The sequence below is a fragment of the Euphorbia lathyris genome, chromosome 5 (genome assembly GCF_963576675.1).
Source record: "Euphorbia lathyris chromosome 5, ddEupLath1.1, whole genome shotgun sequence".
Lineage (NCBI taxonomy): Eukaryota > Viridiplantae > Streptophyta > Magnoliopsida > Malpighiales > Euphorbiaceae > Euphorbia > Euphorbia lathyris.
Window position 1 is genome coordinate 2,434,488 of NC_088914.1, and position 72,089 is coordinate 2,506,576.

The 72,089-nt window shown below is 40.1% G+C and overlaps 2 protein-coding genes across 2 annotated transcripts; one reads left to right on the top strand and one right to left on the bottom strand.

Moving 5' to 3' along the window:
- Window positions 1-18,720: 18,720 nt before the first annotated feature.
- Window positions 18,721-34,522, bottom strand: LOC136230302 (endoribonuclease Dicer homolog 2-like). The gene is made up of 22 exons (XM_066019336.1): window positions 34,406-34,522; window positions 34,201-34,301; window positions 32,511-32,688; window positions 30,744-30,857; window positions 28,952-29,086; window positions 27,532-27,616; window positions 26,010-26,074; window positions 25,763-25,903; window positions 25,136-25,264; window positions 24,922-25,057; window positions 24,672-24,780; window positions 23,204-23,399; window positions 22,941-23,101; window positions 22,639-22,857; window positions 22,286-22,512; window positions 21,928-22,193; window positions 21,424-21,839; window positions 21,227-21,330; window positions 20,943-21,139; window positions 20,611-20,820; window positions 19,816-20,505; window positions 18,721-19,744 (listed from the first exon to the last, which is right to left on the bottom strand). Exons 2-22 carry the CDS (start codon window positions 34,275-34,277, stop codon window positions 19,352-19,354), a joined length of 4,248 nt encoding a protein of 1,415 aa, XP_065875408.1. The 5' UTR covers window positions 34,278-34,301; window positions 34,406-34,522; the 3' UTR covers window positions 18,721-19,351.
- A 5,137-nt stretch (window positions 34,523-39,659) lies between these two features.
- LOC136229643 (endoribonuclease Dicer homolog 2-like) lies at window positions 39,660-43,193 on the top strand. The gene is made up of 8 exons (XM_066018561.1): window positions 39,660-39,972; window positions 40,178-40,207; window positions 40,511-40,773; window positions 40,848-41,263; window positions 41,349-41,640; window positions 41,761-41,970; window positions 42,078-42,737; window positions 42,801-43,193. The coding sequence occupies exons 1-8, from the start codon at window positions 39,660-39,662 to the stop codon at window positions 43,191-43,193; spliced, it is 2,577 nt and encodes an 858-aa protein (XP_065874633.1).
- Window positions 43,194-72,089: the final 28,896 nt, after the last annotated feature.

The window sequence follows — 72,089 nt, forward strand, 5'->3', positions numbered from 1 at the left end:
TGGAAGCTTGTTTCTTAGCTGTTTCCTTATCTGTAGCTTCGGATATGTGTGTAATTAAACACTCTTCCAAATGCTTCAACCTCCACGGCTACGCTGCTTGTGCCACTATTGTTCCGATAAAACGATATTTTTTTATTAAACTGAACTCAATGCTACTAAACTGAACGCTAAACAGAATACTGAATAAATATAATTATAATAAATAATAAATAATGATGAATTATATATAAATATTACTAACTTATAAATTATATATATTATAATAAATTATGTATAAATAAATTATAATTATAATAAATAATGATAAATTACTGAACTGATACTGAAATTAAGTCACAAAGAATATGGCCTAATTCGGTTAGCTCTTTCGTAGGATGAAGCACAAGTGTTTCTGGAGTAACCAAAGGCTCCAAAAGTCGCCTTATGCTCTTGAACACGTCTTTGTTGTATCCCGAATCAACAAAAATAGCACCCGCGAGTGATTCAATTACATCTCCAAGTACCTGTCCGAACATAAAATTAATGTAGTTTTATCGATTGAATGATCGAACGAACAAAAATTTGTTACAATCGTGACTTACCTTAGGGAACGATATTTTCGAATTGCAACCGATATGTTCCAAATTAGTAGTTGTCAAGGCAATATCCTTCTGAAGCTTTTGTGACACGTGAAGGATATGCTTATGCAAGCCTTTCCGAAAGGCGCATTGAGCATAGCAGTCATTATTTACAGATGCAGATCTGAGATCTGTTAACAATCCGGGTTATAGCCCCGGATACTTCTCATACAAGTAAGCTGTGATTAGGTAGTCTAGTACTGAGTCTCCGAGAAATTCAAGTCGCTGATAGCATCTTGGAATCTCAGCAACCATGTACGAACCATGAGTGAATGCTTCCAATAACAAAGAAAGGTCCCGAACGAGTAGTTCAACAGCATCCTATGCATCGGACATTGCGCTGTTTTCACTTGGAATTTCCGTTCCTATGGTATATTGAGAAACTCTACCTTTATACCTATCCAGTTCACAAATATTAATCCAGCTGTTGAACGGGCATGAAATACGGGGTTGATAGTGAGATATATGGCACCTACATTGTCACACCACAGTTGAACGGGTCGTGGAATCTGAAACTGTAACTCCCGAAGTAGAGATTGAATCCAAAGTAGTTCGGCTGTGGCATTTGCAACGACTTTATACTCACTCTCTGTGGATGATCGAGCAATTGTAGGTTGCTTTCGTGTATGCCAAGAAATAAGACTATTGCCAAGAAAAACGCAAAATGCCCCCGTGGACCGTCTATCATCCGGGCAGCCACCCCAGTCACTGTCAGAATAGCAATGCATATTCCGAATTGGTTGAGAGGAGAAGGAGATCCCATGTGTGCGAGAACCATGTATGTAACGAAGAACTCGTTTTACTGCTTTCCAATGTTCATCCGTTGGACAATGTAGAAACTGACAGAGTTTATTGACTGAAAACGCAATGTCTGGGCGAGTAAATATGAGGTATTGAAGTGCACCAACCACACTTCTATATTCATTCCCAGACGCAAGTGTCGAGCCATGCTCTCGAGATAGATTTGGTGTTGTAGCCATGGGAGTGGAGCATGGTTTGCAATCTGTCATTTTTACTCTTTCAAGAATATCCCCCGCATATTTGGACTGAGATAGATGAATGCCTTGAGAAGTATAAGTAATTTCTAGACCAAGAAAGTAAGATGCCTTACCAAGGTTTCGAATAGGAAACTCGGCTTCAATGGCAGAAATGGTTTGTTGGATGAGCTCTGGACTGGTTCCTGTGACTAATATGTCATCAACATAACAAAGAATGTAGAGCTTATCAGAGGGTGTATGGCGAATAAACAAAGAGTTGTCCGCCTGAGACATGCAGAAACCCAATTTGCACAAAAATTGTTTTAGCCGAATGAACCATTCCCGTGGAGCTTGTTTCAGTCCGTAAAGCGATTTTTGAAGTAGACAGACATGGTGAGGGTGTTCTTTGTCTTGGAAACCTTGTGGTTGTTCCATGTAAATGGTTTCAGTGAGATTTCCATGTAGAAATGCATTGGAAACGTCCAGCTGATTGATGTTCCATTTATGAGCAGCAACAAGAGAGAAGATGATTCTGATTGTCGTAGCTTTTACAACCGGGCTAAATGTTTCTTTGTAATCAAGCCTAGACTGTTGGGTGAAGCCACGTGCTACCAAGCGAGCTTTGTATCGTTCAATAGAGCCATCTGCATGTTTCTTAGTACGAAACAACCATCTACAAGTGATTATGTTCCGATTTGAGGGACGAGGAACCAGAGACCACGTGTTATTATCCATAAGAGCCTTGAGTTCAAGTGACATAGCATCCCTCCATTGTTTACTTTTGATGGCCTTGGAAAAACAACTAGGATCAGCAGAAGAGTCTTCCTTTGTGGAGGAGAGAGCCAAGAATTTACCAAGGGATTGCATTGTGGAACGTCGAAGGTGCATAGAGTGTTGACGAGTAGAATGAGGGTCTGAGGCCAGCAAAATTGGTTCCAGCGAAGAGGAAGTAGAAGAGTGTGTTTTAGAATGAGAAGAAGAATAAGTGGGCGAAGTGAAAGGAGTGGTCTTGGGAGTTGAAAGAAGGATGGGTCCCACGTTATTGGAAGAAGAATGAGTGGAAAGAGGGTGTTGATTGTGTGGTTTATTGTGAGAGTAATTAATCAAAGGCATTTTGACTTGGGGAATAGTGGGAGAAATCGGATTAATTGTAGGATTATTTTGAACAACTGTACCAGTAAAGTGAGGGATAGTGTGAGACATATTATTTAAGTCAGAATCAGAGAGAGAAGGAGATTTACCAGGATACGGTCCAAGCAGAGATGATGGCGAGGCAATGGTTGAAGAGGATCCCACAGCAGATGAGGCTTTGTCAAACGGAAAAATTTCATCACGAAATGTGACGTGCTTACAAATATAAATACGACCAGATGCAATGTCCAAACAGAGATACCCATTATGATTTGGGGAATCTCCCAGATAGACACAAAGACGAGAGCGAAAATCAAACTTGTGCCGATTGTAAGGACGAAGAACAGGAAAAATGCCACATCCAAAAATGCGTAATTGACTGAAATCGGGATTTTTTTGAAACGCTTTAAAGAAAGGAGAGACAGATTTAAGCACACGTGTTGGAAGATAATTGATTAATCGAACACTATGACTCATGGCATAATTCCAATATTTCAAAGGGATAGACACATGGGCCATTAATGTTAAGCTTGTGTCAACAACATGTCGAATTTTACGTTCTGATATACCATTTTGTTCATGTGTGTGAGGACAAGCCAATTTATGCAAAATACCATGTTGAGCAAGAAAGGGTCTCAATTTTTGAAATTCACCACCAAAGTCAGAATAGAAATTTTTTACTCTAGCAGAATATTGGCATACAATCATGGCATGAAATTGAAAAAAGATGGAGGCAACATCACTTTTATTCTTGATAAAAAATATCCAACTGAACCTAGTGAATTCATCAATAAATATAACGAAATAACGATGTCCAAAAATTGAATTAACTGGGGCAGGTCCCCAAACATCAGAATGAATAGACTCAAACATAAAAGTACTAGAACGAATAACTGAAGGTAAATTGAACTTAGAAAGCTTGCCCTGAGGACATGAACAACACATGGAAGTATCCTTGGATGATGAAAGCTTGTTCTCAGTGATGACCTGATTGACTGTGCGGGAGTGACAGTGACCGAGACGGGCATGCCACTGTGAGTGTGGGATCTTTTCACCAACCAAAGCCTGCTTCAATGTACTGGGGAGGATGTACAATCCATCTCTACTCGGGCCGCGCAAGAGGATTTCCTTGCTGACCTGATCCTTAATCAAAAAATAAGAGGGCCAAAATTCAAAATAACATGAGTTGTCACGTGTGAATTGTTGCACAGAGAGTAAAGATTTTGTGAGTTTAGGAACTAATAGAACATCTTTAAGTCTAAAGTTATGAACATGAGAAGGCCCTGAGTGAGAGATTGGCAAACCTTGACCATTACCAAATTGAATAGTGTCATATCCCCTATATGGGACCATTTGCTGGACATTCTGAGCATTGTTCGTCATATGGTGTGTGGCCCCAGTATCCGGATACCAGGGCTGATCAGTATTATCAAATTCAGAGTCATAGGGTTCTTGAATCCATGTCATATTGGCTTGTGGATGGTATGGTCTTGGGGGGCGGCGCCACCCATGGGAGGGACGCGGAACAGCAGCATTGAGCATCGACCCCTGATTCTGACGTTTAGATGTGCAACGATCTGCCCAGTGACGTGTGTCACCACACAGAAAACAGCTACCTCGCTTCTTCTTGCCTTTTTGATGAGGAGTGGGACCTTCAGAGGATTTGGATGAAATATTCGCCATTGGAACAGGATCCGCACTTCTCAACAACAACTCATGACGTACTAACTCATCATAAACTTCATACCATTCCACAGGAGAGCCACGCCGAACATTGAGTGCTGTAAGAACACCATGATATTCACTGCCAAGATGTTTGAACATAGTTGCAATGATTTGAGTGATACTGGGTGGTGTGCCCGCAGCAGTGAGTTCATCGGAGAGAATCTTTATTTTCTGAAGGTAGACAGTCATTGGCAAATCATTCTTTTTTAAATCATTCAGTTCAATCGTCAGCTGAACTCTTCTATTCTCGGAAACTTTTCCATAGGTGTGTTCCAGGGCAAACCACACCGAGCTAGCAGATACAAGGTTTGTGATTGTGGGAATAACCTCTTCAGAGAGTGACATTAAAACGGTGGCTCGGGTAAGGTGGTCACGCTGTTGCCACTGATGATAGGCTGGATTGTAGATAAAGTTATCAGGCACATTGAGGTCTAGTCCCATTGCACGCGGCACGAACTTGGCGGGCGGTGGAGAGGTGCCCAAGCAGTGTTCATCATAAGTGCCCATAGCCTGAAGGGTAGCAACAACATATTCTTTCCACAAGCGATAGTTGGTGGCGTTAAGTTTGATAGAAAATTGAGGAATATGTGTTGAAGGGGTAGAGACAGGGTATGGAGTAGATAAAGAATCTGTGTAGTGAGTGGTTGGAGAGACAAAGTAATTTGGGCGAGGGTGAGCCTGAGTCGGGGTGAGAGAAAAATTACCATGAACGGCAGACTCTGTTATGGGACGAACTGGTCCTATAGGTTGCTGGGGTAGGGTCCAACCTGTGGAGATAGGGTTATGAATATGGTTAGGGTCTGAAGGAAAACGAGTTTGGAGAGATGAAGGGCCGAGTGGGATGGATGATTGATTTGCAGAGATTAGGGCGGTGGTATGATTTGATTGCGGTATGGTTGAATGAGAAAGAGATTGAGATTCAGTCATTAAGGTATAAACTGAGGCATTGAAGTTGGAATCAGTGTGTTCAGTATTGGGAGAATTGGGTATGGCAGCAGACATGACGGCAGTAGCCATCGCAGGGGGATTAGTTTGGGAAGCAGGTGCTGATTCGGCCGGCACCGAGGACAAGGGAAGAGAGGAGGCCGGAGCATTATAGCCTAAAATCGGATTAACCATGGTCGAGCACGTTTATGAATGAATAAATGAATAAATAAGTGAATAAACAAATAGGATAAGTGGACTAGGTATTTGGTGAGCAGGAGAAGGAAAGAATAGTATAGGTTGGAAGGACAGAGGTGCGGAAGATAGTGATGGTGGGAGCAGCCTTCAAAAACAAAATTTGTTTGAAGGAATTAAAACTGAAATCAGAAAAGATAGTTTAGGGAGTTTGGATGTTTGGCTCTGATACCATGTTAGTGTGAATGAATTCAATAGTAAAATGTATTGGCTTAATTGATTAGGGTTTTACAGAGATATGTATATATATACAATTAGGAAGTTTAACCCTACAATAACTCTAATTGAAGAGAGTCCTAGATAAGTTGAGAAGTATATGTATTATCTGATTCTAAGAGATATGTATTGACACCAGCTACTTCACCTCCAGGGCTAACATAAGCCCCGATCAGCGCCTTAACATCATCGGCAACAGTCTTTTGCTTAAGCTTTCTCCGTCCGCTTACGTACATTTTTCTTGTATCAGTCAAAATTTCCTCATTTAGTGAGTGGCAGCCAGAAGTATCACCAGGAAACATCCAATTCTTTGGCTCGAAGCACTCGTTGCGAATAAATCCCTGCAATTCGACAAGAAATATAGAGGATTAGCACATCTTTTTCGACGGAATGAAATGTAACTAAGGCCTTAAATTATGACATGAATCATAAAAATACGAAAAGATTACCGAAAGTTTACGTTCACATCCCAATTGGAAAAGTGTTGCATTACTAATAAGCTTATCCTTTTTAATACTGAGGGGACCCGAATGTTGATTGACAGGCATGGTTGTCAAAACCGGACCGGTCAAACAACTGGAAAAGACAAAGGGTTAAGGGTTTGAGGTTTAACCGAAATCCAACCGGGGTTCAACCGATATTCAAAAATCATGTGCAAATTATATTTTTATTCATATTTGATCTTATTGTTGAATGAATGATTTGATATAGGAGGATTATGGAGATAGAGAGAGATAAGTAATGACACAATTAATGGTTTGAATCACGTTAATGATTCTGGCTCAGAGGCCTTGTATTTATAGTGAGCCAATAATAGTTTGTATAGGAATACAATACATAAGTATAGTCGTATCGAAACTCTACCTAGCTAGGAATATAGACAGATTGAAACTCTAACTAGATAGGAATCTATTTACAGAGATAATTAGAATATTATCTCTAACACCCCCCCTCAAGCCGATGGCGGGCACGAACAAAGAGGCGAGAGCGTAGCATCGTGAAGCGAGCCGGAGCTAGCGGCTTGGTGAGTATGTCTGCAACCTGATCATCTGTTGGAATAAATCTGACATTGAGAAATCCTCTGTGAACTTGTTCACGAACAAAATGATAGTCTAGCTCAATGTGTTTCGTGCGAAACACTGGATTTGAAGTGAGATAAATTGCTCCAACATTATCACACCATAACTGAACCAGGGTGGGTAATGGAAATCCGAGATCCGAGAGAAGAGATTTGAGCCATGGTAGTTCTGCAGTGGCATTTGCTACTGCTTTGTATTCACTTTCCGTTGAGGATCTGGCTATTGTGGGTTGCTTGCGGGTCTGCCACGATACAATGCTGGATCCAAGATAAACACAGAAGGCACCCGTGGATCGTCGATCATCAGGACACCCTCCCCAATCACTATCTGAGTAACAATGGATGTGCTGTATTGGTTTGACGGACATGACTATGCCAAAATCTGATGTACCCTGAATATAGCGTAAAACCCTCTTGACTCCTTTCCAGTGCTCATCAGTTGGGCAGTGCAGAAACTGACATAATTTGTTAACTGCAAATGCAATGTCAGGACGAGTGAATGTTAAGTATTGAAGTGCCCCCACAATGCTTCGATATTCATCTCCAGAGGTTAAGCTGGTGCCTAGCTCCTTTGAAAGTGTTGGTGTGGTGGCCATGGGCGTTAGTGTGGGCTTGGAGTCAATCATCTTTAGTCTGTCGAGGATGTCAGCCACATACTTGGCTTGACACATGTGAATGCCATCCTTCTCATATCGGATCTCAATTCCAAGAAAGTATTCTGCCTTGCCAAGATTGCGAATGGGAAACTCATGTTCGATGGCTGCAATAGTGTTGGTGATGTGTGCAGGGTGGTTCCCTGTTATGAGTATATCATCAACATAGCACAGAATGTAAGTCTTTTCAGTATCGGTGCGTCTGATGAACAAAGAGTTGTCAGCCTGTGACATTTTGTACCCAAGGGAGAGGAGGAATGTTCGAAGGCGAGTGAACCATTCTCGCGGTGCTTGCTTCAATCCATAGAGACTCTTTTTGAGAAGGCAGACATGATCTAGTCGGTCACTGTCCCGAAAACCCTGTGGTTGTTCCATATATATGGTTTCTAATAAGTTTCCATGAAGAAATGCATTGGAGACATCTAGCTGATTGATGAACCAGTTGTTTGCTGCTGCGATGGAAAATACAGACCTGATGGTTGTAGCTTTGATTACTGGACTGAATGTTTCTTTGTAGTCAATCCCAGCCTTTTCAGTGAATCCCCGTGCTACCAAGCGAGCTTTGTGACGATCAATGGTTCCATCAGGCTTCTTCTTTGTACGAAAGAGCCACCTGGAGGTGATGACATGCTGATCATGTGGTCTCGGTACAAGTTGCCATGTGCCATTGTCTAGAAGAGCTTGAATCTCTTCAGACATTGCTGCACGCCATTCTGATTGTTTGTTGGCTTTACTGAAGCATGTGGGATCCACTATGCCATTTGGATGTGTAACTAAAAGTCCCTCAAACCTTCCTCTTGACTGAAGGGATGACTGTCGAAGTTGCATATAATATTGTCGTGGACCAATCAGCGGTGCATTGTGAGGCCTGGGCCTTTCAGTTGGAATAGGAGCAGGTGGTGCAGTTTCAGGAAGAGGAGAATCAGTTTGTGGCATGATGTTCTCCTCATGAGGTACTACATTCTGAATTTTCGGTGTGGTGATGTTCACAGCATCAACTGGTGTGCTAGGATCATTCTGAGGAATAGGTGTTGATGCAGCAGTGACCATTGGCGACAGATATTAAGGTGGAGCTAAAGGAGCACTGTTTATGGCTTCGGAGTCAGAAGGAGTAATTGGTGTTCCAGGATGAGGTCCAGAGTGGACAGGTGTGATGGGTTGGGAGTATGGAACCAAGTTAGAAGAAGATAATATAGGGTTGGGATTAGAGAAATTACCTGGATACGGGCCGAGTAGAGATGGTAGTTGACACGATGTGCTTACTCCTGAGTTGCTAGATGAAGGTGATGATGCAGTGATTGCTGATGCAGGAAAAACTTCTTCATTGTGCTGCACAAACTTGCAGATGTATATGCGTCCGGTGGCATATTCAAGACATATATCCCCAGAATGATTTTCTGATGGACCAAGGTAGACACATAACTTGGAGCGAAAGTCAAATTTGTGCTGATTGTATGGACGAAGAAGGGGATAAATGCCACTGCCAAAGATGCGTAAGGCCTTATAGGCAGGCTGTTTCTTGTAGAACACGAAATAGGGTGACTTGTTGTTTAGGATTTTGGTGGGTAAGTAGTTAATTAGCCTAATGCTGTGTATCATGGCATAGTTCCAAAATTTTAAAGGTAAAGATGCATTGGCTAGCAAAGTAAGGCAGGTATCAACGACATGTCTAATTTTTCTCTCAGCTATACCGTTTTGTACATGAGTGTGAGGGCATGCAATCTTGTGTATAATGCTATGTCGTTTGAAAAAAGGTTGTAGTTTTTGAAACTCCCCCCCAAGATCAGAGTAAATGTTCTTAACCCTTGCACTATACTGATTAGAGATCATGGCATAAAAATCACAGAAGGTTGAAAAAACATCACTCTTATTCTTTAAACAAAAAACCCATCCAAATCTAGTGAATTCATCAATGATTATTAAAAAATAACGGTGGCCAAGACCGGAAACAACTGGAGCTGGCCCCCAAACATCCAGATGTAAGTTCTCAAAAGTAAATGTGCTAGAGCAACTAATAGATGGTAAAGAGCTTCTAGCAAGCTTTCCTAATGGACAAAAAGAACAATTGTTAACTGGTTTTGAAGAGGATAGATTGTTTCCTTTGAGAACTGAGCTGACTGTCTGATTCTGACAATGTCCAAGCCGTGCATGCCACCTTTCAAAAGACACCTTCTCTCCAACTAGCGCCTCCTTCAGGGTGGGTGTAAGCACATAGAGCCCATCTTTACTCGGGCCCCGTAACAGGATTTCCCCAGTTGTTTGGTCCTTCACAAGAAAATGGTTAGGCGAAAATTCAAAGAAACATGAGTTGTCACGAGTAAATTTTTGAACAGACAGTAAAGATTTTGTAAGTTTGGGAACAAGTAGGGCATCATTAATTTTCAAATTATTGATACTTGAATTTCCAAAGTGAGAAATTTGCAAACCTTGACCATTGCCAAACTGAACTGTATCATATCCTGGATACGGCTGCATTTGTTGAAGTTGAGTTGGATTTGCCGTCATGTGGTTGGTTGCTCCTGTGTCTGGGTACCATGGCTGATTAGGACCCATGAATGGATTCGGTGGTTGTTGCCATGCCATGTGCGCTTGTGGTCCATAATTGTATTGTGCTCTTGAATTGTTCTTTGGTCTTTTGCACTTGTCAGCCCAGTGGCTTGGATCACCACAATTGTAGCACTTGCCACTTCTTCTCTTCTTTGGATTTTGCTTCTTTGCTTGATTTGTTTCCATGGTGGATACATTGGCCTCCCGATGTGCTGAAACCCCCTCGGACTGAAGCAGAGTTGTCTTTCTGGTCGATTGAATCATGCCCTCAACTACCTTCAAGCTGTGCAAAATCTCTTGATAGTTGATGTTTGTACCGCGCTGAGTTACAAGATTCTGGACAGTGGAGCGATACTCTTCGGCTAAACCTTTGTAAAGAACTGATGGTAGTAGATGTCGAGATAAGGATTCCCTGAGGCAGCCAGATCATCAAGGATGGATTTCACTTTTTGCATATATGCCGTAACAGACATTCCCCCTTGCTCAAGTTCATGCAGTTCGACTCCCATCTGAAACTGCTTGCTGCCTGTAATAAGCCCGTAGGCATCCTCTAATGCTAGCCAAATATCATGTGAGTATTTGAGATATGCAATCTTAGAAAACACCTCTTCGGTGATAGAATTTAGGAGCAAGGTCCTAACCACATTTTCTACATCATCCCATTGAATAAAAGATGGATTTATGACTAAATCCGTAGCTGATGTCACAAAACCTGTTCTAGGAATAAATTTGGGTGGGGGTGGTGTTGAACTAAGAATGTGAGGAAGAAGATGGTAGGTTTGAATGGTGGATTCCATGGACATTCTCCATGCTTTGTAGTTATTCGGGGTTAATTTGATGTTAATGTTAATATTTATGGGTGGTTGTCTTGGTTGTTCAACATGAGTGGAGATAGGTTCTGGAGGGACAGGATTGCTTCTAGTATTAGGGATGGATGGTGAAATAAAGTTGTGTCTAACATTGTTTGACGGTGCATCAACAGTGTTATGAAACGAATTTGAGAAGAAAGAGGGTGAGGGATCATGGGATAATTGAGTATTGTAACAAAATGGTGAAGTATGAGATTCAGAGATAACCTGATTTCTGTTACTGGCTTCAGCGGCCTGATACGCTGCTAGGGCAGCAAGAACTGATGGAGAAAAAAGAGTCGGAGGTGTCGCAGATTGTTGCACTTGAATAGATGGTTGCTGAACCGAAACTTGTTGATTCCGTGTCTGTGGAATAGCCGCCTGATATACCGCAAGTGCGGCTAGATTGCAGTGTCGTTAACAGAGGGCGTTGGTGTCGCGGTTTGCCCTAACTGTTTTTCAAATGCTGCTGTCGCGGTTGGAGGAGGCGCGGGTTGCGCAAAGAACGCCAGTGGAGGATGTGTCTGGGCAGCGGCAGCCGCGGTTAATGGTGCAGCTAACGTTGTGGGTGGCAGCTGTGCGTTAGGGTTCGGAGGTTGCACCGCTGTGGTTGCCGCGGCGGTCGGTGGAGGACGCGCCTGGGCTTCGGCCGCCCTTGCGCTGGTCACCTGATATGCTTCAAGGGCCGCGCGAACCTCCGGTGGGAAGGTGTCGCCGACGGTCTGCAAGTGAGGTGCGGCGGCAGCGGGTGTTGGCACGGCTAGGAACACAAAATCGTCGGTGACAAAAGGCGAGGTAAATCTCCATCCCTCCATCGCGAACGACCCTCCGTAGGCCTCGTTTGTGTTTCCGGCAGCGGCGGAGTGAGAGGTGCCGGCAGATTCGAGTTGGACTGCGGCGACACCGGCGGTGGCGGCGGCGGCGGATGCAGCAGCAGCGGCTTTGAACTGTGAATAGGTGGGTGATTGAGGATGATCAGAGGATTCGGAGGATGCGGAAGTGGATACTACTGATACCATGTTGAATGAATGATTTGATATAGGAGGATTATGGAGATAGAGAGAGATAAGTAATGACACAATTAATGGTTTGAATCACGTTAATGATTCTGGCTCAGAGGCCTTGTATTTATAGTGAGCCAATAATAGTTTGTATAGGAATACAATACATAAGTATAGTCGTATCGAAACTCTACCTAGCTAGGAATATAGACAGATTGAAACTCTAACTAGATAGGAATCTATTTACAGAGATAATTAGAATATTATCTCTAACACTTATAACATAGTATAATATCAACTATATTCACAAAAATAATACTAATATAATAACATTTACTTAGTATCAAACATGATATCAAATTAATAAATTTAACATGACAAATAAATATAAAAATTAAAGAAAATATATACTTTTAAAAATAAATTCAACTATATATTTTTTTTCCTGTTTCTACAAAAAAAAAAAAATAGTGATTATTTTTTATTAATAACTAACTTGTAAATATGATAATAGGATATGTATTTTATAATTCAACTTAAATTTAAATTTATTAGATTTTTAAAATTTATTTGTATATATTTAAAATCTAAATGCTAATTAAACTGTATTAATATTGAGAAAATTTAATAATTTTGTAATGATATTTATCTAAATAGAAAAAAAACAATACTAAATCATATTTTAATTATTTAAGTAATAACATTATTATTTATTCTTAAATAGTTAATAATAAATATAAATAAAATGGTAGTGTAGCGGTGAGTATTAGAATCTATAGACCAAAGGTCCAAGGTTCGAATCCTACATTTGTCAAAAACCAGACCAAACCGCATAGATTCATCGAGGCAATTGGACATATAAGAACTTGTAGAGACAAAACCAGAAAAAGGTGAAAACTAAGTCCATTATCTCGCCACTAGCGAAAAATTTCTCGAGTTTAGAATATGTAGCTACATCACCACTACAAATAACAAAGAACCGAAAAAGGATAAGATATACATCATAAAAGAAGTGACCATTGAAATGAATAACAATAGAAACTTACTTCTTGATCATCAAGTAGTCCGAATTCTTCATTCACATACGAAAATCAACTCAACAACAACACGAGTAAGAGAGATCACACGAAGATATCGGACAAAGTTCAACTATGTGCATATACAACTCAAGAAGTGAATGAAAAAGGCAGAAAACGTTTTCAGACAATAGACCAACTTCTATTTCAGCTTTCGGATTATCGTCACTATTAGACTATGTATTTTATTGATTATTTATCTGTATCATTCTGTTACGTATCTCTAGCCTAGAATATAGGTTCAGTTATTGACTATAGTTGTTCACTACAATGTGAACTGTATTCTGTATAAATACAACAATTCACATCAATATGAAACACAAAGAATTACACTCTTACATGGTATCAGAGACCCTAAAACCCTAACCCTAACCCTTCTTCTTCCTTCTTCTCTACCGTCGCCGACACCTTCCCTAAACAAACCGCCGCCGTCGCCGCCGTAAAGCACCTAAATCGCAACCTCCCTTTCTTCTCTTCCCGTCGACATAATGAGCACAAACACCGAAAAATCATCCACCGGTACCCCGCCCAACACCAATTCGACCACAAACGACACCGAATCAAACCCAAATCACCATCCGTCCCTCACCGTTTCCAATATTTCTAACTTCATCAAAATAACCCTAGATGTCGAAAAAGGGCATTATTCCACTTGGGTTGCTCTGTTTAAGCTTCATGCCATAGCCTTTCAAGTCCTGGACCATATACTTCCTCCTTCACCCACAGACCCTACCACCAACACTCTTCAACAATCCAACCCTAACCTCTGGGCTCGTATTGATGTCGTTGTGCTTCAATGGATCTATACCAACATCTCCCTCGACCTTCTCCACACCATCATTGAAGCTGATTCCACAGCCGCCAGGGCCTGGAATCGTCTGCAAGAAATTTTTTCGGATAACAAGAATTCTCGGGCTCTATTTCTTCAGCAAGAGTTCTCCAAAACCAAACTTAGTGATTTTTCTGACATCTGAGCTTACTGTCAGCATCTCAAATCCTTGTCTGATCAATTATCCAATGTGGATTGTCCAGTTACCAATGATCAGATGGTGTTACAACTCATATCAGGTCTGTCTGAGGCCTATGACACCGTTGGTACTCAAATAAGACATGGGGATCCACTTCCATCGTTTCAGAGAGCCAGGTCTATGCTGATTCTAGAGGAAACAGCTCATGCCCGTAAGAATCCTGCCTCATCTGAATCAGTTGCATTGACCGTATCATCCGTGGAAACTAATGCTGCGCCATCGCACCACTCACCGCGACCTGCGCACTATCGCGGATCCTCCACCTACCGCGGCGGCAGACACGGTGGTCGGTCATATCGCGGCAGAGGCAGTCGGTATAACCCTAGGTCATCTCAACCACCGCACTATCGACCTACTACCCTTCCTACTTGGGGTTATACCTACCCATGGGCACCACCGCAACAATGGGCTACTCCTTCATGCCCTTATCCTACTTCAGGCAGGCAGCCGTCACAATCTGGTATTCTAGGACCTCGTCCTCCCATGCAGCAGGCACACCTTCATATGGAATCACCATCCTATGCACTTACCAATATTGAAGAAGCTATGCACACCATGACACTTGCTCCACCTCCCGAACAATGGCACATGGACACATGAGCTACTTCTCACATGACTGCTGACAAAGGTACACTCACTTCTTATTTCAATTTGAACCTCAATGAAAATATAATTGTTGGTAATGGTCATTGTATGCCTGTTTGTGGATCTGGTAATGCATATCTAAATTCCAATCATCACCGTTTAAAGTTAACCAATGTCTTGCATGCACCTCATCTTATCAAAAATCTCATTTCTGTCTGTCAATTTACTAAAGATAACCAAGTTTCTGTGGAATTTGATCCTTTGGGTTTTTCTGTGAAGGATTTACGGACGGGCAATATTATCATGAGATGTAAGAGTTCCGGCACCCTCTATCCGGTCACATCTAGCTCCCACAATTCCGCATCTTCTCATTCTGTTTTTACTGCTTTGTCTTCCGCCGTTTGGCACAATAGATTAGGACATCCAGGGCGTCATGTTTTGAACGCCCTATTCAATAATAAATTCATCTCTTGTAATAAAGTTAAGGATTCTTACGTTTGTTCTCATGTACTAATGGAAAACAGGTAAAATTACCTTTTCAGTCCTCCAACAATTTTGCTTGTATGCCTTTTGATTTAATTCATAGTGATATTTGGACCTCACCCGTCCTTAGCTCGGGGGGTCATCGTTTCTATGTTCTGTTTTTAGATTCGTATACTAATTTCCTTTGGACATTTCCATTAGCTCACAAATCTCAAGTCTATTCTGCTTTCCTTATTTTTCGGTCATATGTTCGAACTCAATTTGAAAGAGAAATTAAAGTTTTTCAGTGTGACAATGGGGGTGAATTCAATAATAATTCATTTAAACAATTTTGTCAATCCAACGGAATGCAATTTCGGTTCTCTTGCCCATATACCTCACCTCAAAATGGAAAATCCGAATGCACCATCAACAATCTGATTAGAACAGTCATGCATCATGCCTCCATTCCTCTTAAATTTTGGCATCATGCTCTCGAATTAGCAACTTATCTTCTAAATATATATCTTCACAAAGTTCTAGGATACCAATCACCCACCAAAATTCTGTATAAACAAGAACCCACCTATTCCCACTTGCATATCTTCGGTTGTCTGTGCTTCCCTCTCATCCCATCCCAAACACGAAATAAGCTCGAGTCTCGGTCTTCTCCATGTGTTTTCTTAGGGTATCCGTCTAATCATAGAGGATATAAGTGTCTGGACACATCTAAAAACAAAATAATCATATCCCGTCATGTCATTTTTGACGAATCAACACTACCCTTTTCAACCGCACATCGTAATTGCGCATCTCCTTCCCAAATTTCTACCGAGTCAGACGATACGTTCCTCCCCGCTGTCCAAAATCAAACTTACACTCCTAGTCTCAAATCCTTTACTAATGTCGCATCCCCTAACCCCGTTGCGTCTGTATCGCAATCCGCGTCGCCCGCCACTCCATCTAGTCTAATCGAGTCATCCGCGTCGTCCTCCCCCAAGTCGCGCCGTGTCTGTTCGCCCGTGTCGTCTGCTGTTCCGTCCAGTCCAAACAGGTCAGCCGAGTCCTCTCCCGTCCTGTCATCTAATTCCAGTTCGTCCTCGTCCCCATCTGCGCGCACAGTGCAAACGTAGTCCTCCGCGTCTGTTCCGTCCCCTAATTTCTCATCTCCCATTTCACACAACTCTTCTGATACTTCTAACTCTTCTCCTCCAGTACCAGTCCTTAGCACTCACAAAATGGCCACAAGAGCTCAACATGGCATCCATAAACTTCGTCGAATGCTAAATCTGTCTACCTTAACAAAACCCACCATATCTCCACTTCCTAAAACACCTTCTCTTGCATTAAGTGATCCAAACTGGGTACAAGCCATGACTGATGAATTTGAGGCTCTTATTGCAAATAAGACGTGGGTACTTATACCCCGTCCAAAATGTGCTAATATTATTCGTAGTTGGTGGATTTTCAGGCACAAAACAAAATCAGATGGCTCCTTTGAGCGATACAAAGCAAGATTGGTTGGGAATGGTTCCGGACAGTTGGCAGGAGTTGATTGTGGTGAAACATTTAGCCCTGTGGTTAAACCGGCCACTATTCGTGCTGTCCTGAGCATCGCACTGTCCAAACATTGGAAAATTCGGCAATTGGACGTCAAAAATGCATTTTTGCACGGGGATCTCACTGAAACCGTTTACATGCACCAGCCGCTAGGATTCCGGGATTCCAGGTATCCGGATCATGTCTGTCTGCTACAGAAATCATTATACGGGCTCAAGCAAGCACCTCGGGCCTGGTATCAGCGGTTTGCCAACTTCGTCATAAAAATCGGTTTCTCTAATAGCATCTCTGACAGCTCATTATTTGTCTACAGACAAGGTTCTGATGTGTCATACATACTTCTGTATGTCGACGATATAGTGCTAATTACCTCTTCTGACACACTTCAGGCTTCCGTAATGTCACAATTGAGCTCCGAATTTGCAATGAAGGATTTGGGCCCTCTGAACTATTTTTTGGGTATATCAGTAACTCACTCGCCTGGTTCTCTCTTCCTATCTCAACGGAAGTATGCTTCTGAAATAATTGCAAAAGCAGGACTCAGCTCATGCAATCCGGCTACCACTCCAGTTGACACCAAACAAAAGCTCAGTATCTCTTCTGGTTCTGCTTATCATGATCCTACGGAATACAGAAGATTGGCTGGGGCTCTTCAATATCTCACCCTTACCCGACCTGATATTTCATATGCAGTTCAACAGATATGCTTGTTCATGCACAGCCCAAAACACCACATATGGCTGCTCTTAAACGCATTCTCAGATATGTTCAGGGCACCCTTGACTTTGGCCTCACACTTCTAGCATCATCTCCTAGTCAATTGATCTCCTACACAGATGCCGATTGGGCAGGCTGCCCCGACACTCGCCGATCAACATCAGGCTACTGTGTCTTCTTAGGAGATAATCTGATCTCTTGGTCCGCCAAACGACAGCCAACGCTGTCCAGATCCAGCGCAGAGGCCGAATATCGCGGCGTTGCCAACGTCGTGTCAGAAACGTGCTGGATACGCAATCTGCTTTTAGAACTTGGCTGTCCGATTCAGAAATCTTCAATAGTATACTGTGACAATATCAGCGCCGTGTATCTCACAGGCAACCCGGTTCAGCATCATCGCACTAAGCATGTCGAAATGGACATTCACTTCGTCCGAGAACGCGTTGCAAAAGGAGAGGTCCGTGTTCTCCACGTGTCCTCTCGCTACCAAATCGCTGACATCTTCACCAAAGGCCTTCCCTCCACACTATTTGAAGATTTTCGAAATAGTCTCAATGTTCGCCCTCCGAACTCTTCGACTACGGGGGTGTATTAGACTATGTATTTTAGTGATTATTTATCTGTATCATTCTGTTACGTATCTCTAGCCTAGAATATAGGTTCAGTTATTGACTATAGTTGTTCACTACAATGTGAACTGTATTCTGTATAAATACAACAATTCATATCAATTGAAACACAGAGAATTACACTCTTACAGTCACCGGACAAATTTGGACTTTTGGTGGCTGAAAAATAAAGAAGCAATGAAAAATATGTAAGAAAAGATATACTAGTCGAGGCAGCAGAACCAAACTCTTTAATGATGCTCTCGCCGTTGATGCTCAATCTTTGCAACGGAAGGAAATCGTACCCATTACGAGAAAAGATTTCAGCAGCCTGTCAGAGCAATTTAACATTCATTAAACAAACGGAGTTGCAAACATCTAATGTATTGAATGTAACATTATGATCTAAGAGACTAAAATAATTACCTTAAAATCCAACTGGACACCCAACTTTTGCAAACAGTACATAAAAACAGAATGCAGTTTTGATACAAGTCTTTCTCCCGCCATAGCTAAAGATCCGGAAAATCAAATACCGAAACTACTAAAATAATCGATACCGACACCGAATCAATTAATATGTAACCAAAATACAACCGAACAAACAAAATTTAGATAAAAAATAAAAATAACAAATAAAACTCTATATTTCTTCAATTAATTTACCTCAACAATAAAAAAAACTTAAAATACTATTATCTCAAAAACAATGAAAAAAAAAGCTAAACTTGTAAAATTATAAATGTGTGTATATATACATATAAATGTAAAAATGAGTAACTCGGTGCGGTTCGGCTTTTTTACATTTTTTTTTTGTCATAATCGGACCGAATACCGAAATACAACTAAAACTATAACCGATTCACAATCGAAATGTAAAAAAAAAAACTGAAAACCTAATTAAATCGGTTCCATGGTGTGCTTTTAACATAGTAATTCACACCCCTACTCATAACGCAATTGAAAGTACAAAAGCCTTGCCAAGAGTTGCACCATCTTACACATGGGGTAGACCCAGGGGGGTTTAGGGGTGCTTGAGTAACCACTGGTTGTGGGAAAACGCCAAAAATTCTATAGAAACTTAGATCGGCGGCTTCAAATTTTTATGTGATAACACAAAAAAATATCAATTTACCACCCATAAATCACGATAAGCACCCTCTCTCAGTGAATCCTGGATCCTCCACTGATCTTACATAACGGGGGTTTTAAATATCACTGATCCGCCAGAAATTCTATGGAAACTGTGAACAAAAATACCAATTTAGTATCCATAAATCACGATAAGCACCCTCTCTCACTGAATCTTGGATCAGTTGCTGATCTTACAAAACGCAACAGTTTCAGATTCCACGGCAGAGACGCTTATGCTGGTGTGTTGATGAACTTTCCCAATCAATGCTATTCTTCAATGCCTTCAAAACCTCTTTGGAAGCTTGTCTTTTAGCTGTTTTCTTATCTGCAGCTTCAGATGTGTTGTCAAACACTCTTTCAAATGCTTCAACCTCCACAGTTACACAGCTCATACCATTGTTCCGGGAAACAACTGACTTTTTCCTGTTAAATTGTTGCTTCTGGCATAATTCGGTTAGCTCTGTCACCGGATGGAGTGTAAGTGTTCCTGGAGTAACCAAAGGCTCCAAAAGCGGCCTTATGCTCTCAAACACAACGTCTTTGTTGTATCCTGAATCAAGGAAGATAGCACCCGCAAGTGATTCAATTACATCTCCAAGTACCTGTCAGAACGTATAATGAATGAGCAAATGATCGAACCAAGGGACGAAATTCAGTTACAATCATGACTAACCTTAGGGAAACATATGTCTAAATCCCAACCGAAATTCCACGATGAAGAAAGTTGTTCCAAATTAGTAACTGTGAATGCAATGTCTTTCTGAAGCTTTTGTGAAGCGTGAAGGATATGTTTATGCAACCCTTTCCGAAGAGCACATAGAGCATAACAGTCATTATTTACAGACGCGGATCTAAGATCTGTTAACAATCCAGGTGATAGCCCGGGATACTTTTCATACATGTAAACTGTGATTAGGTAGTCTAATACAGAGTCTCCAAGAAATTCAAGTCGCTGATAGCATCTTGGAATCTCAGCAAGCATGTATGAACCATGAGTGAATGCTTCCAATAACAAAGAAGGGTCCCGGAACGAGTAGTTCAACAACGATTCTATGTGTCGGACATTGATAAGTTCCGCTGTTTTCACTTGGAATTTCTGTTCATATGGTATATTAAGAAACTCTACCTTTATACCGATCCAGTTCAAAAATATCAACCCTGCTACTTCACCTGCAGAGCTAACATAAGCCCCGAGCAGTGCCTCAACAGCATCAGCAACGGTCTTCTGCTTGAGCTTTCTTCTTCCGCTTACGTAGATTTTTCTTGAATCAGTCAAAATTTCCTCAGTTAGTGACTGGCAGCCCGAACTATCACCAGGAAACATCCAATTCTTTGGCTCGAAGCACTCGTTGCGAATAAATCCCTGCAGTTCGACAAGCAATATAGAGGATTAGTAACTTTTCAACATAATGAAATGTAACAAAGGCCTTAATTATGACATGAATCATAAGAACATGAAAAACATTACCGGAAGTTTACGTTCACATCCCAATTTGGAAAGTGTTGCATTACTAATAAGCTTAGCCTTCTTAATACTGAGGAGACCCTCGTGTTGATTTTGGAACGTTTTAAATAGCTGCTGGCACGTAGCATATTTAAGAAAAGAATCTCCAAGAGTCTCTAATGACTCCAAATCGAAATTCTCTCGACATTTCTTTGTTGTAATTGCTTCCAAAATCTACAATATGGAATCATGTTAGCACTGATTCAAACAAGACTTGCCTAATAGATTAATCAATGCATCAATCTCTCATTCATAAACAAATCAAATTTTCGCGGAAATTGAAGTATGAAGAGTACCTTGATGGATGGAATAGCAACATTTTGCATGCAATGATCGGTAAACATGTTCTTGAAGTTGACAGCAATAAGCACAGACTCGAGTCGATGCATGATTGACGGAAGAAAAGAAAAAGCATAGAAAGTATTTATGGATATTGGTGACATGATAACGCGACAAAGTTCAGGAGGCAATTGGACATATTCATTTTCCGAATCTGCAAACGAGGACAACCATTTCAATTACAAGATATAAAAAAAAAAACATTTCAATTTTTCTCATAAGACAAGTACAAAATTAGGACCTTTCCCCGTCGGTTTTCTTCCTTTCCAAAGGTAATTCTGCAAAGGAAACATTTTTCTTCCACTTAGAAGATGTTCGTGATCAAAACGCAGGTTGATCCCGTGTCTGCAGTTTCACGTTAGATTTGGCAAATCATAAGTAATATATATAACAACAAAATCCCCATAAGAATGAAACAAAAGAAAAAAAGATGCATACTGATGTTTATAGTAGTCCTTGTAACTTTTAAAACTTCCATTCTTTAATCTCAGACGAGAGCATCCATCCAAATCATTAGATATACCTCTAATACAATAGATTTTTCCGTCGCGTGGCGTGCATACTAAAGAATTTTGCAGCATGCATTTACATACCGGACCACTTTCAGTCTCTATAGTACGTGCATCACCGTTTAGTGGACATATCTTATGATCCTGCAGCCTAATCTTTTCATATGAGAACAGAAAGGATCTAACAGAATTCCAGTCAATTGAATCTCTGATACATGGAAGTAAGAAATATTCTCTTTCGCCTAATTCGTTTGGCACCATACTTAACATTTCCTTTAACTTTTCGAAATTTTTATCCCTTAAAACTTGGAAAATATTGATGACAAACTTCCTACATAAAAGGACCTGTAAAGGCAAAACCCGGAAAGTGGTATAGTGTCATCAACGATTACAGTACTTGTTTGACAGTAGTAATGAAAACTAAGCTACTTACCATATCCGGTTGAAGTTCAATCCTCCCAATATACTTGAATTTCACCATCAATAATCCGCCATCAACTTCCAAGTTGAAATTGAGAGTTGAAATATCTGAATCCAACTCAATGCTTGTGACAAGCAATACATTGTGCACAAGAATGTCATGATCAAAATTTTGATTCAACTCGATTAAGTAGCGATAGTAAATCGTTTGTGAAGTTTGATTGACCAATTCGGGTGGGAAGAATATAGGCTGCTGCTGATCATCATAGGGTACATTCCCTGTTTAACAATTATTAAAATATTCCACATGAGCAATTTAACAATCAACACAAAAGCAGAGAAACTAGCAAATCGATGAATGTAACACGTACCGACTTCTTGAGCAAGAGCTTCTTCGATGATCATATCAGGAACCAAATTATCATTTAAAGCACCAATTTCATGGAGCCTTTTGCATGCTTCCAAGCAAGCCTTCTGCTTTAGATATTTGGCAGGTCCTTCTACGCGAATAGCTTGTATAGGACAGCTCTTTGGCAGAAGCAAAGTGCAAATATCCGTTCCCTTGTCTAGAATACACCGAGGAGAAGGTTTGAAGTACCTAAAAAGAAAAAAAAAAAGAATTAGACATAACAAGTGTTAGATTAGATAGATTAAGATAAATAGAAGTACATACTGAACTTCAAAATATAACAAGGGTTATATTTGAAAGAGTTTTATGACTAACCCGTCGGAAGGTAAACGCGAGCAATAGAAGTATATCAAACTAACACTTGAAGCAAGTGTTGCCTTAGCATTAGTGCTTTGAACACAATAATACTCGCCATCGCCCGATTCACAGTTAGGTTGTGAACAAGGAACAGAAGCATGATTTAGAGACTCCTTTCTCATTATTTCTCCACTAGCTAAAAACTTTTGTAGTTTAGAATATGTAGATTCATCCCCGCTACGAATAAAGAAGAACCGAAAAGGATAAAATATGCATCATAAAAGAAGTGATAATTGAAATGAATAAAAATTGAAACTTACCTCTTGACCAGCAACAAGTAATCTGAATTCTTCATTCGAGCACGACCTCTGGATTGTATGAAACTACTAACAGTAGTTGAAGGATCAAACCTGATTACCAAGTTGCAGTTTTGAACATCTAAGCCTTCCTCGAGAATCGATGTTGCAACGATAATATTCACCTGAAAAACTTGTCATTTTCAGTTTACAACCTGCTATAGAAAAAATCAGTGTTCACTAACAAGGCTGCCTAGGCCTCGCTTAGGCGCTCAAAAAATACATACCTTGCCATCTCGAAATTCCTGCACAATTTCATTTTGTGTTTTCCTTGTTTGGCTTCCCAAATTCCAACTATGTCCTGCTATAAATTTCGTCTTCCAATCATTATATTTTGGAAGCAACTCACTCAAAAGAGACTCAAGGACCATGGCTGTAATTATCCTTTCAACAAAAACTATGCATCTAATGTCCTTTATATGCCTGTATTTGCAAAATTCACAAAGAAAATCAACTCATTCAGAACTAATAATACTAATTACAAAAATTAAAAACTACAAGAGCAATCCAAGAATGGATAACACAAGAATTTCCATATCTCAATGGAGTAATTTACACCCATGGCCCATCCACGTTGGAACCAATTGAACTAAAAGTTTAAGATGATAGTTAACGTCCAATCACACCCACGCGCAAAACCTTGAACTTCCAAACCGGATATAAAAGTCTCTAAACTTTGCAACTTACTAAAATAAAAGTCCCTTAAAAATTGACCTCTCTAATTGCAAGTAGTCCTCCATTGTAGAGCTGATGGAAATGTTCTTTTAAACAATTTTAATTCTTAAACTTTTTGGAGAAAATGGCTATTTAAAGAGAGAAAGCTCCTGAAAATGGTGATTTCTGAAAATCGAAAACATGGTTTTGTAAGTTATAGATTTCCCAAAATAATTCTTGCTTGTTATTTCTCAATAGAACAGACCCAGTATATATACATAGAGAGTCCTAAACTAATACGTATTTAGGAGAACCAAAATCCTAACCTAACTCTACCTAGGAGAACCGATTTATACAGAGTTCTAACTAGGTTTAACAACGTGTAAACATACGAACGGCATCTTTATCAGGTTTCAGAGGATTTGTGGTTCTAAACAACTTTAATTCTTTGAATTTTGATTTTGAGGTTGTCAACCGTCATTTTGAGACGTTACTTTCATATGGGACTTTTATGTCCGATTTCGAAGTTCAGGAGCCATAATGAAAGTGTTACATAATAAGTCAATGTAATAAATGTGAGCATGCCCAAGGCTGCTAGTAGGGTCTGTATGTTTGCTTAATTGTAGGAGTAATTTAGGGAGAACCTTGTATATATATATATATAATGATCTTGAGTTTAAGATATTCATGTAGTCTCTTAATCTACATGGTATCTCAAGTATTTCTTTTGTTTAAGAAACTTTAATTCTTGGACTTTTTGGGTTTGAAGTCATTTAGGTGTTGTTTTGCTAGGAAGGAGAAAATGGCAGTTTAGAGAGAGCAATCCCGAAAAGGGTGATTTCGGAAAAAAAAAACGTGGTTTCACAGTATTTGTGGTTCTAAACAACTTTAATTCTCTGACTTTTCATTTTGAGATCGTGAACTTTCATTTTGAGGTTGTACTTTCATAAGGGACTTTTATGTGAAGTTGAGGGTCCATGGTGTAATTTACCATAAAACTAATATATTATAAAAAGTTCAAATTTGTGCATATACACCAACCTGTACTCAAGAAGTGAATTAACAAGGCAAACAACTTTTTCAGTCAATAGACCTGCTTCTACTTCAGCTTTAGGATTATCACCAACAGACAGATTTGGACTTTTAGTGGCTGACAAAGAAAAGAAGCAAGTAATCGCACCAAGTTAGAAAGATATACCAGTTTAGTTTTGTCTTAATTCATTTATGGACAAGTTTAGGAGGCGGATGATGCATTAAGCCTTATTTATCACACCAAGTTAGAAAGATATACCAGTTCTGATGTAATTGATAAAACTAGTAGAGGCAGCAGAACCGAACTCTTTAATGACGTTATCGCCATTGATGCTCAATCTTCGCGGCAAAAGGAAGTCATATTCATATCCATGATGAGACAAGATTTCTGCAGCCTGTTAGACCCATTTAACATTCATTAAACAAACAGAGATTCATGTAATGTAATGTTGTTTAAGAGACTAAATAATTACCTTAAATGCTAACCGGACACCCAATTTTTGCAAACAATACATAAAAACAGAATGTAGATTTGATAGCTTATTGTTGGTAGCTTCCGCGGTTCTGTCAATGAGATCCATGTGCTTCAATCGTTTTCCACACTAGAAATTATTACATATGTAGTCAGTGATGGAGATAGAACGAAATAGTCGGGGGTGTTAATGGACAAAAATTTGTTAAAACTTGTAGATTTTTTGTGACTAAGCATCAGTGACAGAATATTCTGTACAGATTCATTGCTGAAGGAAATGATATGCTTAGCGACAGAAATATTTGTATTAATTTTTTCGCTTTTTATTTGGAGTCGAGGAGTTGACGGATCCTCTCATGACCCTGTCTCTCCGTCTCTGTATATAGTCAATAACTAGTAAGTAAACTTCAATTTCAATTTGTCTTAATAAAATCATCAAACTTTGAATTTTGTCTCAATAAAATCACTCCAGCAACTTTAAGAGCAAAAAGACACTGGAAAAGTGGCGCAACTGACACATCAGCAGCAGTTAACTTTCACCGCCGACCAAAACGACATGTAAATCTTTTAGTAGTCAATAACTTTAGACACTAAATGTTTCAAAATATATACAACAAGAGTGACAAACCTCTTCTTTCGATGTCGTCAATTGATTGGCTAATTTTGCATGAATCTCATCAGGAATCTCATCATGGTTATAACTTTTAAATTTGGGAGTGGAAAAAGGAATGAACTCTGCAAGTACAGATTCACTCTTGCAAGTATACACCTTCAACATGGAAAGAAATGCAGGTCCAATGTATTAACTATAAAGTTTCACTCAAATACAGATTAAAACATAAGCATTAATTCAATGGAAACTAAAAGAGAGAGACCTTAGAACACATCATATTCTCAAGCTTGTGAATCTCTTTCCAATAGGATTCTTCTGATTTTGGACCTTCATGACAAAGAAATAAAACAAAAATGAGAGGTTGATAATAATAATAATCAATATAGTAAAACAAGGTAACTAAATAGCTTAATACACAAGGGTTCCTCTACTTGGCAAAAAAATGAAAAACGATTGCACCCTGAACTTATTTGAAGTGACCTATTGATTGATTGAACTTAGTTAAAGTGACGTACAAGTCCCCTAAATTTGCTTAAAGGTAACTATTGGCCTTTTGAACTTCGCTTAAAAAGATAAACAATTCAACTTTCCCAAAACACCTCTTACTCTACAACGTAGCACTAAGGGTTGAATGATGTCACTTTAAGCAAATTCACGAGGTTAATGAGACATCCGTAAAGGGGGCTACTCGATTTTTTGGGCCAAGTACAAGGAGGCATTGGTGTATTCAGCCTAAATAACCTACTGATTCACTAAACTTGCTTAAAGTGGCCTAATGTCCTCTTAAACTTGCTTAAGGTCGCCTATTGCCCCTAAACTTGCTTAAACTGATACGCGCTTCAACTTGCTCAAATTGCTTCTTACTCTACCACGTAGCACTAAGAGGTAAATAGTGTCACTTTGAGTAAGTTCAAGTAGCTGATGACATATCCTTAAGGTTCAGGGTGCTAATCGTTTTTTTGGGCCAAGTATAGGGAGCTTGATGTATCAGCCTAAATAACCTATTGACCCCCTAAACATACTTAAAGCAATCTATTGGCCTCCTAAACTTTCTTAAAATGACCTATTAGCTCTCTCAAATTGCTTAAAATATACAAGTTTCAACTTGTCCCAGATCACCTTCTTTAGCAATTTCAAGAGGCTAATGAGAATCCTTAAAGTTCAAGGCGCTAATTGGTTTTTTTTGGGCAGAAATACAGGGGAACTCGATGTATTCAGCCTAAATAATTACTATCTCTCTGAACTTACTTACAATGACTTACTGCCCCTAAACTTACTTAAAGTGTCCTCTTGAACTTGCTTAAAATGATACGCGCTTCAACTTGCCCAAAACGACTCTTACCCTGCCACAGAGCAGTAAGTTTCCCAAAACGCCTCTTACTTTGCCATGTAACGCTAAGTGGTGAATGATGTCATTTTTAAGGAAATTCACGGGGCTAATGAGATATCCTTAAAGTTCAGGGGCTAATCGATTTTTTTTGCCAACTAAAGGAAGCCCTTGATATACACAGCCTAAATAACCTATTGACTCTTCAAACTTACTTAAACTGAACCATTGGCCCCTTAAACTTGTTTAAAAGTGATATATTGGCTCCTAAACTTGCTTAAAATGATAAGCCGCCTTTTACTCACGTAACACTAAAGGGTGAATCATGCGATTTTTAAGCAAGTTTAGGAGGTAACAAGCCATCCTGAAAATTGAGGAGGCTAACCAATTTTTTGGACCGAGTCCAGGTGTTGATGTATTCATCCTGAATAAATTAACAAGATTTCGACAATCATACCCTTGGATTTTACAAGAGAAGCTGTCATCCCAAATATTCTAGGAAGATCCCGAGCTCCAAATTGTAAGTGGCGGTGATAGAACTCCTAGAAATAGAGTGAACTTTGTCAAACTAACTAAATAGAGCAAAATATTAACTAAGCACAAAAAAAAAGATGAGTTGGAAACATTAATCTTCAGCGGCATAATGGTTAAACAAGTTAGAAAAAATTGAAATGAGAATAAAAAAAATAGGGTAAGTTATACCCATTATTCTTGACCATAATGACTCATAAACTTTGTATTTTAATAACATAATCATCCCTTTTAACTTTTAACATTGATCAAAATGACCAGTCTAATAGTTTTAGTAACCCTTCATTGTATAGCTCATGAAAATGATATTATAAGAAACTTTAATTCTTGAACCTTTAGTTTTAAGGTCATTTAGGTGTTGTTTGGTTAAGAAAGACAAAATGGTTGTTTAAAGAGAAAGTAATGAAAATGGTTATTTGAAAATCGGAAATGACGGTCCTATGAAAGTTCGGTCCTAAAAAACTTTAATTTTTGGACTTGAAAATTTTGAGACTTGGTAAATGGTTGAGCTGGTAAAAGTACACACAACGACACGAAATCGACACGCAATTTTAGTGTTTGAGTCTAGCTTTAGAGGTATTGTGTCATTTTTGGATCGACACCAAATTGACACGCAAATTTTTAGGTTGGCTTAGGGTTTACATGCTATCGCAAAAATGACACGAATATTAAAATTATTGTTATATTCTCTCATGTTTTTACATGTCACCTTTATTAATAAAGATAATAAAATTACAATTATTACTTGCAACCAGAACTTGCACCTCCTATATTATTATAAACACATGACATGACCACCAACGTGATATTAACAGACTTTTAGATGGTTAATGTTAACATATTAATAAATAAAAAATGACATAAAATATTTACAAATAGTACCATATCCTCTTATACAACAACAACAACAAAGCCTTAGTCCCGAAATGATTCGGGGTCGGCTATCATATCCTCTTATATTTTTAAAAATTGCAATTAATATACATACATAGTAAAATTATATGTGACCTGAAAACACGATAAGAAATCAGCACTAACCCGATTAGACTAACACGATTATGACACTGTAGTTTTTGGGTTGGGTTAGGATTGACTCATTTTGATACTAACCCGAAATTGACACGACATGAACTCGATAATTGTCACCTCTAATAAATGGTAAAAGGGTCATTATGTTAGTACTGTGCAAAGTTCAGAAATCATAACGTTCGTTTTTGAAGTTTAAAGTCATAGTGACAGTAACTGCAAAGAGAAGATGAACTCACTTGCATAAAATTTTACTATGGAAACAAATGAAGTGGATAATTGCTAGGAAAATCAATATCAAAAGAGGAAGAGGAACTCACTTGCATAATTAATGCATAAGCAGCTTTACCCTTTGCATGATGACATTCATCAAATATTAGAACCTTTATAAAGTTTAGCTTGAAGAAACCATGCCTCAAGCCATTTAGTAATATTTGTGGTGTCATCACAAGCACCTATAGATGTATTAGATCAGGAAAACACAGGCCATTTACATTAAAGACAATAGGGGTAAATTCCGACCTTCTCCCGTAAAGTTAGCAATATGTGTTACCTCAAAAAATTGTGTTTGTAACCGTTTTTGGTTTTGTAATTTCTGCAACTCAAAAAGTTGTGGGATACAAGGACGGAAGTGTGAAAATTAAGAATGAAATTGCGTCTACAAATTATATGACTGAGGTAGTAGCAGGATTGGAACCTTCTGTTGAAAAGAAGCGGACTGAAGTAGCAGGATTGAAAGCTTCTGTTGAAGTGAAAGATAATGCAATATAAGAACTGAGAGCTTTCTGGAAAAAAGAATGACGTAATAGCTGAACTGAAAACTTATATTCAGCAAAAGAATTATGTTATAGTACAGCTAGAAGTGTCTGTTCAAGAAAATGTGACTGACATGGAAGAATTGAGAGACATTGTTGAATTAATGGGTACTAATATAGGAACTCTAGAAGGGTCTGTTGAACAAAAGCAGAAAAAAATATCAGAAGTAGAAGGATCTCTCGAGGAAAAGGAGAAAAAAGTAGTGGAACTAAGTAGGTATGCTAAGAAAGTAACAACATTCATCAATAACTCAAATAGCAACAGTTTATGAAGCAACATTAATGGCTGAGGAGCAAGTAACGACTCAACCTGAAGGAGGGGTAGAGACATCATCGCCATAACCTATAACGCGATGGATCTTACTGGAATTCCAGTTGATGGTTCTTCATGAATCTCTTCTTCGAGTGGCATGCATTATAGGTTATGGAGATGATGTCTCCTTCGGACTGAGTAGTTACTTGCTCCTCAGCGATTAATGTTGCCTCAGAAACTGTTGCAATTTGAGCTATTGATGGATGTTGCTACTTTCTTAACATACCGAGTTAGTTCAGGTACCTTTTTCTCCTTTTCCTCGAGAGATACTTCTAGTTTTGATATTCTTTTCTACTTTCGTTCAATAGACCCTTCTAGAGCTATTTAGTACCCATTAATTCAACAATGTCTCTCAATTCTTCCATCTGAGTCACACATTCTTGAACCGGCACTTCGAGATTGTGGTATAACATAATTATTTTGTTGAAGAGAAACTTCCAGTTCAGCTATTGCATAAGCTCTCAGCTCTTCTATTACATTATCCTTCACTTCAACAGAAACTTTCAATCCTGCTACTTCAGTTCGCTTCTCTACAATAGAAACTTCCAATGCAGCTACTGTCTCAGCCATCTGATTTGTAGATGCAATTTCATTCTTAATTTTCACACATTTTTCCTTGTATTCTACAATTTTTTGGGTTGCAAAAATTACAAAACTATAAACGGTTGCAAACACAACTTTTTGGGGTAAAACTTACTCTGTGTTACAAACAGAGTTACAAATAAACTGTCAAAATGCTAACATCAGTATGTCACAGATAGATTAATTACAAAAAAAAATACTGTATTATTATATAAAAACCAGCAAAAATGCACGAAAATGCTTCAATTTATCGACGAACTTGTTTAGAAAGTCCAATGTGTCAATCAAATCACGGATCAAATAACTGTCAAACCACCCCTTCTAATATTTCTTGAAAACATTAGAGGTAAATACCATTTCGTATAAATTTGTACCTTATCCTATAAAGTTAGCAATATCTACCTCATTTTTCTCAATATGTTGCCTCCAAGTAGCAGCATCCCAGAAGTCCACTCCCATTTCACCCCAATACATGTCCACTTTTAAGTCGGTGTGCATTTTCACAGCATCAGCTTGCTATCCATTGTTAAACACAAAAAAATAATGGTAAAATTCATTATTAACTATAATACCCAGCAAACTAAATCATTATAAAGTTGATTTAGAACCCTCATATTTTGGGTAAATTACACTTATAGCCCCTAAAATCTGTTCTTACTTTAATTATGTCTCTTGAATTTCAAAAACAGTCATTATAGTCCCTGAATGTTGCACTATACTAACCTAATGACCTCCTTTACCTTTAAATCAAGATGACCACTCCAATAGCAAGTAAGACTCCATTGTGGAACTAATGGAAATGATATTTTCAACGACTTTAATTTTTGAACCATTTGTTTTGAGGTCATTAAATTATTGTTTGGATAAGAGAGACAGAGCTAGGAAGCATCCACACAGGTACTCGTTCGGGTACCGGTAAATTTATATAGAAGGGACACGCCAAATTTATATATATACCTAAATAACATTCATCAGTCATTATTAACCATAAATAACATCCATAATAAGTTATTAATTCATCAAAAAGAAACATTTAATACTTCAACTATTTAAACCGCTGCTATATTCTTTTCTTTAGATTTTGATCAGCTACGACATTTTTAAAAATTTCCAAAAAACATTCATTAGTCATTAGTAACCATAAATACAGAAGGGACACGCCAAATTTATATATATACCTAAATAACATTCATCAGTCATTATTAACCATAAATAACATCCATAATAAGTTATTAATTCATCAAAAAGAAACATTTAATACTTCAACTATTTAAACGGCTGCTATATTCTTTTCTTTAGATTTTGATTTCTTTTTATTAGGATTTTATTTTTGTATATATCAACCCCTCTTTTTTTGTAAAATTATTAAAAAATATCCCTATATTCTACTTAATTAACTTAGAATCCCTAAGTGTCCTAGAAGTGTGACCATTAAAAAAGAAAAGAAAAAGAGGGAACACTTATTTTGGAATATCGGGTGCATGTTCCGTGCTTCCTAGAACCAAGGTGGTTATTTAGAGAGAGAAAACTCCGAAAATTAGAAATACCAAAAATCGAAAATTGTGGTGCCATTGGAAATGTAGTTCTAAGCAACTTCAATTAATGGACATTTCCATTTATGGTATCATGTTAGTAACTTCGAAAGTTCACAGGGCATAATGTACGGTTTTGAAGTTCAAGTACTGTAGTAAAAGTAAGCGTAAATTTCAGGACCCATCTGTGTAATTTGCCCCCTCGTTTGACATTTCATATCTACTCAGATGTAAAGCAGTACTGCATATAATAAATACAAGAAAACCCTTTTTTTTTTTTTTTTGCTTAATACATCTTTAGCCCTATGTACTTGTCTAGAAAAAAGGCAATTGTCCTGTACTTTGAAAAAGTCTATTAGCCTACTGAACTTGTTTAAAATAACCAATTGATTATTTGAAAAGTAACTATTAGCCCCCTAAACTTTCTTAAAATATATACATTTCAATTTTTTCAAAAAAATCTTGTTACTTCGGCACTTGAAGTTTAGGAGGTTAATGGGGCACTTTAAACAAGCTTAATGAGTAAATTGAACATTTCAAAAGTATAAGGAGGCAATTAATTTTTTTAGACAAGAACAAGAAACCAAAGATGTATTAAACCAAAAGAAATTTAGTATAAGAGTAAGACTTGTCATACTTGTTTGACGAGTACAACTTTCGGGACCAAGAAAACAGCAATGAATAACGAAGGCTTGCGAAGAATGTAGGCATAACTTCTCAGAAGCATTATTGCAATCAATGTCTTGCCAGAACCAGTCTCCAAGTACACTATAGTATTCTCGTTTTTTGCCTTCTCAAATGCCTCTATTTGATAACTGTACAAAATACCAAAAAGGAACCAATTTTTGTTTAGGTTGCACGGATAGGGAAACTGAAATATAAACATACTGGAAAACGTTATTTCTAGAAATAACATAAAGCTAGAAAATGGTAATGCAAGAAATAACATAAAGCTAGAAAATGGTAATGCAAACAAAAATGAAAACGTGTCGGAAATGCTACTGAATAATAGTTTCTGTGCAACATAGCATTGTTGGTGAAAGGGCTTTTAAGCCATGCTTGTCTAAAGAGTGTTCGAAATTGTGTTTTCTATCCCACACAGGAAACTTATGAGAAGTTGAAAGGGTTTATATTATTTTGAGCCTTATGGGCTAAAACCTAATCAAGTAAACAATTCAACCGAGTAATTCAACTATTCCTATATCTTAACAAGATAGTGCGGCTTTATAGTCTAGGTTATGGTTTAGCTTTAGCTTTCAACTTATTTAATGCTTCCTAGCACACTTAGGGATTTTGCCTAAGCTTTAGCTTTCAACTTATTTAATGCTTCCTAGCACACTTAGGGATTTTGCCTAACCAAGCATCGGTCTAAGCGTGTTAGGAATAAAGTTAATAGTTCTAGGTCGGGATTGTTATCTTAATCCATAGTAGTTAACACAGGGATCCGAAATCTTAGCCTCTCAACTCATTCATAAGACAATCGAATATTACTTCTTTGCTTAGTTTAATTTAGTAACTAAAAGTGACAAATCAACTTCGAATAATTCATTCATTAGTTAACATAGGATTTTGGTACGGTTAGGAAATTGAAAAATAGTCTCTGCAGGACCGATACCGTTTTTAGAAACATTTACTACTTGCTACGATGATCGACTTGCTCTTAATCGACATATTAGAATCAACCCTATCAAGTTTTTGTAAATTTCACTAAGTTTTGTTAAAAACATGTAATCTTATTTTTACTGTCCAAATCTATCTTAATTTTAATTTGGACACTGCTAAATAGATAGAAAAAAATGGGGATAGAATGGATAGAATGAGTTAAAATATCATAATTACCCTTCATAAAATAAAATTAGATTTTCGTTTATATATTTGTAGTCATGAGAACTCACAAACTAAAATAGTATTTAATGTACTAGTAGTATTTAATCATTAATAGAATATAAAAATAAACAAAATAAAAATATTTCAAAAGGGCATTTTGGTAGGATTTTTTTTTCTATCCCTTCTATCCGGATAAATTCTATCCGGATAGCTTTTCCCTTTTAATTTTGAGAAATTTTAGAGTGGTAAGGAAAATTGATGTATATATAGCAAAAAAAAAAAAATAGCGATAACATATGTAAACGGACAGGGAAATGTTATTTCTAAAAACACATTGAAAAGGTAATGAAAACTGAGACAAAAACCGACACCAAAGTCGGAAACGCTACTGAAGTGCAACATAGACTTTAGCACATATATGAGTAAAGTTTATCTTTCGACATTTTCTTAGCAACCAAACAAACAATGGAAAAAATGTAAAGAGGAAGCAACTTTATTACCTTCTAGCAAATGTGAGAGTATCAGCATCATCATCAGTTTCTTGATTTCCATTTATATTCATGCGAACAGATTCCATATAACTTCCCCTTCAAACAGATTTCTTCAAAACAACCAAACAACCAGTGCTTGACGATTCAATCACCAAAACGAAAAATTGAAAAACAAAAAAACATGATTAAGAAATTAATGGAAAACGGAACTCACCAGCAGATATGAAAACCGAAATGAATCGTGATGTTGAAAGCTAAAAAAGAAAGAGAGAAATTGATAAAAAGAAAGAGGAGAAAGAAAGGAAGGGGCAGAAATTCAGAGAAAGTGAGAATGCAGCACGAAATAAACTTGTCTGTGAAGTTTCAAATTCAGTGTATATGAGTGTAGGGCCCGCCCCTGATATGGCAACGAGCCAGCAAGGAAAGAAAAGACCATTTTTCAAATTTTATTTATTTATTTTAAGGTGCAAAAAATACACGTTTTGGGCCAGGAGCAATTTTACCTCTAATGTTTAAAATAGTGCAATTTTACCTTAACATTTGTAGCCAAAAGCAATTTTATCCATAACATTGATAAATTGGGCGATTTTAGAAATAATTCATCAAACTGTCTTCTCGGTCATGAATCTTATCATCAACACTTTATATGTGCGTCATTTTATCAGTAACAAATCATAAACATATGTTGATGTAAAAAAAAAATAAAAAAAATATACTGTCTTTTGTACGAATTAGACAAAAAAATTCAAAAAATTCACCGAATTTATAAATATTAATCTCCAATTCTATTATTAAATTACAAAAAACATGAAATCTTTTGTTTAGAACGAATTGATATGCAATTGGTGCAAAATAATGAATAAAAATATCTGTGGTTTATAATAGTGTCTGAAATTGATCCAAATTACCAACGTTAGAGGGTAAAATTGCTCCTGACCCAAAACGTTAGGGGTATTTTTGCACCTTAACCCTTTATTTTAGGGATAAGGTACGAAGTAAGAGTGTTCATCGGTCGGTTCGCCGAACCGAACTGAAATAACAAAAAACAGAATAGCCTTAAAAATAAAAACCGAACCAAATAATAATAAATAACTGAACTGAACCGATCGAATTATTTCGGTTGGTTCAGTTCGGTTCGGTTCGGTTATTTGGTTTCCTTATATTAAAAAAATTCATTAACAATTATTTTTATGTAAGGTTTTTTTTTTCAATGAAAGATTGGGACACGATTAAGAGGTTAGACATCCCAACTAGGTTGGCACCCCTAACGCACTTAACCAACCCTGAATATTATTAATAAAAAAAGAAAATTATAAAAGGGGGAGAAAATTAAAGGAAACGAATATGAACAACATTACAAATGTCATCGAAAACATGAAATTGGCAACAATAAGGCGCAGAGTGCCACCATTGGAGCGCTGACGCAGATTTGCCAAAACAGGCAAGACGATCCGCAGCTTGATTACCTTCCCTGAAGATATGAGTGATTTTGCAGTTCATAGACGAACAACGTGATAAGCAGCTTAACCATTCCTGCTTAACCCTCCAAGGAACCGCAGTAGATTTTTCACTGAGCAACTTAACCGCATATGCCGAGTCAGATTCAATCCACAAATTGTGTCAGCAGGCAGATTCAATAGCAAAGACGATCGCCATGAGCTCAGTCGTATGAGCATAAGAATCGACAATGGGAAACGCGAAACAGCCCATTACAAAACCTCTTCCGTTTCTGAAAATCCCCCCAGCGCCAGCGATGCCAGGAGCACCCTCAGCAGCCCCGTCGGTGTTAACCTTAATCCAACCTGTCGGGGGCAGATACCAGCGCACCGTAATGAAGTCCGGTTCCGGAGGTGGCCTGACCCGAGACGTTAAAGAGGAGGTCCATTTAGGCTCATGGAAGAGGAAGAAGAGACGGTTCATAAGAACTTGGATTGAAGGGAGTTTGTTTTCAAACACAGTCAGGTTCCTGATGTGCCAAATATACCAAACCGTAGTAACCGTCGCCAAGTTCCACAAGCTGCATTTCTTTGATCGGAAGCCAATCGCTCTAATAACGCTAAATAAAGCCTCAAAAGTAGTCACAAAGCAGAGAGTAACCGCAAAGTTATTAAAGACCATCGCCCAAAGTTATTTTTATGTAAGATTAATATTACATCGTTAGTGATGTTGTTGGGTATTTACTTTTTTTTTTGTAGGAAAGGAAAAGAAAACAAACAAATAAAAAATCTAACCCGGGATCAGTCTAGGACGGCTGACCCCAACCCTATCCTCAAGGAGGATGGGTAACAGAAAGGATGGAGGAACAGAAAGGGTAGAAACACCTAAAATCCCCCCATGCCCAGCAGCTGCCAAGCGACCCGCCACGCGGTTTTGCTCCCTAAAGATATGGGAGAAGCTAAGAACCTCAAAGGCAGGACGAAGCCTCAAAATAGCCTTGATAAGATTCTGGTTCTTCAGACCAACAGCCTGGCCATCAGAAATCCTGTTGATCGCCTCCAAATTATCAGATTCCACCGAAAGCCTTCTAATACCCATGCGAATGGCAAATTTAACACCTGACAGAATATCCCAGAGCTCCGCAGAAAAGGAAGAGCCCGTCCCCAAGTTATGGAAAAACCCAGCAAGCCAAGCGCCACCAGCATCCCGAAGAACTCCCCTGCAGCAATTCTGCCATTACTAAGGCAAGAGCCATCCGAGTTCAACTTCACAAACCCTTCTCTAGGCTTAATCCAACCAATTAAATGGACCACTTTATCCGGGACCAGTCTAACAAGGGGCTCACCTTCAAAGCTCTTTGTAATAACAGAGAGTTTTTTCGAGAAGTAACCAAGTAAATCAGGAATAAGGACAGTCTTCTCAGAAAATAACTCTTCATTCCTCCATTTCCAAATTTGGTGACAGATAATGGCGAAGAAAATGTCACCGTGCTCCATATTGGCCAACAACTTCCCATTGGCTCCATCAGAGAACCAGTCAGCATCCGCATGAGCCATGAAAGAAGGAAGGGTGTGGCGAGGGAGAATCCCCTCCCAAATCTTCTTACTATTAGGACAATCCCTCAAAGCATGGCACAAGGTTTCCACATGGCCACTGCATCTACTACAGGCTCCAGACTCAGCCAAATGCCTTCTGTGTCTATCCGCATTAGTAAGCAGCCTGTCCTTGACTCCCAGCCACAAGAAACTTCTGATGCGATAAGGGATTTTGAGGGCCCAAATGGACTTCCAAATCTCCAACGGGGGCTCAGCCCTATAAGGGGTAAAAGCTTCATAGGCCGATTTACAAGAGAAAATGACATTATTCGTTAAGGCCCAGCAATGTATGTCCTTGTCCTCCTCTTGATTGCTAATCTTCACTCCCCTAATGTTCAGGAGGGTCTCCAGGTTGAAGAAAGAGGCGAACTTAGACCAGATCTAGTCGCCCTCCGAGTCCACCACATCAGCAACCTTCCAGGGACGGATATCACTAGGCGGAGGGGCTCTGCAAACTTCAATCAGAGGTTTGTCACCAACCCAGGTATCATACCAAAAACTGGTGGATCTACCATTACCCACCTCCAGGCCAACCCCCGAACAGAATTCATCAAACACCGCACTAAGCCCTTTCCAGAGGAAGGAACAGCTGACAACCCTCTCCTTTGGACCTCCGAAAATTCTGTCCTTCCGATATTTGCCGCAAAGGAGACGAACCCAAAGAGAGGAGGGATTTTGCCACATTCTCCAAAAAAGCTTCATTAAAAGGACTTTATTGTTGTCCTTGGCTTGCCTGATTCCAAGACCCCCCTTGCATTTAGGCTGACAGGTCTCCTTCCAAGGGACCAGGTGAACCTTCCTCCCAGCTCCAGACTCTCCCCACAGGAATCATCGATTAATCCTATCAAGGTCATTAAGAACAGGTTCAGGAAGCTTACAGGCCTGCATGATATGGTTCGGAGCAGCACAGTTGACAGATTGGATTAAAGTAAGGCGACCTGCAATGGAAAGAGAATTAGCTTTCCAGCTAGCACACAAACCGTTAGTTTTGTCCAAAATTTCCTTAAAAGAAGCTTTGGAAACCCTGTCACTGTGAAGAGGGACCCCAAGATACTTCCCCAATGAATGAGTCAGGGAATTGCCAGAGAGCTCACTCAGTCTTCTGCACAAGCTATTGTTCATATTCTTAGAACAAAGCATACGGGATTTTTGGATGTTAATCTTCTGGCCAGAAGCCTTGCAAAAACCATTAAGGATATCCATCGCCACCTGACTTTGCTCCTCATTACCCTCCACGAAAAGCATTACGTCGTCAGCAAAGAACAGATGGGTAATAGACTGGTAGTGTCTGTTGATGGAAATAGGGTGGAGAGTCCCCTTACTCACCGCCTCTTGGATCATGTGAGACAGTCTTTCCATGGCAATCATAAAAAGGAAGGGGCTCATAGGATCCCCTTGTCGAATACCCCTAGAGGGAGAGAACTCATCAGACATATCCCCATTGATCATAACCTGGAAAACAGGAGAGGAAATGCACCTCTCAATCAAATTCCTCCAGTTATCCGGGATACCTGCTTTACCTAAGCTATCCGGAAGAAAGCTCCAGTTCAGTCTATCATAGGCTTTCTCCAGGTCCAGTTTAAGATCCACGATCCCTTTCTTGTCTTTCTTAATCTTCATAGAATGGACAACCTCCTGGGCAATAACAATGTTATCCATCATTTGTCTTCCAGGAACAAAGCTCCCTTGGTTTTGGCTGATAATATCAGGAAGGATCTTCCGGATTCTATTAGCCACAATCTTAGTAATAGCTTTATACAACACATTACAAAGACTGATCGGCCTCATCTGAAGAAAGGAGGAAGGCTTATCGACCTTAGGAATCAGAATAAGGAGGGTTTTATTAACCAAACTGATATCGTTAGAACCACCAAAAACACCTAACACAAAGTTATAAATGCCCTCTTTCACAGTGTCCCAGTGTTTATGATAGAAGCTAGCAGGAATACCATCAAACCCAGGAGCCTTAGTGGAACCAATGCTGGAGAAAGCCAGATCAATTTCTTTAAGGTCCACAGGATGGAAAGCATCTCTAATAGCATCCTCCCCTAAACGAGGAAAGGAAATACTAGAGTGGGCACTCTCCAAGTCCACCACTTCCTCTCTGAAAAGATCTTGGTAGAACTCAAGGGCAAGGCGCCGAATGTTTTCCTCCTCAAAAATCTACTCGCCATTGGTATCTTTGATAGCATCGATCCTATTCCTCTGCCTCTTGATAATCGTTGAAAGGTGGAAAAACCTGGTATTCCGGTCCCCGTCTTGAATCCAAGACTTCCTTGATTTCTGGAACCAAAGAAGCTCTTCCTGTCTAAGGACAGCCTCCAACTCGTTCTGGAGAGCCCTAAGATGACCATTCAGGCTGTGGTCAAAGCGAATCTCCAAGCAACGTTGAACGCCTTCCATCCTTCTCAAAAGCTTATTTTTTCTCTTGATAATATGGCCAAAAATATTTTTATTCCAGCCAACCACATTCCTCCTGAATTCCTCAGCAGCGAGAAGGACATCAGAGTGAGGATGCCAATTGTTTTTAACAAAACTCTTAAACTCTGGGTGGGAATCCTAAGCCACAAGATACCTAAAAGGTCTATTACTTCTCAGCCGGTTCCCTTTGACCATTTTAATGAGGATGGGGCAATGGTCAGAATGACGGAAAGGGAGGTTGAGCACATTGACCTCAGGAAACCTACAAATAGCAGCAACATTAGCATAAACCTTATCCAACCGGACAAACACACTATTCCTTTTCCAGGTAAATTTGTGTCCAGCAGCACCCAGGTCCGAAAGACCACAGAGATCCATACTATGCTTATGGTTAAGGCACCGGTTAACATAATGATTACCCCCTCCTCTCTGATCACTCAAAAGGGCAATGTCATTAAAATCCCCGGCCACCAACCAAGCCTCTGTCATATTTAAACTAATAGAATGAAGAATCTCCCACAGATGTTGGTAAGTGTTACATTCATCTATTGCTCAAGAAGTCGGTACTTGTTGCCTAGGGATCCTCTAGAGTTGAAATCCTCTAAAGTTGGTGGAGTTGTAATCATCTCAACCATTAATTGCAAAATTAATGGATGAGATTTGATTGATCAATAAATGACTAATTAAATATTAAAATTTATCAATTAAATCTCATCCATTAATTTTGCAATTAATGGTTGAGATTACAACTCCACCAACTCTAGAGGCTTTTTAACTCTAGAGGATCCCTACACGTACTTGTTATATTTATCATTTTACTAGTTTCTTATAATGTTTCATGACTTTTACATTTTCAAAATGTACAGGGAATGTAGAATATGATGATCAACAGCCTATATTCTTCCCACCCGAGCTGGTCAATCAAAATTCACAAACGATTTACTATCGCTACTTAATCGAGTTGAATCAAAATTTCGATCATGACATTCTTGTGCATAATGTTGCACTTGTGACAAGCATCAAGTTGGATTCAGATATTTCAGCTCTCAATTTCTGCTTGGAAGTTTATGGAGTATTATTGATGGTGAAATTTAAGTATATTGGGACAATTGAACTTCAACCGGATATGGTAAGTAGCTTAGTTTTTGTAATAAATTTCAAACGAGTACCGATATTTCACTTTTTCGGGTTTTGTCTTTACAGGTTTTTATATGTAGGAAGTTTGTCATCAATGTTTTCAAAGTTCTTAGAGATCACAATATCGAAAACTTGACAGAAATGTTAAATAGTATGGTGCCAAACAAACTCGGCGAAAGAGAATACTTTTTACTTCCATCCACGGGCCATTCGATTGACTGGAGTTCTGTGAGATCCGTTCTGTTTTCATATGAAAATATAAGGAAGGATCATAAGATATGTCCTCTAAACCGCGATGCACGTACTATACAGACTGAAAGTGGTCTGGTATGTGAATGCATCCTGCGAAATTCTTTAGTATGCACACCACATGATCGAAAAGTCTATTGCATTCGAGGTATATTCGAGGATCTGACTGGACACTCGCAGCTGAAATCGAAGTATAGAAGTTGTAAAACGTACAAGGACTACTATAAACATCGGTATGTATTTTTTTTTCATTTCGTTCTTATGGGATTTTGTTGTTTGATATTACTTATGACTGTCCAAGCTAACATGAAATTGCAGACATGGTATCAACCTGCATTTCGACCGAGAGCCGCTTCTAAGTGGAAAAGAAATGTTTCCTTTGCGGAATTATCTCTGCAAAGGCAGAGAACCAAGCGGGAAAGGCCTTGATGTCCAATTACCTCCTGAACTTTGTCGCGTTATCGTGTCACCAATATGCATAAATACTTTCTATACTTTTTCATTTCTTCCGTCAATCATGCATCGACTCGAGTCTGTGCTTATTGCTATTAACTTGAAGAAGCTGCATACAGATCGTTGCATTCAAAACGTTGCTATTCCATCCATCATGGTACTCTCCCTACTCGGTGCAATCTTTTTGAGACAATTTGATTTGTTTATGAACGGAAGATCGATGAATCTATCAGGCAAATCATGTTTTAAGTTGTGCTAACATGATTCCATATGGTAGGTTTTGGAAGCAATTACAACGAAGAAGTGTCGAGAGAAATTCGATATGGATTCATTGAAGACTCTCGGGGAGTCTTTTCTTAAATATGTTACGAGTCGACAGCTATTTCAAGTGTTCCCGAATCAACATTCGGGTCTACTCAGTATTAAAAAGGATAAGCTTATTAGTAATGCAACACTTTGTCAATTGGGATGTGAACATAAACTTTCGGTAACGTTTTTCCTATTCGTATCTTTCATGTCATAATTTAAGGCCTTAAGTTACATTTGATTCTGTCAAAATATTGCTAATCCTCTATATCGCTTGTCGAATTGCAGGGATTTATTCGCAACGAGTGCTTCGAGCCAAAGAATTGGATGTTTCCTGGTGATACTTCTGGCTGCCACTCACTCAATGAGGAAATTTTGACTGATACTAGAAAAATGTACGTAAGCGGACGTAGAAAGCTTAAGCAAAAGACTGTTGCTGATGCGGTTAAGGCGCTGATCGGGGCTTATGTCAGCTCCGGAGGTGAAGTAGCCGGGTTAATATTTGTGAACTGGTTAGGTATAAATGTAGAGTTTCCCAATATACTGTATGAACGGAAATTCCAAGTGAAAACATCGAATTTTATCAATGTCCGATGCATAGAATCGTTGTTGAACTACTCATTTCGAGACCCTACTTTGTTATTGGAAGCATTCACGCATGGTTCGTACATGGTTGCTGAGATTCTGAGATGCTATCAGCGACTTGAATTTCTCGGAGACTCAGTACTAGACTACCTAATCACAGCTTACTTGTATGAGAAGTATCCGGGGCTATCACCCGGATTGTTAACAGACCTCAGATCTGCATCAGTAAATAACGACTTCTATGCTCAATGCGCCTTTCGGAAAGGCGTGCATAAGCATATACTTCACGCGTCACAAAAGCTTCAGAAGGATATTGCCTTGTCAACTACTAATTCGGAACATTCCAACATATCGTTCCCTAAGGTAAGTCATGATTGTAACAAACTTTCATTCATTCGATCATTCATTCAATTTATGTTCGTGCAGGTACTTGGAGATGTAATTGAATCTCTCGCGGGTGCTATTTTTGTTGATTCAGGATACAAAAAGGACCTTGTGCTCGAGAGCATAAAGCCGCTTTTGGAGCCTTTGGTTACTCCAGAAACACTTGTGCTTCATCCTACGAAAGAGCTAACCGAATTGTGCCAGAAACAACATTATAACCAGAAAGAATCGTTTTCTCAGAACAATGGTGGCACGAGCAGCGTCACCGTGGAGGTTGAAGCATTTGGAAGAGTGTTTACACACACATCTGAAGCTATAGATAAGAAAACAGCTAAGAAACAAGCTTCCAATGAGGTTTTAAAGGCATTGAAAAATAGCACTCATAGGCCAAGTTCATTAACACAACAAAATAAACGACTCTGCCGTGGAATCTGAAACTATCGGGTATCGTTTTATGTTATTTATATGTTACATATATTATAGAAATGCAATGAAAGTGATAATCGTGTCAATTGTAATCGGACAAGTTCATCAACATGAGTTTTGTTGCTTAGAGTTGTTTTTATAAATTGTGTTATTTTGTCACTCCTAAATCTGGGTTACATTATTTATATATTTTATGTGATTATATATGATATAAATGCCTTAAAAATGATAAACCGTGTTTATCATGTTAGACGGATCATACCGGGGTCTGTGGATTAATTAAATTTATTTAGGTTTGGTCTGGTAAAAATTAAACGTATTTAAAGAAACAAATTTATATTAAGATTTTGTAATACAATTTTAAGTATATTACTTAATATTAATATAATTTTAAATCACACCCATAATAATAATAATACTGGATAATAAAATTGTCTTTTACATATAATTTACTTTTACAATCTGCTCCCTCCACTCCGTCCTATCCACTACCATATTTTCCTCAATTCCCAGTAAACTCATATCACTCTCGATCACCATCCTCCAAGTTTGCTTAGGTCTTCCCCTACCCCTCACCACTACATCCCTTTGCCACTCTTCGGTTCTCCTAACTGGCGCATCAAGCGCTCTACGTCTCATATGGCCAAACCACCTTAGTCGGTTTTCTCTCATTTTATTCTCAATAGATGTGACCCCTACTTTTGTCCTAATTATTTCATTACGCACCCGGTCCTTTCTCGTATGACCACACATCCATCTCAACATACGCATCTCTGCCACCGACATCTTATGGATGTGGCAGTGTTTCACTGCCCAACACTCCGTACCATATAACAATGCTGGTCTAATTGCCGTCCGGTAGAATTTTCCCTTCAATCTATTAGGCATTCCGGCATCACAAAGGAAACCCGTAGCACTCTTCCACTTCGACCAACCAGCTTTAATCCTATGAGCAACATCTCCATCTACTTCTCCATCCATTTGAATAATAGATCCTAAATACCGGAAGCAATCCGAGGCCTGAACAACTCTCCCATCTAGGGTGATTGTCTCTGCCTCCCTACTCCTATGGCCGCTAAACTTACACTCCAAATATTCTGTCTTACTTCGACTCAACTTAAAGCCTCTAGATTCTAGAGTTTGTCTCCATAGTTCCAACTTCCTCTCCACTCCTTTCGTCTCATCAACCAACACAATATCATCTGCAAACAACATGCACCATGGTATACCATCTTGAAGTGAACTTGTTAGTTCATCTATAACGATGGCAAAAAGAAATGGACTTAGTGCGGAACCTTGATGCACTCCAATCGTAATAGGAAACTCTTCAGTCTTCCCAACACTAGTACGTACACTCGTGCATACTCCCTCATACATGTCCTTTATGATGTCAATATATTTCCGCGAAATGCCTTTCCTTATCAAGGCCCACCAAAGTACTTCCCTTGGTACCTCATCATATGCTTTCTCCAAGTCAATGAAAACCATATGCACTTGACAACAATAATATACTTAATTATATAGTCATAAAGCAATTGAATTGTTTAACTTATTGAAATTTATCTTATTAATGTTGAATTAGTTTAGCTTCATTTCACTAATTAAGATTGGCTTGAGTGGTTAAGGGCTTCAAGTCGTTTAAGTTAGAGATCTCAAGTTCGAGCCTTATCGTACCTAAAATTTTAATTAGGGTAGGATCCACCAAAAGCGGGCATGTGCTTTACAAAGTTAGTATAAGAAAAATTGACTAACCGTTAGTGAACACATCAACTGGGATTCCCTCAACAATGCGTGAGAAAAGATAGAAAATAAGATCAATGAGGGGTCGAACACCCTAGCTTCGTCTAGGGACACGTGTCAACCTTTGAAGGGTAAATGTCCGCTGTAATAAAGGCAGTTTGTATTTTATCAAAACTTTCTTCCTTGATTCCAAGCGTGGAATTAGTGACCTATTCCAGAGTGCTTTCAAAACTTAGTTTGATCTAGAGGCTCCCTTTGTGACACACTTGCTTCCTTTGATGAGGTCACGTGGTTTTGATAAAACAGGTAACTGTACTGTCAAATCCAACATTTACTCAATCTCCTGTACCTGATCCATGGAGATGGCCATCTATCTGGCAAATGCAAACAACCCCGATGATAAAGAACTTCTTATGGCGTTTAATGTCTGGAAGTACAGGTAATTTGGGTCGGTTATTGAAAAAACCGACTCAAATAATTAAAGCACTGGGGTCGTTTAAAAAAAAAAGACTCTAAATGTGATTTTTAAAAATGGTGTACGGTTTGGGTGGTCATTGATGTCGGTTCTTCTTAAACTAGAGGTCAATGAGCCAGTAATTGGCGTCAGTTCAGGTAGAACCGACCCCAATTACTGGAGTTAATGGCGTTGGTTCATTGAAAACCGACGCGAATCACTCTTTAAAGTCTGTTAATTAAATAACAGACTCTAAAGGCCCAATTATGAACCGTACTTATTGTTCTCCTCCTTTCTCTCTCTCCTTTGCACAACCTAGCTAATATTAGCAGCTTTCTCCTTTCTCTCGTTTGCGAGAACACCACCATTCTTTGAGTTTGAGTTACTTTCTACTCATAAGAAGCTCGGTTTGAAGTTTCATCGGCGCTGACTGGGTTTTGTTCGTGTTTCGGTTGTGGCAGAAGCTAGAGAAAAGAGGTAAGTGAATGGGTTTCATTTGTTATTCTTCTTAGCTTCATTGTTATATGGGTTCGTGTTCTATCTTCTGGGTTTCCTTTATGATTTTGTTTTCTGTGTTCTTTCTTACGGGTTTCGTTTATTATATGAGTTTGTTGGTGTTCGTGTTCCGTCTTCTGGTTTTGTCCGTGTTCGTGTTCGTTCTTCTGGTTTCGTTTATAATATGGGTTTAGCGAAGCCATTATCTTAGATTTCCTCAATGTGCAGCACCACATCCACATGTATGTTGCCAGTTTTGGATAGCTGGAAACTATGAACTTGGGCAGGGACAGGGTTATATAGCAGCTAATAGAAGTAATTGGCTTATATTTACTTGTGAGTCTGCTTTATTTGTTGAATTCCTTTATGGCTTTTCAGATGAATTTAATCGTCTCAGTGTGCACCCTAAATTCCTGAATTATCTAGAACGCAACGTCACATATCTCTGGATTTTGTTATAATTGCATACTTCTCTCTTTTGTTACTTTCTTTAATTTCTTGTTAGCCGTGGCTGAGCTTCCTGATAATGTCGTTGATGAACTAAATTACCATTTGAGTTTTGGGTGAATGGCCTATTGAGTTTGCGAGTTAAAAACATTTAAGTATTCCACACAATGGCAGCCATAACCCAACTCATATTTGAGTTATGTCGAGTTAGGCTTTAGTATGGTTACATGGCATCTAATTCAATATAAACCGCCAGATGTTGGGTCACTATCGATATGCTCCGACTGTGAAGTGAATGTGTTAAACTAGTGAGACTCTCTAAGAGGGCGAAATGAGAACTTTTAAAATTCACTAAGAGTCATACATCCGACTACTAAAAAAAGAAATGCATATCACTTAGTTCTACAAAGAACCTGCTTTCCTTCATCGGCTCCCAACAAGCAAGTCCTTTTGAAAGACGGGCTCAAGCCCTTGCTTCTTGCTTTCTCTTATCTACATACCCTATTGACTGAGTAGCCAAAAGAGTAGAGAATCCAGAATTTAGCGAGAAAAGCCAATGGTTCAAACTCAGAATCAGATGGCAAGTAGGAAAGAAGTCTTTTCATATCCAAAACTGTAATTCTATAGCTTATCCTTATTGAGATTCAGATGTGATACAGATTGAAAGCGATAAATGGAGGTTTTAATCATAAACCAACAAAGATCTTCTTCTTTAGCTAGACTAGAAGGAGTGAATCCCGATAAACAAAGGTATAAACCTTAACCTCAATGAGAAATGATATTTGATTGATAAAAGTTCCCTTATCCTTACAAAATGAGGGTTTAAATACAATCTCTAATTGATCAGTAAAGGACAGGGACTACCCCTATTAGGGTTACAATATGGTTAACAATAAAAGGGTAAGATAGGTGATGCGCCTAGACAACAGGTACAGAGGTGCATGTACGGAGCGTCAGAGGTTGTTGGTGAATTCCTTCGGCAGGAAGTAAACTTGAGATCCGCCTAGTGTAGTTGTTGGTACGCCTCATGGCATACGCCTAGATCCGCCCCGCTCGCGTGTCTAGGGGATCCGCCCTCTTAGATACAACCTCTGTGGGAACGCCGAGAGGAGATCCTCCAAGGCGCGTGTTATTATTGATCCCAGTTAGGATGTCCGCATCATTCTCTCCTTCTTTAAAAGAATTCGGCACTGGCTTGTCTGTGTTGTTCTCCAAAGGGCCATCTGACTTTCACGGGCTAAGGTCACGAACATTGAACGCCGGTGAGACTTTACCAAGCCAATTTGGCAAAGCTATGTGATAGGCATTGGCATTGACCTCCTTGGTGATCTTATATGGCCCGTACTTTCTCGGTCGAAGCTTGCTGCTTGTGGCGTTGGCGAGTCTCTCTTTTCCCAAGTGTACCATAACCTCATCTCCCACTTTGAACTGTAGGTCCCTACGGTGCTCATCCGCCTTAGCTTTTAGTTTCTGGTTTCTCTTCTCAAGAGTCTCCTTCACCTCTTGGTGCATCTGGATATAGTCTTTGGCTAGCTGGTTTGCAGTCACGTTTCCTTTGGGAAGATGGGCTATATCAAGGACGTGATTCGGGGTCTTAGTGTATACCACCTCAAAGGGTGACTTCCCAGTTCCTGAGTGTACAGATCCATTGTAGGCGAACTCAGCTTGTGCTAAAACCACGTCCTACATCCTGGGCTTATCCTTACATTTGCTGCGCAGTAAGTTTCCCAGAGTCCGATTGACCACTTCTGTCTGTCCGTCTGTCTGAGGGTGGGCGGTGGTACTAAACTTCAGAGAAGTATCAAAAAGAGCCCACAAGGTCCGCCAGAAGTGACTCAGGAACTTTGTGTCACGGTCTAAGACAATGCTCTTTGGTACACCATGTAGTCTGACAACCTCTTTGAAGAATAGCTTGGCAGTCGCTGAGGCGTCGTTAGTCTTACGACATGGTATGAAGTGTGCCATTTTCGAAAACCGGTCAACAACCACAAAGATGGAATCCATGCCTCTCTGAGTTCTGGGTAACCCTAGGACAAAATCCATGGACAGATCCTCTCATATAGTTTCTGGTACAGGCAAGGGTAGCTGTAAGCCAGCATTTGTAGCGTGTCCCTTGGCGGTCTGGCAGATATATCATCGTTCTACCAGGTACGCCACATCTCTTCTCATTTTGGGCCAGAAATAACGGGAACTCACTGCTGCATATGTCTTGTCTCGCCCAAAATGTCCCCCCAGGGATCCGCCATGTAGATCTTGGACCACCTTCTCGCGGATAAAAGTGCAGGGTAAACAAAGTTGGTTGCCCCTCATTAGATACTCATCCATCAAGTGATACGCCCCATCCCCAGGTTGGCGCTGGCACTTCTCCCAGATACTTCCAAAGTCAGGATCCGCCAGGTACTCTCCTCTGATGTGTTCGAAACAATCGGTCTCCAGGTTGACTGTTTTTATTAGTGCAACCCTCCGACTCAAGGCGTCCGCCACTATGTTCTGTTTTCCCGCCTTATGGATAAGCTTATAGGGGAACTTATCTATGAAGGCAGACCACCGGGCGTGCATGGCGCTTCGAAGTTGCTTCTGACTTCCCAGGTATTTGAGAGCTTGATGGTCAGTGTAGAGGATGAACTCTTTACCCACCAAGTAATGTTCCCATACTTTCAACGCCCTCACTACAGCATAAAACTCTTGATCATACGTTGCCCACCTTTGCCGTGCCTCACAGAGCTTCTCACTGAAGTATGCAATGGGCCTCTTTTCTTGCATCAAGACACCACCAATCCCAATTCCATTGGCATCACACTCAACTTCAAACAGTTTGTCAAAATCGGGATACACCAGCACTGGCGCTGTACTCAGCTTTTCCTTGATCAAGGCGAAGCTCTCTACTTGGGCGTCCGCCCACTCGAACCCCTTTCCCTTCTTCAAACATTCCATCAACGGGGCCACTATGGAACTGAAGTTCTTAATGAATCGGCGATAAAACGTTGCTAGCCCATGAAAACTCCTGATATCCCCCATGTTCCTCGGAGTAGGCCATTCTCGGATGGCTCTTACTTTCTCCCCATCAACTTGGATTCCACTCCCGCTGACCACGAATCCAAGGAAAACTAAGCTCTCCATGACAAAGTCACACTTCTTGGTGTTGGCGTATAGTTGGTGTTTCCTTAACAGGTGAAACACTGTCTACAAGTGCTCTTCATGTTCCGCCAAGGTCTGGCTGTGGATCAAAATGTCATCAAAATACACAACTACGAACTTCCCAATCACTGGGCGAAGCACCTGATTCATCAGTCTCATAAAAGTACCAGGGGCGTTGGTCATCCCAAAGGGCATAACTAACCATTCATACAATCCATCTCTTGTCTTGAAGGCAGTCTTCCACTCATCCCCAGATCGGATTCGTATCTGATGATACCCACTCCTGAGATCAATCTTGGAGAAGACTCGAGATCCGCCAAGTTGGTCCAACATGTCATCCAACCTTGGAATCGGGAACTTATACTTGATGGTGATCTTGTTAATAGCCCTACTGTCAACACACATCCGCCAAGACCCATCCTTCTTCCGTGTAAGTAAAGCTGGAACATCGCAAGGACTCATACTCTCCCTAACGTATCCCATCTCGATGAGTTCCTCCACTTTTTTTCTCATGACATCATTCTCCTTTGGGCTCATTCGATAATGTGGGAGGCTTGGCAAACTAGCCCCAGGCACCAGATCGATATGATGTTGGATATCTCTCAAAGGTGGTAACCCACTCGGCAGTTCGTCGGGGAACAGATCTTGATCCACGCCAAGTAGGTGGGTCACTTCATTCGGCATCTCTCTTTCGCCCCTTCGGGCGGCCTCGTGATTCGCCTTAACCATCACCACATACACCATCTGGCTCTCCTCACATTCGCTGACGAACGATTTGTGTGTAGGACAGACTACCAAGGTAGACTTCTCGTCGGCCTTTGGCTCTCTCACCATTGATGTAAGGACAAACTTCACCCCATTCTTCACAAATCTGTAAGTGTTCTCTCTTCCGGCGTGGGTGGCGTTGTTATCAAACTGCCAAGGTCGGCCCAACAATAGGTGGCATGCGTCCATATCGACCACATCACAAAAGACTTCATCATGATAGTTACCAATCTCAATCGGTACCTTGCATCTCTGGGTCACCCTCAACTCGCCCACGTTCTTGATCCATCCCACCCTGTAGGGATCAGGGTGCGCCTCTACCAACAACCCGAACTTCTGAACGGCGCTGCTACTCACAATGTTCTCTTGGCTCCCACTATCTATTATCACATTACATCGCCCGCCCTTCACAAGACAGCGGGTCCTGAATAGTCGGTGCCTCTGATCGCCCTCTATCCGGCTGGAGACTAACAAACGCCGTACCACATGAATGGCATACCTCTCTTCGCCCGCCTCCTCATCATCTTCTCCCAAGGGTTGACAAAATACTTCATCCTCTTCGTCATAGTCATCTTCATACCTCTCCACCATGTTGGCGCTCTTCCTTCTAGGACACTCGTTGGATCTATGTCCTGGCTCATTGCACCGAAAACATTTGAAAGGTGCTGGCCTTGCATACGGATTGTTGCTCTTGGGTGGTATAGGTGCTTCTTTGTATGGTCTAGTATCTCCAACGGATCCCCTTCCCACACTGTTAACCTTGGCCCCACTGGCACTCGCCACCTGCTTGCCTTTGTCGTAAGACTTCACGTTATCTCTTCCTCCAGGCGTATACTCAGTAGTGGCGGATCTCCTGGATCTCCCGGTCAGTTGGGACTCAGCCTTGAGGGCTAAATTCCTAGCATCTTGTACTCTAACCACCATCTGTGTGCCAATACGATCCTGGATATTGTATCTCAACCCTTCTAGATACCTAGAGGTCTTTTGGCTTTCAGTTTCAGACAGGTTGGCTCTCGCCGAAAGCCTTAAGAACTCAGAAGTATACTCATGGACACTTCGGGTCCCTTGAGAGCATCCTCTGTAGGAGCTGTAGATATACTGTTCGTAGTCCGGCGGTAAGAACCGCTCCCTCAGCATCGCCTTCATCCGTAGCCAAAATCTAATCGGATCTCTGCCCCCTCTTCTCCTCTCTTCCCTCATCTGATCCCACCAAACTGATGCGCCACCCTTGAGGTGATACGCCACCAGTCTAACTTTCCTCTCATCAGGAATACCAGCATACTCAAAGAAACGTTCAACTTCCGATAACCAATCTATATCCAATTCGCCTCCAAAAGACGGTAAGTCTATTTTTAGCTTAAAGGCATCATCTCTATCAAAGTTCCCTAGATCTGGTTCTGCCCTAGCAATACCCACACGTCTGTCGTCAATCGGACCACCATTCCTCACAGTTCTAAAGGCACCATTATCCCCAATATCCTCAAAATCATCACTATCACTATCAGCGTTATGTACAAGGACAAAGTTGGGTCTTCTTACCTCAGGATCCCTAGGACCCATTCGTGGAAGTTGGACATTTGCCAATGGTAGTCGAGGTGGCGTGGGTTGCCTTTGGGGTCGTGGTTCAAGGACTCCTTCCCTCCTCTGGTCGGACTCCCCGGCGGCTGGTCTGACCACTGCACGGATCTCCAATCTGAGGTTTTCCAGGGAAGCAGTTAGCTCCTGGAACCGTTGGTCGTTTTGTTTCTGCCGCTCAAGGCTGGCCTGGATTTGTTCCGCGAGGTGCTCTCTCAGCTCCTCATTGTTGAAACACCTTTCCACATAATTTTGATTTGACAAAATTGTTTAAGTATAAATTAGAATACATATTCTAAACACACTAAGTTTAAATGCGTTGATTTATTCTACTAATGTGTTTGTTCAATGTTGAGTATAAATGTTATAAGTCATAAGGATTGGAAGGCCCAAGCCCAATACGGAAGCCAAGGCCCAAGTCAAACAACTCAGTACACTTGGCCCGCGTATGTCAAGACGTTGTCGTTTTGGACAAAAACGCAACTCAGCAAACGGAAGGATCTAGAAGACCTTCAGGAACAACTTCACAATGAAGCTGCTGAGTAGTCTCGACAAAGCATACAAGACAGCAGACCGGCAGAGGAAAACTTCCAGACAAAGTGTTTCTTCTTTTAGCAAAGTTCAGACGACACAGTATGTTGTCCAGTTGACTTTACCATAAAAGGAGAGACCATCTGCTGTGCTGACCGAGGACAGAAGATACACGATTGTGATTGGCCAAGAGCTCTGTGCAAGTCAGGATGACAACGACACATAGCTGTTTCCCTCCAACGGTTATTTCGAAATTCGAAATGACCGAATGACCAGACGTCTCTATAAATAGTGCCATCACAAGCTTCACAACACACAGAACTTGATCAAGCCATTACGCTGTCCAAATCTCTACAAGTTCTGCAAGCAAGAAGCAAAGCAAAATTCTTACACTACATTTTCATATCTGTGTAAAAGTCTAGAGTGGTTGTTTTTCAATCATCTAAGGTGTTCTAGCAATTGTTGTTTAGGACAAAATCTTTATCATTTCTAGAAGTAGAAAGGAGAGGCTGGGTACTCGGTTTTAAGTACTTAGCGGAGAGATTAGGATTGAGTAGAAGTATAGAGGAAGGTACTCTTGTCATACTCAATTGCTGATATTGTAAAAGGTTTGAGGCTCTACCTTTAAAGAGCTCAGTAGAGGATTTGAAATCTCGGAAGTGTTCCGGGGACAGGACGTAGGCTTAGAAGAAGCCGAACCTGGATAAATCTGCTGAGTGAAGTATTTCTAAACCTTAACTCCTTATTCATATTGCTTGCTTAAAACAAACTAAAACTGACCAAGTAAAAGAGGTCAAGCTGAGTTGTGCGCTACAAACGAGCAGGTTCAGGAATAGACTCTAAGTGCTATTTCCTGACCTAAGCAACGAAGCTGTCCTAGTCACTAGTTGACTAAGCCAGTGTCTTGCTGAGTGTTAAGTGCCGCTGTTTTATAAACTTTTCTTAAAGAAAAGAAATCTGCCCAAATTATTTAAAAAAGGTAAAATAGTTCCTAACCCCCCCTTGGAACTATATTTGCAACCTTACAAGGGACCAACAAGTGGTATCAGAGCCTAAAAGCTCATTACTAAAGGTCTAACAACCTTGAGTTGATCCATACCATGGGCAAAAACAGCACTCGGTTTCTCCCTGGAAACCAGACAACTCAGATATTACCTGAGGGGCTGTCCATTACCAGGCCTCCCCTATTCTTCGGGTCAAACTATACCTTTTGGAAGAATAGGATGAAAAACTTCATTCAAGCTACAAACATGAGTGCCTGGCTATCTATAGTCCAAGGCCCGTTTGTACCTGTGAAAGTTGTTGATGGCCAGTCAGTTGTTAAAGCTGAGGTTGAATGGACAGAGGATGATCTTAAGAAGCTTCAAAACCATGCTTCGGCTATCAATATGCTTCACTGTGCGCTCGATTCTGCAGAATATAACAAAATCTCAGGTTGTGAGTCGGCACAAGAGATCTGGAAAAAGCTGGAAGTCACCTACGAGGGAACAAACAAAGTAAAAGAATCCAAGGTGAATCAGCAGATGAGACTGTACGAGCTGTTCGAGATGAACAATGATGAGGGCATTTCAGACATGAACGCAAGGTTCACCAACATCATTAATGAGCTTAAGAGACTTGGGAAAATCTTCACTGAGGAAGAACAAGTCAAAAAGATACTCAGGAGTCTTCCAAAAGACTGGCAAGCAAAGAAGACAGCAGTTGAGAAAGCTCAGGATTTAACCACCTACAAATATGACGAACTCATCGGTTCATTGCTGACCCATGAGATATCAATGAAGAACTTTGAGGTGAAGGAAAAATCTGATGACAAGAAGTCACTTGTCATGAAGGCTGACTCCACTGACGGGAGTTCAACTGATGATGAGGAGATGGCTATGTTCACAAGAAAGATGAAGAGGCTGTTCAGGAAGAACGACAAATATTCCAAAAAGCCTTACAAAAAGTTTGATAAGTATAAGGTTGACTCAAGCGACAGCAAATACAGAAAGGACAGCTCAAAGCCCATTACATGCTTTGAGTGCCACCAAGATGGCCATATTAAGTCAAACTGCCCCACGCCGAGGAAAGACAAGAAAAGTGGGAAGAAGGCAATGGTGGCTACTTGGAGTAACAGTGATGAATCTTCATCAACAGAAACTGAGGCCACCGAGTCAGCGAAGATATGCTTCATGGCTGACGAACTTGCTGAGCCATGCATTTCTGAGCATGCTGACCAATCTGATAAGTCAGACAATGAAGAGCAATCCAATGAGGTAATCTCACTCTCTCAACTCAGAAATGAAATGGGTAATGCCCTGAGTGATCTTTACACACTTGTCAAAAAATGTAACAAAAAGATTAAAACACTCAGCCGGCGCTGTGATGAGGTGGAAGAGGTCAAACTGAGTGACCTCAGATACCTTCTTCAAGACAACTCAGTTTTGCATGAAAATATGAAAACCATTCATGAGTCTGTAGTTGAAGTCCAGTCAGTTTCCAAGAAACTGAGGAAGGATGTCACAACCATTCAGAACCAACTAAAGGTTCCAAACAAAAATAATTTTCCTCTGAGAACTAAGTATCAAGGTACTCAGTACCAAGGTACTCAGCAGAGACGAAATCCCCAGCGAAGAGTTCAGTGTGACTTTTGTGGGAAGTTAGGACACACCACTAAGGTGTGCTGGAACGCTCAGCACTGGGATGCTGACAAGTCAGTAAAGAGTCCTAAACAGAAAGTCAGTTGTGACTTCTGTGGAAAAAGTGGCCACACTATTAATGTATGTCGCCACAAAATAAAATATGATGTTTTACCTGTTGAACCTAACAAGTCAGGACCCAAAAAGAATTGGGTACCTAAAGGAAACTGATTACAATGCAGGTAAGCCTGAGATGTGCCGAAAAGTCAAAAATGTGGTATATTGACAGCGCATGCTCAAGGCATATGACGGGTGATGAAACTCAATTCATCACGTTCGAACGTAAACGAGGAGGAAGCGTAAGTTTTGGAGACAACAAGAAGGGTAAGATAGTAGGCTCAGGAACCATCGGAGGTAATCCTACTATTGAATCTGTCTCCCTAGTCAGCGGACTCAAATATAACTTACTCAACGTAGCTTAGCTATGTGACAATGGGAGAAAAGTTATATTTGATGCTACTGGATGTAAAATATACGAGGGTAAAACTAATGAGTTAATTTTAACTGCCCCTCGGATAGATAATGTCTTTATGCTAGACTTAGAAAAAAAGTTTTCAAAAACTGTGTGCTTAGTAACAAAGGAAGAAAATTCCTGGCTATGGCAAAGGAGACTTGGTCATGTAAGCATGGACCTCCTGGCCAAACTAGCAAGAAAGCAATTGGTTGAGGGACTGCCTGAACTTAAATTCCAAAAAGATCAATTATGCCACGCTTGCCAAGCTGGAAAACAAACCAAACAATCTTTTCACAGTAAAAACATTGTCTCAACTAAACGTCCGTTAGAATTACTACACTTGGATCTCTTTGGTCCAGTCCAGCCGCTGAGTCTGGGTGGAAGAAGATTTTCCTTGGTCATTGTAGATGATTTCTCTCGGTATACGTGGGTTATCTTGCTGACCAGCAAGGATGAGACCTTTGAGACATTTTCAAATTTGGTTAGAAAAATTGAAAATGGAAAAGACCTAAAATTATCTCATATCCGTAGTGATAACGGTGGAGAATTCAAAAACCAAAAGTTTGTTGAATTCTGTGAAGCCAGCGGCATTGACCATAATTTTTCTGCTCCTAGAACACCTCAGCAAAATGGGGTTGTAGAAAGGAAGAACAGAACTCTGGTTGAAATAGCCAGGACAATGCTGGATGAGCATAGGCTTCCAAAGTATTTTTGGGGTGAGGCTGTTAACACAGCATGCTACATTCTTAATAGGGCTCTAGTTAGACCTATACTCAAGAAAACCCCCTATGAACTTTGGAAAGGACGAAAGCCCAATATTGGATACTTTCGTGCCTTTGGCTGTAGATGTTTTATTTTAAATACCAAAGATAGCTTAGCAAAGTTTGATTCAAAAGCTGATGAAGCTATCTTTCTGGGCTACTCAACAAACAGCAAAGCATACAGAGTTTTTAATAAGCGAACTCAAGTTTTAGAAGAGTCAATACATGTAGAGTTCGATGAAACTGACCCTGCAGGTAGATACCAGCCGCTGACCGAAGATGATTCAAACTCAGTAACCATCGCTGACTCAGAACCAGCTACTGAGTCATTCACGAAAAGGCTGACCAAGAGTAAGAGTGAACCTAAGATTACTTTTACTGACCCATCTACTTCTGCAGAGATTGTTGAAACAGGAACAGCACAAGACATGAATCTACCCAAAGAAATAAGGATTCCTAAAGGGCACTCTGAAAGTGCAATCCTTGATTCTGCTGGGAATACCCTGATGACGAGGAATCAACTCAGGAAATACCTCAGCAATGTTGCTTTCGTCTCAGTACAAGAACCGAAGAATTTCGCTGAAGCTGAGTACGATGAATTTTGGATGAACGCAATGCAAGAGGAGCTCGATCAATTTCGAAGAAATGATGTATGGGAGTTAGTGCCTTATCCAAAGAGTCAAAAGACCATCGGAACAAGATGGGTCTTCAGGAACAAGATGGACGAACAAGGAAACGTAGTCAGGAACAAAGCAAGGCTTGTAGCTCAGGGCTACAGTCAGCAAGAAGGTATAGACTACGGTGAGACCTTTGCCCCAGTGGCAAGGCTGGAGGCAATTAGAATATTATGTGCATATGCATCTTACATGAATTTTAAATTATTCCAAATGGATGTCAAAAGTGCATTTCTTAATGGAGTTATAAACGAGGAGGTTTATGTAAATCAACCTCCAGGTTTTGAGGACCCTAAGTTCCCAAACCATGTTTACAAACTCAAAAAGGCTCTGTACGGCCTCAAGCAAGCACCACGTGCTTGGTACGAGAGGCTGACCAGTTTCCTGCTGACTAGAAATTACGTCAGGGGCAAAGCTGATACAACCTTATTCATTAAGAAAAAGGGTAAAGATACCCTGCTGGCCCAAATTTATGTTGATGATATAATATTTGGTGCAACTAACGAATCAATGTGCAAGGAGTTTAGCAAACAAATGCAGACTGAGTTTGAAATGTCTATGATGGGAGAACTCAACTTCTTCCTCGGTCTTCAAATTAAACAAGGAAACAATGGCATCTTCATCAGTCAAGCAAAATATGCCAATGAGATCTTAAAGAAATATGACTTGGAAAATTGCAAGCCAATATCCACTCCTATGGGCACTGACACTGTCCTCTGCGCTGATGAGAATGGTAAGCCAATAGACAGCAAGTTATACCGAGGTATGATTGGCTCTTTACTTTACTTAACAGCAAGTAGACCGGACATTCAGTTCTCAGTATGTTATTGTGCTAGATATCAAGCTAACCCTAAGGAATCCCATTACATAGCTGTAAAAAGGATCCTTAGATATTTGCAAAGCTCAGTAAATGCAGGTCTGTGGTATCCAAATACTCATGACTTTACACTCATCGGATACACTGACGCTGACTATGGACGAGACAAGCTGGAAAGAAAAAGCACCTCTGGAGGATGCCAATTCCTAGGAAGCTGTCTTGTATCTTGGTTCAGCAAGAAGCAGGCGTCAGTAGCCCTGTCCACAACTGAAGCTGAGTACATTGCTGCTGGAAGCTGTGTTGCTCAGGTCCTTTGGATTAAGCAACAACTTGAAGATTATGGTGTTCAAACAAAGACAATTGAAGTCAAATGCGACAACAAAAGTGCAATTGACCTCTCAAAGAACCCAGTTGAACACAGCAGGATGAAACATGTCAGCATAAGACATCACTTCATCAGAGATCATGTACTCAAGAAAGAAATCAAGCTGACTTATGTGCCAACAGACGAGCAGCTTGCTGATATCTTTACAAAGCCTCTAGCACGAGAGCAATTTAGCATACTGAGAGAAGCAATTGGTATGTTTTAATCCTCTTCAGTAAATTTATGTGCATAAATGATGATTGAATGCTGAATGAATTACATGCTGAATGATTTATTGTTTGCTGAGTATCTCTTGAAACTGACTGAATATACAATACTGAGTAAACTTGCACACTGAGTAAATTAGTTTAGAACTTGAACTTAAAATCATCCTTAAATAATGCACTGACCTCTCAGAATATCAAACGCTTGACATTCTAAATACTGAGTGATTAATCCGTTAGCATAAATTCCAAGCACGCGTATAACCTAGGATGACGTATTCACCGTAATGTGTCATAAATGCCAGGATCCATGTCGGTACATGATCCCAAGGCAACTGACACATGGATTTGGTTAAGATCCACACCGTTCAACTCGTCTATAAATCATGGGCAATTCCCCATCTTTTACTCCTTATGCTCAACAAATCTTTAAGGCTACGAAATCACCCAAATTTCTTTCTCTCAAATACCTCTATTCTCTCCATCTTAGAAGCATGACTAAGCTATCCTTCAACGTCTTCGGTGCCGGCCAAAATAAGTCCAGCTCCGATGAACCTTCACGAAACCCTTCCACCTCTAGCAAGGATAAAACTGATCAAAACTCTAAAAAAGAGAAAGCTGTGAAAATACGAACCTACTCCAAAGTCTTCGAAAGTGTTCTCGAATGGAAAGTTGAGCCCTCCAGATGGGTTTCTGAGCACTTCGTCCAACATGAACAACCGTTTGCCGAATGGATTGCAAAGAACGAATGGACTGGGCTGTTCTCCGTCAGAGATGAAACGTATCCTGACCTGGTAAGGGAGTTTTACCACAATCTCATGGTTGCCAATGACTCCCCTGACTATCTAAGCACTAAAGTAAAAGGAAAGACGATCTTCATCAACCCTCTGTACTTGGGAAATCTCCTCCAACTTAAAACTGAGGGAGTGAGGCTGAGGAAGTCTGGAGATCAGGATAAGACCGACTACGTCCATACTTTCTGCAAACCTGAGGGTCACTCAGGCGAGATCTCAGCATCTTTAATGGGACAGCACCAAAAGATGGCTCACTACCTGCTGAGCTACTTCATTTACCCTAAGATAAACTGCACGACCTCAGCAACGAACTTTGAACAGTGCTTCATATGGCACATGCTGACGTACACCCCCATCAACATGCCCGTCTTCCTAGTTGCTGGGTTCCTACGCAGCACGGGTACAATGAGGTTGGGATCAATCATTACCAGGATCCTCATCGACCACAAGATTGACCTTGAAGGCGAGGAATCTTTCAGAGGAACCGAAATCACAGCGGCCTCGCTGAGGGCACTGAAATATGGGCAGCCTTTGAAGAAAGGAAAAGCTGCTGCTGCTGCTAGCCAAGCTGATCAGACTGCGGAGACTATAGCTGAGCCTAAGAAAGGGCAAAGAACTAAGGCCCCAGCTTCTTGCAAGAGAAAATCTGCTGAGACACCTAATGTTGTGTCTCCAGCAAAGAGACAGAGGTCAGCTGGAAAGTCAGCTGAGAAGAGATGCAGGCAAGATGAGCCTAACACTGAGGCAGCTGCTGAGCTCCCTCAGAAGAAGCAGAAGTCTTCAACACTGGCCCCTCTCGACGTCATACCGACGGATTTTATTGTACCGAGTGATTCTCACTTCACTCAATGTCAAGGCACTGATGCTGAGGGAACTGAGGTCCAGTTAGATGACCACTTCATCTCCCAAGTTGAGGAAGAACTTGATGGAGATAATACTGAGGAAGAAGAAGAAGATGATGAAACCAACGGTCAGAATGACGCTGAGGAGTCTGAAGAATATGCCAACGAAATTGAAGCTGAGGACGCTGACGCTGGGTTAGCAGGTGGTGCTGTGCAGGCTGACACTGAGTTGGCTGCGGGAGTTGAACAAGTTGAAGAGCAAGCTGACCAGATTCAGACTGAGCAAAAGGAACCTTCTCCTACTCACTCAATAGAACCTGCTCATCATACCACTCCACCACGTAGAAGGCGAAAACTGGTTAAGGCCAGTGAGGTAATAGTCAGTGACCCTCCTGTGCAACCACCATCCATTCCTCAACTTGTCCTCTCCAAGACAACAAAGGATCATTCTACCGTCCAATTAAAATTTTTCAAACGGCCCTCAACTTCCTCTACTACAACGCCGTTGGAAAAACAAGCCTCTGTTTCTTCTCAACAGGAACATGCCGAGCATAACACTTCAACCACTTCTACAAGTCAGGTTGAACCAAGCACTGCCCATGCTGTTTCCTCAAGCATAATGCTGACTCCTCATCCCTCTGCCGTCAGCACAGACAATGTTCGGGTTATGACCTCCATCATCAACAACCTCTCTGCTGATCAATCAAACTTACCTCCAACTCAAGTGCAGATTGAGCCAAGTCATCCAGTCACTGACCAGGGTATTCCTTTCACCCCACTTTCTTCTGGTCGTACTGATGTACATCGGGATACCACTGAGTTCGGCAAAAAGCTCCTTGACTCAGTGCAAGCACTCATCCACGATCTTCAACATTCAGCTTCGCCTGCTGCTGGATCTTCAATTCCTGCCGCAACTCAGCTCTCTCAAGTCACTCTACTTCTCAACGAAGTCAAGGGACTCAAGGATTTGCTGAATGTCGTCCTGTCATTACAAGCCCAGCAAGCTAAGGAGGATTCCATTGCTAAGTTGGCAGAGATACAGCTGTCAACAATTTAACATCTGAACTCCCTCCATCAGCAAGTTCAGAAATTATCTGCTGTGAACACTGACTATGCCACTTCCTCAAAACTCAAGATGCTCTTTGCTCAGCTTCATACTGAGCAACTTAAGACAAATGAGCAAATGGTATCCTATAGTCAGTGCTCAGTCGAGCAAATTAGTGAGGCCATTCGGCTCCTTAATCTCAACAAGCAAGAGATGGATACTGACGCGTTGAAGCAGAATGAATTGATGTCCCTCGCACAACAATCCTTCAACCATATCCGTCATAATAATATTCAACGTCATCATTATGACTCAGCACTCTTAAAAACCTTCCACCAAGTCTTTGCTGGTCTCACTGAAGCTCTCATTTGGCAAGCCAAAGCACAAGCCTTCAGTGTGAATATGCTCAGTGCTGCTGATCTTCATATACCAGTCGAAGTATCCGCTAATGGCGTTGGCATTTTTGATGGGGTAAATGAAAGTGCTGACAAACTCAAAGAGCTTTCACAAGAACTGACTCGCGCTGTCTTAACCGATGCGTTTAAGCTCCCTGAAGTTGACAAAACGGGGGAGAAAGCGCAAGCTGCTAGAGCTCAGCATGAGCAACGTCAGTACAAGAGAAGTCAGTCACAGGGCAAGAAAAAGAAATAGTTAGGCTAGGTCTTAATTTTTGCTAATTTATTTCTTTTGCTATGCAACTGCTGACTTCTATCAATATATCATGCTTCCTTCTCTTATTCAAATACTGAGTTATGATATATGCTATTAAGTACTGAGTTATTATGTATCTTCGTTATATCAGCTATGCTTAACACTTATAATATTTATTGACTAAATGATATGCTGATAACATGTTTGACATCATACTATGATCTTATGATACATTCTGATAAAGAACTCATTGAACAATAATTTGCTCAGCGCGCTCTGTCACTATACATTACTTCCGCTGAATTCTGAGTAAAATAGAATATGACCCATAAGCTGACCTATACCTGAAATCTGATCTTAGACTTATTCAGTTAAACATTAGAATGTTTAGAATAAAACTAAGTCAGTAGTTCAGTCCTTACGGGGGAGTTCACTTAATTAAAAAGGTCAACTATCATGGGGGAGCTCATACTGAGTTCCTTGCTGAACAGTTTTGCCAACATCAAAATGGGGGAGTTTGTTGAAACACCTTTCCACATAATTTTGATTTGACAAAATTGTTTAAGTATAAATTAGAATACATATTCTAAACACACTAAGTTTAAATGCGTTGATTTATTCTACTAATGTGTTTGTTCAATGTTGAGTATAAATGTTATAAGTCATAAGGATTGGAAGGCCCAAGCCCAATACGGAAGCCAATGCCCAAGTCAAACAACTCAGTACACTCGGCCCGCGTATGTCAAGACGTTGTCGTTTTGGACAAAAACGCAACTCAGCAAACGGAAGGATCTAGAAGACCTTCAGGAACAACTTCATAATGAAGCTGCTGAGTAGTCTCGACAAAGCGTACAAGACAGCAGACCGGCAGAGGAAAACTTCCAGACAAAGTGTTTCTTCTTTTAGCAAAGTTCAGACGACACAGTATGTTGTCCAGTTGACTTTACCATAAAAGGAGAGACCATCTGCTGTGCTGACCGAGGACAGAAGATACACGATTGTGATTGGCCAAGAGCTCTGTGCAAGTCAGGATGACAACGACACATAGCCGTTTCCCTCCAATGGTTATTTTGAAATTCGAAATGACCGAATGACCAGACGTCTCTATAAATAGTGCCATCACAAGCTTCACAACACACAGAACTTGATCAAGCCATTACGCTGTCCAAATCTCTACAAGTTCTGCAAGCAAGAAGCAAAGCAAAATTCTTACACTACATTTTCATATCTGTGTAAAAGTCTAGAGTGGTTGTTTTTCAATCATCTAAGGTGTTCTAGCAATTGTTGTTTAGGACAAAATCTTTATCATTTCTAGAAGTAGAAAGGAGAGGCTGGGTACTCGGTTTTAAGTACTCAGCGGAGAGATTAGGATTGAGTAGAAGTATAGAGGAAGGTACTCTTGTCATACTCAATTGCTGATATTGTAAAAGGTTTGAGGCTCTACCTTTAAAGAGCTCAGTAGAGGATTTGAAATCTCGGAAGTGTTCCGGGGACAGGACGTAGGCTTAGAAGAAGCCGAACCTGGATAAATCTGCTGAGTGAAGTATTTCTAAACCTTAACTCCTTATTCATATTGCTTGCTTAAAACAAACTAAAACTGACCAAGTAAAAGAGGTCAAGCTGAGTTGTGCGCTACAAACGAGCAGGTTCAGGAATAGACTCTAAGTGCTATTTCCTGACCTAAGCAACGAAGCTGTCCTAGTCACTAGTTGACTAAGCCAGTGTCTTGCTGAGTGTTAAGTGCCGCTGTTTTATAAACTTTTCTTAAAGAAAAGAAATCTGCCCAAATTATTTAAAAAATGTAAAATAGTTCCTAACCCCCCCTTGGAACTATATTTGCAACCTTACAAGGGACCAACACTCATATCTCCGGTCACTAGTTTCCATGGAATCTTGCGGTTGTCGGGGTTGAACCATTGCCAAAAGAAGTTTCGGGTCAGGAAACGATTGGCTCTGATACCAACTGATACAGATTGAAAGCGATAAATGGAGGTTTTAATCGTAAACCAACAAAGATCTTCTTCTCTAGCTAGACTAGAAGGAGTGAATCCCGATAAACAAAGGTATAAACCTTAACCTCAATGAGAAATGATATTTGATTGATAAAAGTTCCCCTATCCTTACAAAATGAGGGTTTAAATACAACCTCTAATTGATCAGTAAAGGACAGGGACTACCCCTATTAGGGTTACAATATGGTTAACAATAAAATGGTAAGATAGGTGATGCGCCTAGACAACAGGTACAGAGGTGCAGGTACGGAGCGTCAGAGGTTGTTGGTGAATTCCTTCGGCAGGAAGTAAACTTGAGATCCGCCCAGTGTAGTTGTTGGTACGCCTCATGGCATACGCCTAGATCCGCCCCGCTCGCGTGTCCAGGGGATCCGCCCTCTTAGATACAACCTCTGTGGGAACGCCGAGAGGAGATCCGCCAAGGCGCATGTTATTATTGATCCCAGTTAGGATGTCCGCATCAAGATGTTTTCATAACATAATACCGAAATCTCGTCCAGGTCAATTTTGAAGCTGAAATCCAGTTGTCAGGTAAGTTATGTTTTCCCTTATCCTTGGGTATATTATGTTTTGCTTCTTCTTCCTTACCAATTCAGTGTTTTTTGCTGTTTCTTTTGTTGAATTTGGTTTTATTATTTCTGGTTTTTGCTATTTTTTCTCAATTTATATGGTTACTAATATTCAGTGATAACTATTACATTCAATACCTATTTGGTTGCTCTGTATATTGCATTACTCTTTGATTCTTCTAGTTTAAGCATACATTTGTCACTGTTTCCATAATGTTGATTAAAGCCCCTTATTTTTCATTGTACAAAAATCACAAGGATTTGACAAGGTTAGTTTTGAATGATAAATTGTTTGCTTCTTTTAAGACCCTTTTTTGTTTGAATTAACTTATTTTATCACACTCGAGGCTCACCTGTCTTGTCTTTTCGAATAACAATATTTGTAAGTTCATCATCTATGGTATCTTTTAATGACATGGTCACCCTCTCATTTCTTTATCCAATTTCTTGCTGTTGTTGATGTGAAAAGTCTTGTTTTAATAGGTGAGGTTAAGGACAGTGAGAAAGAGAGTAGATGGAAGAGAGCTTCAAGGCTTCAACCAACTACAAGCAACAGAAAATGGTTAATGCCACAAAAGATGAGGCTGCATATCCTTTCTTTTTACCGCACTCGGAAGATCTTTTGTATTACTGAATCATGAATATGTGACTCCATGAATGATGAACCAGTGGCTTGCATAAGTGAATCCAATGGAGCTGCTTGAAGAGCAAGTCTTTATGAGGCTTGGTTAAAAAGAATCCAAGGGATAGGGCTGTAAATGAGCCAAACCTCTCATGAGCAGCTCGACATTCGGCTCGATAAAACCAGTCTAATGGAAATACAAGGGGTTTCAACTTGTATGTAATTATGTTTGTATTGCTTTTTGTGGGCTGTGGCTAGCAACATTGAAGCTCGTGGTGGTCTTTTAACCAATCTGGTATTACCTTTATGTTCTTCGTTTACTTATGAACAGGTAACCTAGCAAATTGGAATATCAAACTTGAATCAGTCGTTTTTGTTTGAGATCATTTCAGGGCAATTCCTCAAAATGGTTCCACAATATCAACTTCAAATAGGATTCTAAGCATCTCAGGCATCTTGCAACAGAAACAGCCATCTTAGGCATCAATGCCAAAGAGTCACTAACTATGGTATAACTTTCTCATTGTGAGTCCTGATATTCACGGGATTTCTTTCTTTGAAGCTGCTAGAGAAGCACACTCCAGATTCACCCGTCTCGTCCTTCTGAGGACCAATCTCGGTAAGTTCATCATCTCCTCGTATTCTTTAACAACATGATCTGTGTCTCTCAATTATCCAATTTCTGATTGTCACTTCAACTAAAGTTGTATAGGAGAATAAAAGCATATGCCTTTTGTTTTATGCATCTCTTCTGTGTCGTTATGCTTAGTGCTACCTCTTTTGAATGTTTATTTCTATGGAATAGAGAAAATAATTCAACATATTAGTTGCCACATGAAATGCATGTTTATCTTAATTGAGATTTTGGGAGCTGTACGGTTTTCATTTATCCACATGATCAACTGTTCGCTTCTTTTATGACCTTTTTTTTTTGGTAAAATCTACTGCTTGATTAGGATGGAGATGAACCTTAACATGTGTTTCTACTTATTCAGTTCCCATTGTTAAATTTTCAGTCTCAATAAATTTAGACTCATATCAAGCAATAAAAGAGCGTTAACTTAGTATTTTCTGCTTACAAAGAGTTACTATGTCTGATGATGAATATGGCATGCAAAATCTTTTGGTTTATTGATTTCTAATGGTGGCATCTCTTGGCAGTGAATCTTGTTACTCTAAAACACCTTGAATTGTAGAATAAGTAAAGCTTCATAATAATCTTTAACAAAATGCACGAACCCTGCCGCACGGCATGGACTCTGCCAAATGCATCGGTTCTTAAATCGGTACGAGCCTTTATACCTTTTGTACCGGTTCATATGGTTTATCATTTGCTTTTGGTATTAATATCATAGTATTTTATATGCTCACCATATATGAGTTGGTTTTCATTCTTACTTGTTCTATAACTCATTTAAATCACATCTCAAGCTTCATTTAAATGAGTCTCTGATCTTTTTACGTTGGAGAACTACCTTTTACGCCCCGCGTAAATGGTGATACGCCCCGCGTATGGAGAGTTGACTCCGGGAGACAATGCAGTCTGATTTTCAGGATTAGGCCAATCATTTCCGACATGTGTCATACGCCCCGCTTATGCTGAGTCGTTTCCACATGGTGCCTGCGGATAAGGCAATTATTTCTGACACCATGTTTTACGCCCCGCGTAAAATGACGATACGCCCCGCGTATTTGAGTAGATTTTCACTCCTTCCTCGTACCTGAAATACAAATCTTGAGAGTCGAGCTAGCTTGACGTTTTATTTTCTAATATTAATAAAAAATAAGGAAAATTAACCGAAAGTAAGGAATTTATTTTTATTTTGTTATTTTATTAAAACACTCTATTTTTGTAATTAAACTTATTTATTTCTTCTAAAATTAAACCGTAAATCACGCTAAAAGATAGGGACGAAACGTCCCTATCAAACCTCATCGAACTTTAAAGTTTTACTTGTCCTCAAGTAAAAGAAATCAAAAGACAAGGGATTGAGATAATTGAGAAACAAACCGAAGGTTGGTTTTACCAAGTGCGTGATTTCAAAGTTACGGTTTTATGCAAAGGTTTCAGTAAGTACCTACGCAAGCGATTGAGTACAAAAACTTATTTGAGACCTCCATGATTAAGTTTAATAGGCGATATTAACGGGAGCCGATCATTTTTTTCTTGAGAACTCGGTAGTACCTCACCAAGGAATTTCACTCTTACGCTCAATTTTTGGTGGGTCGGTGTTTTTGTACTCTTCCTTGCACTTACTCGAGATCATGTTGAATTTGCATTTTCATCCGGGTTTTTCCTCCTAAAATATGGTTAGGCAACATTAAAAATGAACCCGGAGGGGAGTTGTAATGTGGGTGGCTTCTTTAGTGGTTAGTTTAAAGAAACTCGAGTTCAAAAATACCGTTTTGTGATTGCACCGTGTTTTTGTTTTGGCCTTGGCGAATTTTACAAAATATACTTCAAAATTGCTCGGGTGGAGCTTGAGAATGCATTTTCTCTTTTATTGTATCCTTTGTTTCGATAGAGGCACAAAAACGACTTTTGAAAGCTTATAATGCTCAATTGTTAAGGCCGTGGCTTACTTTGGGTAATTCGGGTGCAAATTGATTTTTTCGGTATTTGGACAAGAGGAAAAAGGGTTAAATGTTATAAGGGTGTTAGCAAAGAAGTTGGTTAATAAGCTCGAAGGGGTTTCCTAGTGGTAAATGAAAACGACAAAAATAAATTAAGAAAAATTAGCCTAAGTGGGTTCAGTTTATCATCTATTGCCTTTTTACCAAAAATAAGTGTACTTAACCCGGTATTAGATGCAAATTCTATGAGTCGAGTAAAGTCAAAGCCCTCGAAAAGTTGTGAAAGAAAATAGAGTTCTCGTACGAACTCTTTTGGGCTCAAAATTGCCTCACAAAAAATTCGGGTTTTAAAATGTGTACTTTCAAGTTCTCGTCAAATTCTCAACTATCCCGTTTTTATTGCTTTTTTAAAGTTCATTATGGAGATAAAATTTGGGTTAAGACTCAATGCCTTAGTTTAGTACTAACCTAAGCTTTGCACAAATTCCCTAATTTCAAAACCAAGACTAAAATTCCTTAATTAGATCATCCCCTTGTGTCGACGTCTTTTATTTTTAACGACAAATAACGGAACTTTAATTAATTTCCGAGGGAGGTGTAGCGTGTCGAAAGAATTTCAAGAGTTAATAAATTTGTTTAATTATTTTGATAATATTTTTGTTTTTGTTAGTGCAAACCAAACTAAAAGTGCGGGGTTGCACGTCCCTCCGCGTTATTAAAATGACGCCTATTCCAAGGGCGTCGCAAAAAGAAAACAAAACAAAAACAAAAATAAAGAATGAGCTGAAAAAGGGACCCTTAAGGTCAGATCCTACGCGAGGCGTATCCCTGGGGGCGCCCCGCGTAGAAGAGGCTTTTTAAGTGCGCCGGGGCCAGAGACTCAGATACGCGGGGCGCACGTAGAGGGACGTCCCGCGTGTTCCGAGCTCTGAGCCATCTTGTTATGGAAAAGGTGGAGCACGCGGGGCGTAACAGGGATAATAAATAACAAGCACGGTGCGTGGGGTGTATAGGTGTGTACGCCCCGTGTGGTTTATTCTCCTTTGGATAAAGTGGGATTTTTTTTTTATTTATTTAAAAGAAATGACATAAGTCGGTAGGAAAACGAAATGCGGAAAATAAAAGCTGGGAAAGAAAACTCCCTTATTCGAGCTTGGGTTGCCTCCCAAGAAGCGCTACGTTATAGTCGGTGAGCTCGACTTAGCATTTCCTCCTAGGTGTATGCTTCCATTCGCGTTAGAAATGCAAATTCTTGAATAAACAATCCGTACCTACAAAACGGATTGTTAGCTTCAAAGAAATTTAACAAAAACCAAAAACTATATTTACAGAAATTATTGAAGAGTTTAGTTTGCTCCCTTTTTGACTCCTTTGGTAGTTCAAAAAGAGTGAAATATTTCGAGGTAGAAGGAACCTCAAACTCTTCTTGCTTTGGATTTATTTCCATGGGCCCGCACACAACCGGCTTATCGATTAGGATTTTCGGCTCCTCGCAGTTGAGACATCCTACATGACTTGGGGACTCCTCTTGAGAGGGCTCAATTAACTCGACCTCTACATGTTGATCACCCGGATTGGTGTCTCGAATTGATTCTTCCGCGGTTGAATCGAGACGAGACGTCAATCTAGTGATTTGATTTCCCAAATCCATGCAATATGCCTCATTGTTAGATAATCTCACTTGAATATCTTTAAGCATAGAGATTACCACATCCAATTGCGAGGACGATTGTTGGTGCGAACATTCGTCACCCATGAGATCGTCCCACAGATGACAACTATAATACCATGAAAAAGATTATTAGTACGAAACAAAATAAATCATTCACAAAAAAAAATGATATTTACAAATGCTTAAACTAACAATAAAACGTTTTTGTCTAATATTGTAGGAAATTATAAATCCCCGGCAACGGTGCCAAAAACTTGATAGCGCGGCGCCTAGTGTAGAGTTTTTACGACGAAATATATATATTGAGTGCGGACTCTTTATCTATGGATGTGATCTTTTAAATGTTCTTAACTCTACTAGACGCAACGACTACTTAGGGGCAAGTGTACCCCGTCGTATCAAGTAATAATCCGGTTAAGACCGGGTATCGAATCCACGGGATTTATAATTACAAGTATTAGACGACTTAGTTTCGTATGTTATTTAAGCGGTGATTACTTTAGGGTTGATATGGGGACCAACTACAAACTACTCCTACACTATTAGTGAGACAAATTTATGTAGCAAATACTATGCGAGGTGCAATGGCGACGATAAGTTATAAATATGACAAACAAAGACTCCGAATATGTACGATTAATGGTCTACTCTTGCAAAGACGACTACGTGTAGTTCGACCGATCCGTGAGGTACTTAGACTACGTGATTCCTAGTCAAGGCGTGTCTAATGCTGGGAATTAGAAACTAGGGCCCGTAAGTTCCGTGGCTTGTCAATTCCTACGGTTTCCGGTGCGTCACTTCCGGTAAGGCAACACCTATATAATTCCTAAAGATAGCCCGAATGGCATCGGAAATCGCATACCCCTACACAATAGTCAATTATGAGCATCAAAACAAGCAATAAACATCAACACGTATATAGAAACGGAAATTGCAAATCATATATTATAAATATGGAAAGCGTGAATAAGGAATACAACCAAGCCTAGTACATAGGAAGAGTGCAAGCTAATTAGCAAGCGAAGAGGGAAGAATCGGCCCTCGGAACTAGCCAACCGGACTCAAGGCCGTCTCTTAGGACTTGGAGGTGGAACTCTCGAGCTTGGTGACGAATGCTGGAGCGGAACGTTGATGGAATACCGGAATAACTGAACAAGCTCTCGAGGTGGGAGAGTTTTATTACATAAACTGAATCTAGAACCAAAACTATACAACAACTATCTAGAAGAAGCAAAATGTAGCTATGTACAAGGTGAGGTTAAGAGATGTAGATGTAGAAGGTGAGATGTGAGGTAGAAGCTACCAAATGAGTGCTAGTCACTCTTATTTATACATCAAGCTAGGGGTAGAATTGTAACTTCACAAGGTGCAAGTATGGAGCAACATCATTGAGTGCAGAAATCCCATAATACGCCCACGTATGGTGATCTACGCCCCGCGTAAGTGCCCATTCCGTCAGAAATCTCCTGCATGTGGACCAATTCTATGTCTAATTGTCTCAAATACGCCCTGCGTAGCTGAAGTACGCCCCGCGTAAATGAGTCTCTGATCTTTTTATGTTGGAGAACTACCTTTTACGCCCCGCGTATGGAGAGTTGACTCTGGGAGACAATGCAGTCTGACTTTCAGGATTAGGCCAATCATTTCCGACATGTGTCATACGCCCTGCGTAAGGTGTCATACGCCCCGCGTAAATGACGATACGCCCCGTATAAATAATGATACGCCCCGCGTATTTGAGTAGATTTTCACTCCTTCCTCGTACCTGAAATACAAATCTTGAGAGCCGAGTTAGCTTGACGTTTTATTTTCTAATATTAATAAAAAATAAGGAAAATTAACCGAAAGTAAGGAATTTATTTTTATTTTGTTATTTTATTAAAACACTCTATTTTTGTAATTAAACTTATTTATTTCTTCTAAAATTAAACCGTAAATCACGCTAAAAGATAGGGACGAAACGCCCCTATCACGTATCCCATACGTCCTTACCTTGTCCCATCTTCCATATCGTGAAGTGTCCCATGCGTCTCCATCACATCAGCTATAGACTAGTCAAGACGTGTACTCGATGCGCCGCCATGCATCACGTACGTCCGGGTATTGTCAAGGTCGTACATCGTGATAGGTCGCATATGCGTCTTCCATATCAGATACGCTAGTCTAGAGCCATACCCCGTATATCATGATTTGAGTTCTCTCCTTGCGAGGTGCCTGACAGAAGACGTACCCCATACATCACAATGTATCTCGCGTCTTTACCATGTCTCGCATGCCCGTCAAAAGGTCTACCCCGCATGTTGTGATGTGTCTCATATATTAGTCCGGAGTAGCACCTTTGTAGGAAATTAAGGCTAAGGTATAGCAGCGGAAATATAAAAATTTTAGCCTACTTCCTTTTAACCATAGGATCCGTTAATCGTTATTTCATATAAAGAGGGATAAGAAGAAATACCTTTCGATGATCAATCTACCGTTGCAAACGAAGTGCCCACAACTTCAAAGGAGATGTAAACTGTTTACCAATCTGCCCCTATCCGAAACAGACCTTCCAGACCTCTGAACGACAATCCCTTCAGTGGAACGTGGAAGAATATGTCTAGAAGCTACTGTCCAAAAATCGCGACGATCCGACGGTTCAATCTCCGGGAATCCTCGAAATAGTGAACTGACCTGATGTAGGCGAAGAAAAACGAATTTCTCCCTTTTGATTGTTTTTCCTTCTTTCGTGAACACGGTGAGATTAAGTTAGAATCAACCCTTATGAGATGCAACCAAAATAGATTGCCTCTAACAAACCAACACAAGATCAAAGAGAAAGAGGGATGAATAAGATTAATCAATCGATGGAATGCCGAATAAATTCTAGTTCACGAGCTTGGGAATAGAATTCTTTTCTCTCTCTCTTAAGCAATTTCGAAAATCACAAGTAGGGGAGAGATAGGCTTAGTCGAAATTCATTAAGAGAAGGGGTATATATATTAGCTTGTATCTAAACCCTAGTTAG

Coding starts and splice junctions, on each gene's coding strand:
- LOC136229643 (XM_066018561.1), top strand. CDS start 39,660: ATGGCCAAAAATATTTTTATTCCAGCCAACCACATTCCTCCTGAATTC. Junction 40,208..40,510: donor ATCTATTGCTCAAGAAGTCG/GTACTTGTTGCC, acceptor CAAAATGTACAG/GGAATGTAGAATATGATGAT. Junction 41,641..41,760: donor TTGCTATTCCATCCATCATG/GTACTCTCCCTA, acceptor TCCATATGGTAG/GTTTTGGAAGCAATTACAAC.
- LOC136230302 (XM_066019336.1), bottom strand. CDS start 34,277: ATGGAATCTGTTCGCATGAATATAAATGGAAATCAAGAAACTGATGAT. Junction 22,858..22,940: donor TACTTGTTGCTGGTCAAGAG/GTAAGTTTCAAT, acceptor CTTTATTCGTAG/CGGGGATGAATCTACATATT. Junction 20,506..20,610: donor GATGTGAACGTAAACTTCCG/GTAATGTTTTTC, acceptor GTCGAACTGCAG/GGATTTATTCGCAACGAGTG.